At 38.1% G+C, this 68136-nt stretch overlaps 10 protein-coding genes and 1 long non-coding RNA gene across 20 annotated transcripts in view; 4 read left to right on the forward strand and 7 right to left on the reverse strand.

The window, feature by feature from the left end:
- Positions 1 to 1565: 1565 nt before the first annotated feature.
- LOC122092763 (two-pore potassium channel 1-like) lies at positions 1566 to 5178 on the reverse strand. 6 transcript variants are annotated; one of them, XM_042663045.1, is made up of 4 exons: positions 4956 to 5178; positions 3664 to 4768; positions 2105 to 2259; positions 1566 to 1913 (listed from the first exon to the last, which is right to left on the reverse strand). In XM_042663045.1, exons 2-4 carry the CDS (start codon positions 4569 to 4571, stop codon positions 1705 to 1707), a joined length of 1272 nt encoding a protein of 423 aa, XP_042518979.1. In that variant the 5' UTR covers positions 4572 to 4768; positions 4956 to 5178; the 3' UTR covers positions 1566 to 1704. The 6 variants fall into 6 exon arrangements, with proteins under 6 accessions (XP_042518979.1, XP_042518977.1, XP_042518976.1 ...); XM_042663043.1 differs by having other exon boundaries at positions 3664 to 4776; XM_042663042.1 differs by having other exon boundaries at positions 4916 to 5178.
- Positions 5179 to 9951: 4773 nt separating this feature from the next.
- Positions 9952 to 11043, reverse strand: LOC122094192. Its single transcript, XM_042664918.1, has one exon. It carries the CDS (start codon positions 10861 to 10863, stop codon positions 10192 to 10194), a length of 672 nt encoding a protein of 223 aa, XP_042520852.1. The 5' UTR covers positions 10864 to 11043; the 3' UTR covers positions 9952 to 10191.
- Positions 11044 to 13568: 2525 nt separating this feature from the next.
- Positions 13569 to 14015, reverse strand: LOC122093111. Its single transcript, XM_042663358.1, has one exon. The coding sequence runs from the start codon at positions 14013 to 14015 to the stop codon at positions 13569 to 13571; it is 447 nt and encodes a 148-aa protein (XP_042519292.1).
- A 5656-nt stretch (positions 14016 to 19671) lies between these two features.
- Positions 19672 to 20338, reverse strand: LOC122092653. Its single transcript, XM_042662880.1, has one exon. It carries the CDS (start codon positions 20262 to 20264, stop codon positions 19878 to 19880), a length of 387 nt encoding a protein of 128 aa, XP_042518814.1. The 5' UTR covers positions 20265 to 20338; the 3' UTR covers positions 19672 to 19877.
- Positions 20339 to 21795: 1457 nt separating this feature from the next.
- On the forward strand, positions 21796 to 27179 carry LOC122093627 (glucose-6-phosphate 1-dehydrogenase, chloroplastic). Its single transcript, XM_042663990.1, has 10 exons — positions 21796 to 22158; positions 22526 to 22716; positions 22851 to 22945; positions 23032 to 23146; positions 24902 to 25107; positions 25183 to 25332; positions 25406 to 25526; positions 25861 to 26090; positions 26183 to 26383; positions 26720 to 27179. The coding sequence occupies exons 1-10, from the start codon at positions 21945 to 21947 to the stop codon at positions 26970 to 26972; spliced, it is 1776 nt and encodes a 591-aa protein (XP_042519924.1). The 5' UTR covers positions 21796 to 21944; the 3' UTR covers positions 26973 to 27179.
- A 2871-nt stretch (positions 27180 to 30050) lies between these two features.
- Positions 30051 to 31809, forward strand: LOC122093631 (zinc transporter 11). The gene is made up of 3 exons (XM_042663992.1): positions 30051 to 30636; positions 30975 to 31027; positions 31132 to 31809. The coding sequence occupies exons 1-3, from the start codon at positions 30168 to 30170 to the stop codon at positions 31666 to 31668; spliced, it is 1059 nt and encodes a 352-aa protein (XP_042519926.1). The 5' UTR covers positions 30051 to 30167; the 3' UTR covers positions 31669 to 31809.
- LOC122093632 lies at positions 31600 to 35320 on the reverse strand. 2 transcript variants are annotated; one of them, XR_006144517.1, is made up of 5 exons: positions 34942 to 35320; positions 33703 to 33774; positions 32817 to 33607; positions 32350 to 32590; positions 31600 to 31721 (listed from the first exon to the last, which is right to left on the reverse strand). It is a non-coding gene; the product is annotated as an uncharacterized LOC122093632 (long non-coding RNA). The 2 variants fall into 2 exon arrangements; XR_006144516.1 differs by having other exon boundaries at positions 31630 to 31721; positions 32393 to 32590.
- Positions 35321 to 36966: 1646 nt separating this feature from the next.
- Positions 36967 to 42032, forward strand: LOC122093630 (transcriptional regulator STERILE APETALA). The gene is made up of 2 exons (XM_042663991.1): positions 36967 to 37412; positions 40316 to 42032. The coding sequence occupies exons 1-2, from the start codon at positions 37161 to 37163 to the stop codon at positions 41435 to 41437; spliced, it is 1374 nt and encodes a 457-aa protein (XP_042519925.1). The 5' UTR covers positions 36967 to 37160; the 3' UTR covers positions 41438 to 42032.
- Positions 42033 to 45790: 3758 nt separating this feature from the next.
- On the forward strand, positions 45791 to 51141 carry LOC122094068. Of its 2 annotated transcripts, XM_042664713.1 has the most exons (7): positions 45792 to 46054; positions 46646 to 46930; positions 47626 to 47720; positions 47805 to 47927; positions 48012 to 48833; positions 49485 to 49698; positions 50211 to 51141. In XM_042664713.1, exons 2-7 carry the CDS (start codon positions 46783 to 46785, stop codon positions 50702 to 50704), a joined length of 1896 nt encoding a protein of 631 aa, XP_042520647.1. In that variant the 5' UTR covers positions 45792 to 46054; positions 46646 to 46782; the 3' UTR covers positions 50705 to 51141. The 2 variants fall into 2 exon arrangements, with proteins under 2 accessions (XP_042520646.1, XP_042520647.1); XM_042664712.1 differs by having other exon boundaries at positions 45791 to 46930.
- Positions 51142 to 51711: 570 nt separating this feature from the next.
- LOC122092777 (pectinesterase QRT1) lies at positions 51712 to 53761 on the reverse strand. The gene is made up of 5 exons (XM_042663072.1): positions 53242 to 53761; positions 52857 to 53046; positions 52512 to 52715; positions 52121 to 52356; positions 51712 to 51962 (listed from the first exon to the last, which is right to left on the reverse strand). Exons 1-5 carry the CDS (start codon positions 53664 to 53666, stop codon positions 51815 to 51817), a joined length of 1203 nt encoding a protein of 400 aa, XP_042519006.1. The 5' UTR covers positions 53667 to 53761; the 3' UTR covers positions 51712 to 51814.
- A 4140-nt stretch (positions 53762 to 57901) lies between these two features.
- LOC122094049 (transcriptional adapter ADA2-like) overlaps positions 57902 to 68136 on the reverse strand; it is a 14606-nt gene continuing 4371 nt past the window's right edge. For all 3 annotated transcript variants that reach the window (XM_042664658.1, XM_042664657.1, XM_042664661.1), the window contains exons 4-12: positions 67355 to 67420; positions 67088 to 67213; positions 66920 to 66995; positions 65563 to 65626; positions 65443 to 65474; positions 61310 to 61532; positions 59903 to 60113; positions 58899 to 59216; positions 57902 to 58194 (exon numbers count right to left, since the gene is read on the reverse strand). In XM_042664658.1, coding sequence (XP_042520592.1) covers positions 58003 to 58194; positions 58899 to 59216; positions 59903 to 60113; positions 61310 to 61532; positions 65443 to 65474; positions 65563 to 65626; positions 66920 to 66995; positions 67088 to 67213; positions 67355 to 67420 — 1308 coding nt within the window. In that variant the 3' untranslated portion in view covers positions 57902 to 58002. The remainder of the gene's footprint in view (positions 58195 to 58898; positions 59217 to 59902; positions 60114 to 61309; positions 61533 to 65442; positions 65475 to 65562; positions 65627 to 66919; positions 66996 to 67087; positions 67214 to 67354; positions 67421 to 68136) is intronic.

Here is a 68136-nt window from a genome sequence, read left to right on the forward strand (position 1 = left end):
TTTAATTATTTTACCAAAAACAAATAGAATATATCCATACATAATAATCTCATACATATGACAAAAAAAAAAAAAAAAAAAAAAGAGTTGATGAGGTCAAGGTCAACAAGACGGACAGTGGGGGTCAGTATTACTATTATTATTTGGTAAATAAAGAATTTACCCCAATAAATATGTGTGCAGTCAATGGTTTTAGTCTAGCAAAGATCATAAAACCATGGGATGGTAAACCATCACATGATAGTTAAGAGTCTTCTTTGTAAGGACATCTGTAATACTATTCATAGCCGTTGAAATACATTGAGAGGAATATGTGACTAAAAAAATAGAAAATGGAAAAATTAGGAAGGAAGTCTTAAGATAGGACGTTACCTTGGTCCTTGTATGTCGTTTATGTGGAAAAAATCATTGAACTTTTGGCCTTTGGGTGGGGTGGGAGTTGGGAGGAAAGAGAGAGAGAGAGAGCGACATTTCAAATGTTCAATGATTTCTTCATTCATATAAAAGTTCCGTGGGACCATCACCGACATTAATCGATATTCAATACTCTATAATGATATTACTCAATGAATATGATTGTGATCATCATTTAATATATCATAAAGTTGAAGTTTGCTAGTGTAACCATGGTTTCAAATATTAGTATTGGAATCGTCATATCAGTCAATCTGTATTAATATTGGCTTAAGCCTCGATCGTTATTGATACTTAATTGATCTCATATCAATGAAAGGTTTTTAGTAAAGACAAATTAGTCTAAAAATAAATAAAAGTGAGGTAAAACCATCTAGTATGACCAACACATATCAATATTGATATTGATCGAGATTGATAGATATTGATACCAATTTAAAACTATAGGTGGCCATACAATAAAGATTGTGCTTAAATCTTACCCTTTTTTGGCAGAGTAAATGTATCAATATTGTGAGTGATATCTTGATCCCTAGCATGCTGGCCTTAGAAAAAGTCGACGAAGTGTTATGCAGAATATTAGCATAGGACTATTATTATAGAGGAAACCTTCTAATCCACAAGATTTGACCTTATTATTTGGTCTGAAAAACGAAATCAAATTTTTGACCTTCGTAGCTAAGGGAGCAAATTAATGATCACATTCACGATCCCACTATTTCAATTATGAACGATTCCTACATTAAAACACAAAGGTACATGCCACAAGAGAGGCATAGTGGTCATTGTGACCCCATGTGTCTATGGCACAGTGGCTGGTTGGCTCCTTTTTGACAAAAAACTTTGTACCTTCGATTATAATGGCAAATCATCTTGGATGAATTATTCAATCTCACTTTATGTCGCTGAAAACTTTCTTCTTGTACTGTATACTAATGAAAGCAGGTGTAGGAGGATTGAGAAGGCAGCAAATATCATTTTTCCCATAAGAAAAGTCTTTCTATTTTTCAAATCTGGTTTGATAATTATGGAGTGTGACGAAAAGAAAGAAAAAAAAGGATTAATAAGGTATATAGTATATATTGATATATATATATATATATATATTTCAATTATTGAATGTAATTAAATGCAAAGTCTTTTCTAAACTGTTGGATGATTTAATAAATATATTAGATTTTTTTCAATCTCAGACAATTAATGATGCATTAGTCTGGTTAAGACCCAACTAATCCGATTAGTTGAAACCCAAAACCTGACTAAGATTAACTCATTCCTTAAATAGATAGGTTATAATGCAAGGATACAGACCCGCCTGACAATGCCAGACCCAACTGAGACCAGCCTGGCCCAATCGAGTGACACCCTTAGCAGAAATAATGCATTGGAAGGCCTAGGTAAAGCAATCATTCTCTCTCCAAGTTTATTCTTTGTTTTTCCTCCCATGGAAACATTTTCTTCTGAAGGTTTTAAAGAGCGGAATTGAGGTCCAGATTCGGCTGATTCCAATTCAAATTGAACGGAATCGATCAGAAATCGCTAGCGGGCGATGTCAAAAAGAAAAAAGAAAAAAAGGTGAGGAAGAAAATGCCTATTTCTCAAATAAGCACATTTATACAGGTAGAAGAAACAGAGTTAATATTTACAGCAGTGGATCCTAAACCACTCCAAGAAAGTGCAAATCAACTACCTGTTTGAGATGATTGGGCAAGCATTAAATCCGATACAGACAATGTCCCAGACTGATCAACATCAAGATCCTCAAACTCCTCCATTACAAGAGCTATATCTTCTTCTTTGATCTTTCCCATCTCTTTGAGCTTATATATGACGAACTCAGCGGCTCTGTTAAGAGACAAACGAAGACATGAACAACAGAGAAACAACAAAGAATTCAGCCTTATGCAAACTAAATGGGGTAATTACATAGATCCGATCAAAGATAAAAAATAAAAAATAATAGTAAAAAGAAAAGAACACCCGCAACAACTCAATAATATCCCACCTAGTTCGGTCCGCTATTTGAGATTATACTTGAGTTAAGACCTAAACTATGCATGTCTTTCATCACTACTTTTTCTATATTATTTTAGACTTGTCCCGAGCTCTATTGGAAACCATTAATGAACTGAAATCATTAGGAAGCAGCCCTATGTAGCTCCTAGATTGATGATTTCAACATGCTTTTTTGTGTTCTAAACAATTTAAACCAAGGCTATAACAAGGCAACTAAACTTGGAATCGAGATCTAGATTGGTCTAGTCGATTCTGATTCAACATGAATCAACATCAGCCTGAACCATAGAAACCCAGCATGAAATGGCCAACTTAAAACTGCTGGAAAAATAGATCCGATCAAAGATAAAATATTAAAAATAATAGTAAAAAGAAAAGAACACCCGCAACAACTCAATAATATCCCACCTAGATCAGGTCCGCTATTTGAGATTATACTTGAGTTAAGACCTAAACTATGCATGTCTTTCATCACTACTTCTTCTAGGTTATTTTAGGCTTGTCCCGAGCTCTATAGGAAACCATCAATGAACTGAAATCATTAGGAAGCAGCACTATGTAGCTCCAAGATTGATGATTTCAACATGCTTTTTTGTGTTCTAAACAATTTAAACCATGGCTATAACAAGGCAACTAAACTTGGAATCAAGATCTAGATTGGTCTAGTCGATTCTGATTCAACATGAATCAACATCAGCCTGAGCCCTAGAAACCCAGCATGAAATGGCCAACTTACAACTTCTGGAAAAAATACAAGAAACAATCAAAAGAAAGTTACATATTTTAAATACGCCTATAGATGTAGAGTTTCAAGAATCAGAATATGATAGATTGGATCGGAGTCAGTGGATCAGCCAAGCGTAATATCCCAATTCCGGCCTATCCTTGCTGAGTTCCCAGGGTTCAGGCTGATTCTGAAAGCCAAATCCAAACTAATGCCAAAATTAGAATCAGCTGTACCTGCTCCAGATCCAGATCCCAATTCTGAGTTTAATAACCTTGATAGGGGCGCCTTTCAGAGTAAAAAGGGCATACCTAGCATGAGGCTCCTGCAACTGCAGGGTCTAGAGAGGTTCATAATGTATGCAGCCTTACACCCACTTTGTAGAGAGGTTGTTTCCTACCTTGAACCCACGGCTACCAAGTCACAATAGAGCAACCTTACCGTTGCACCATAACCCATCATTTAGAGTCTCTTATTTAATTCTTAAGATGCAAGCTCAACTTACTTACCTCACAACCCCATCATGGTCAAGATCAGCTGCCTCAAGATCTGTGGATGTCGTTCTCCGGTTAATAACCCAATCAACCAGAACATGTTGTCTTCTTTCAGTATTAAGCTCAGCTAAGCATAGGAAGAACTGAGCTAAGCAAATAGTACTTGTTAGTATCCAAAACACAGCAAAGACACGCCCTGTTTCAGTTGAGAAGCTCTTATCACCATATCCTAAAGTTGTGATAGTGGAACAAACACAGTAGAAGGCATCAACAAGATCCAATTTTTCAACTCTATATAAAAATATTGTCCCAACTAATATTAGCAGTAAAAGAACAATCAGAATCACAACAAACTTGTATTTCAGTTTGTTGGTTTGAAGCTCTTTGACAATCTCACTTGCTCCAACATTGTGATGCATATGTAAGGTCTTAACCAACAGTATTTCTTGTTTTTCTACAAGATAATCTGCTGCCTTACTGAGGATTAACCCAATAAGAGCCATGCCTGAAAAGACAAATGCACAGGCAAGTAATTTAGTGAGTTTGGTATTTGGGACAAGGTCTCCATATCCAACTGTGGTCATCGTTACAATACAGAAATACACAGCATCCAGAACCCCATTTGTTTTCTCTCCTCCAATCTGATTCCTGACGAGGAAGAAGCAGATGGCACCTACACCAAGGTAGATGGTCAATAACGAGGCTACCTGAACAAAACTAGGATGTAAATCCCCTAAGATGAATTGGGATCGTGGAAGAGAACCTCCTCCACCATTCTTCTCTGATTGAGGAAAGTCTAGTGGTGGAGCACTTGTACAGCGGCGAAATCTCCCTTTCTTTGTAGTTTGCTTTCGATTGGGTTCAGGGGAAGGATCTAATAAACCCACAAGCAAAGACTGTTTTTTCCCATCAGAATTGGCCATTTGAAGATTTACCAGAAATCAAATTTCTATCAGAATGCCTAGGTAATGTTCGTTGAAATTCCTTTCCAGATCAGGGCTGAGATAGAACAACTTATCTCTGAACTTAGGTAAGTGAAGGAACCCTTCATCAGAATTGATGAAGACTTGCAAATACGAAAGCTGGAATCAAAATTTTAAAAGGATAAAGGCTTCAGATCCTGCACATCTACAAAGAACATGAAATGAATATATTTATCAAAACTGATTTACTCAGAAAATAAAGGAAGAAACAAAATTAATAGGATGAAAGATGAATCAATATCAAAACAGAAACAGGAAATAAGTTGTAATTAGTAATTACTCACAGGAGGAGGAAAGAAGAAAAAGGAAGAATGGAAGTCATACAGGGGAGATTTTTGGGTTTGCCTTTAGTATGAATTCAATTCAACACCGCTTCTGAGTTCTAAGAGAAAAAAGGGAGCCCAAAAAACAAAAGGTGGATCGACCGGGGAATCGGGATGGTCGGTGGAGAATCCGAAATTAGAAAGAGTGAGTCACCTCCTCCGTAGTGCAGGGAATGGATCCGCTGTTTGTACGAATACTTGAGCGTATAAATGAGCATTTAATACCTGTCCCATTTTATGATCATATCGATTTTTCCTTTTATGGTGATGAAATCCATAATAAACAGTATCATCATTCGTTATCTATCATACCCAATTTCCTTCGAAAATCTGCAACTTCCTTCATTTGAGGCATTTGAAGTAAAATAAGGCAACCAGTAACATCCATGAAGATAATGAGCCACAATGTCGAAACATGATTGAGATGAATTCAGACTCACATGTGTGTTATCAAATTGGAATATGGATGATCAGATAATCGTATGAGCAGCGAATCCAATTTACCTTCCAATCTACCTTGAGTCCTGAATCCTGATCCTCTCTTGTATCCTGGAGAGTAATTATTCTCTTGCAACATTCGAAACATGACACGTATCAAAAGGTAAAACCGACAACCTTTTCGACCTTTTCATCTTCTTTTTTTTATTCCCTTAACCCACTTCATAGAACCCAACCCAAGAAACCCAAGTCCTAATCTGGCTTGGGTTGGGCTCCAACATATGCAATCTCAAACCCAAGGTTGGGTTGGGGAGTCCAGAAATGCAATCTCAACCCAAAGGGGTTGGGCTTATAACCTCATTGTTGCTGCTACCACTTGTCTAGCCTGCCCAGCCCAACTGAAGCCCATACATGTGACTATGTGATTTTTTTTATAAATGTTGCTCGTGTAGCAAACCCTCTTGATGTATCTTTCCCCACTGCCATACCTCTTAGGATACCGATACTCCTTCTCTAATTTTTTTTTTCACTCACTAATAGTTGTTTTCACATGCAGAGGACTGCAGAGAAAATCTTAGACTGTATTTGGTATGTATTTTTGGCATAGATTTTGAGTCTATAACGCATTCTATAGCGAGAAAATAAAGAAAACCCAGACTTCATAAAGCAATTTACACATAGAATCTATTCTAAGAATTCATGAGGAAAAAACCCTTAGGTTATTGGTGTGCATTCTTATAATAGATTCGGGTATTGAACATATCTTGAAATAAGGAAATGGAGAAAAATTGGGCTTCAGATTGTATTCTTGACCCAAAATCTATTCCAAAATACATATCAAACACAAGTTTTAGAACTTTTTTTGTGAGGAGGTTAGAAAACACAAGCTTAGAACTCACTACCTGGTTTTCACTTGCAGATGGAGTTGGTATTCTCAAGGAAGTCATGAGTCTCATGACCAGAGCTCCTCATCCATTTTGGCTCATTTTCCCGCACGGAAGGGGGGGGGGGGGGACCCCTGCACACATCATTGTCCATTGATGTGGAGTTGCAAAGTAGTGTTTTCTATGGAACATATTTTATTAGAGAAAGCTTTCCATGTGGTGAAGGAACTGTATAGCCATCAATCATTGTCTATCTTCCATTTACCAATGATCAATAATATATCATTCCCATTATTTCTCTATGTCCTATGGACACTATCCGAAGACCTTGGCCAAATGATTCACCATTCACCGTTTGTGAAGGAAAACTTGATCCTATTTTATTGAATTTGAAGCTGAAGAGCCTAGATCTAACCATGAACATTGGTCCCCTCCAAGGTATAGAGATAGAGAGCCAAAAAAGAAATTATGGAGTTATAACCACATAAGTGTAAGAGAAACCTTGTGGCTCAGTTCGATGTGTACTAGTCTATGCGTTTTTATTATATTGAGAAAATGAAGAACGAGAAGTTTGGGATATTTGCTTGTCTTGTGAAAATAAAAACAAAAAAAAAAGGGAGAATGTTTCCTGCCTCTCCCCCTAAAGTGATTTTTTTGGGATATTCCAAGAATGCATACTGAAAACAACCAACCTTAGGTTGTGTTTGGTATGCATTCTCATAATAGATTTGGGTGTGGAATATATTTTGAAATAAGGAAATAACGAAAAAATTGGGCTTCAGATTGCATTCTTGACTCGAATTCTATTCCAAAATACATATCAAACACAATTTTAGAACTTTTTTTGTGAGGGGGTTAGAAAACACAAGCATAGGATTCACTGCTTGGTTTTCACTTGCAGATGGAGTTGGTATTCTCAAGGAAGTCATGAGTCTCATGACCAGAGCTTCTCGTCCATTTTGGCTTATTTTCCTGCCTGCCGGGGGGGGGGCAGTCCATTGATGTGGAGTTGCAAAGTAGCAAAGTAGTGTTTTCTATGGAACATATTTTATCAGAGAAAGCTTTCCATGTGGTGAAGGAACTGTATAGACATCAATCGTTGTCTATCTATCTTCCATTTACCAATGATCAATAATATGTCATTCCCATTATTTCCCTATATCCTATGGATATTATCCGAAGGCCTCGGCCAAATGATTCACCGTTTATGAAGGAAAACTTGATCCTACTTTTTGAATTTGAAGCTGAAGAGCCTAACTCAAACCATGAAGATTGGTCTCCTCAAGGTATAAAGATAGAGAGGCCCAAAAAGAAATTATGGACTTAAAACCACATAAGTGTAAGAAAAACCTTGTGGCTCAATTCGATGTGTACTGTCTTTGCATTTTTGTTATATTGAGAAAATGAACAAGAATGAGAAGTTTGGGATTTTTTTTTTCCTGCCTCTCCCCCTCAAGTGACTTTTCTATCGTCCATCGATTGAACCAATAGGGGGTCTTCATTGGTTCTAGCTTGCCCATGTAGCTTTCAAGGGGAAAAAATATTCTAAACTTCCCCCTATCCGGAAAAAAAAAAAGCTTTATTTATTGATGTATATAGTTTTCCTTCACTCCTTCCCCAACTCATGATATGATCTTATAATTGGATTTTAGGTTCATCATTCATTGCCACATCGTCCTATTGTTTTTTTTTTTGGGTAAATAAGATGATGTGGAAATACCACATCATTGTTCAACATGATCACAAATATGGAAATACCCTTCCTGGGTTCAATCAATGTGTTTAAGTGCACATCGTGAGGTGATCTGTAAAAACATCCTCCGCAGTGAGTGTAGTGATGCAATGAGCGTCAGATGATCGAGATGACCTCGGTACATGTGTCTAGATGCACCCAGCCATCCGATGGTCACTGCATCACTGCACTCACTATAGAGAATAATAGCTCGGATGCTCGAGGTGATCCTGGTGAATAAAGACTCGATCCTTCATTGTTTTAGTAGTTGGAATTATTCGTATTCTCACTAGAAGAAAGTAGGGATTTATTTTGATTGTAAAGGAAAGGAAGTGAAATTTTCTAACCTTAAAAACAAATTTTTGTAATAATTATCCTACATTATTATATCACTAAAAATATAATTAACATATTATTATTAAATATAATTTACAATTTACACATTTTATTCATTTATGTTTGATAATTTTTATTTTATTTTTTATTTTTCTTCCAACCAAATAGAGCCTAAAAGACAAATGGAATTGGTAGCCTAGTGGTGAAAATGCCCTCAATCCATCACCGCTAGAGTCGATTGGTTGTAGATTCGAATCTTGACATGCTCCACTATCGCCCATTGATCTTGCAAAAGCCCCCCTTATCGTGGAGGGTTTGTCCTGTGGCTATGATCACTACTATGGAGCACTCTTTTTTCCTACAAAAAAAAAAAAAAAAAAAAAAATTAGAGCCTAAGGAATTCATGCAATGGAATTGATCAATTCCAAAACCATGGAAGAAATTCGAATGAAAATCAAAACCCATTTTCATCGCTCAATGAAATATCGATCCCATCTATCATACGGTTTCAATTTTGGTGGGATTCCCATGATTTCAATGGGAACGACAGACTTGTGAGGAAAACGAAGGTCGGACGCGGGAGTGGGGGACCAGACTCTTGACGTGTGGACTGGGACTGGGACTGGGACTGGGACTGGGACTGGAACAGGAACAGAAGAAGAATCTCTCAATCATTCTCAATCACAATCTCAAATTCTTAGTCAATGTTGAGGTATTTTGCTGGCGTCTGTGGACCTACAATGGAATTTGGCGGAAATTGCAAGGAAATTACAACGAATTTGTGGAGAGCTTATCGCGAAATTCTGCGAAGGAGATCATCGCTTATCGTTCATTGCCGACTGCAGTAGAGAAGGAATCGCTAAACGATGGGACAGGCCGACAGGTGAGCAATTGAAAGGCTAAAAGGTACCAAGTTTGATCTTTTTTATCGTTTAATTTTCTCATATTTCAATACTCTCTTTCGTCCTCTTCCGCAAGACCTAATATTGAAGAAGAACCAAGTCAAGCGAGTAATTAGAGAGAAGCTTCCAATAGATATGGTAATTGGCAAATCAAAGAAGAGAGAAAACTCACATATTTACTCAATTCAGAATCCAGTCGTAACCTTTTGTGAATGGTAAACAATCAATTTGAAGATTGGACTGGTTCTCCATCTCAATCAGTTCGGACTTGTCTTTGTCTAATTGAATTTGGCCCTTTCGATATCTTCTTACTCGTTATCTTCATGGAAATTGATTCACTATCACAAAAAATTGATCTAGAAGGGGAGGGGGAGGGGGGGATTTGTTAACCGTCTTAATCTCAGGATATATCTATTACGCTTCTTAATCTGTAATTCTAAAGATCTTACAATTCCCCAACCCACTAATCAACCAAGCTAGATCAGATTTGCTCCACAGCTGATGTAAGGTTACCCAGGAATTGGTACCAAAACAAAAGTAATCTTATTCACTAAATCAATGAACTCTAGTTTCTGCAACTCCATTTGGATTCCTTCTTGCTCATTTAATTTGGGAATTGATAATATAAAGCAAACGACCCTTGAACTGCAAAAGAGATTTTTTTTTAGTTTTTGGGAAGTAGAAAAAGAGAGTTCTTAATTGATATGAGCCTCAGAACAATCATTGATCTACAATTCTATGTAATTTTAATCATTTCATCACAACCACAAGAGAAAATACGAAAAAATCTCCCATAAAGCTAATCTAGGGAAGCTTAGTTGGGTTAAGAGAATTCAAGAAGAACAACAAAAAGAAAAACAGAGTGAGAAACAAAAAATGCTAAACATTTTCTGGGATCTGAAATATGATATTTTGGAGACTGGTTTGTTGTTGCAAGTAAGAGTTTTAAACCACAACCAGTTGCCGCTGAGCTTCGGTTTTGATTCTATGTTTAAAATTTCTTATAAAATCGTCACATTTTTTGTTCAATTCCTCTGTACTTCCTTCTTCTTCATCTTCATCTTCATCTTCAGCTGCTGCCACTGATGCGGGTACGGAACTGCTTTCTCTTCCCACTGCAATCAAATACCCATTTTGATCTTCCACTGTAATCAATCGCCCATTTCCTCCTCTTCCTCCTACTACTAGAGCACTCTCTGAATTCTTGGAACTCCCCAATACAACTTCCTCCTCTGTGACCGATGCCTTCTTGTCTGACAATTCAGATGCCCCCTGAAGATCATCTCTATTCCTCCTGTGTAATTCATCATGAATATGAATTCCAGCCGTCTCTAGTGGAGAAGAACTGATCAGACCAGAGTTCATGGCTAGGAAGACAAGGATTCCATTGCAGAGGAGAAACATGTATTTCCTTTCAATAGTATAGTCGAATAGTTGGGCAGAGAACGTAGAGAAGTACAAGTTGAATGAAAGGTCTAAGAAAGAGATCATAGAAGAGTGGGATAACAGGAAGCAAAAGACACAGAGAGAGATCAGGAACTGAAGGGCCTTCTTCAAAATCTGGGTTTTTTCTAATTTGATCCCAGTTTGTTGTTTCTGACCCTTGATACTGTCCATCTTCTCTTCTTGAGCTAGAAGAAAGAACTGGTTGTGTTTGAAGAGAAGAACACACGGTGAAGAAGTATATATATAACTATGAAGTGTGTGAGAAGTTGGTTTTTGTGGAGGACTCAAGTCATTGGTGGTGAGATAGGTGGGAATATCTTAAAGCTAAGAGATTGTGATGGAGACATGGACAGAGACTTAATAAATTAATAGGTAGACCTGCTAAATGACTACCCAAGAGACACGAGTCTCTAATTATCTCATGGAACTGAGATGAGACTGACTAATCATGGACATTTTTATATCGGAGATTGATCAGTTTCTTATTACAAAAAAAAGAAAAAACTTTTTTTAAATTTTCTTACAAGTCATGTTCGAATGGAAAGTCATTACCAAAGGCCTTGGTCAATCTTTCGGCAGCATTATTATTATTATTTTTTTTTTCACGAAGCAGACCGTGGCTGAGAGTCAAGTCTACTCACAGTACATTGTTTGAAAAAACAGAGATGGACCGAGTTTTGCTCCACCAAAGGATGGAGAGAGAATCTCTTCAGCAACACGGTGAGGCCACGGCTAGTCTTGATAAGACTGAGTCAAGTTCATAAAAATCTGTTCTACATAAATAAATCAATATAGCCTAATGGTGAAAATGCACTCAATCTATCATCATCCAAGTTGGCTGGTTGTGGGTTCAAGTTTGGGCATGCCCACTATCCCCCATTGGTCCTGTAGAAGCGATGTTTGTTGTATGGGGGCTTGTCCTAGGGGTTAGGGGTGTCAATCAGTCGGGTTTGGTCGGTCTCTATCGGGTCTAATTGGGCAGAAATCCTTGTACCGTGAACGCCCATTTACTTAAACGGGCCTAGGTTTGGGGGGCATTGTACGATTTGTAATCGGATCGATCAGTGTCGGGCTTTAATCGGGCTACCTTAAACTGGCTATGTGCCTATTTAATTCTAAACATGCCTACCCTAAAATCATTTTTTCAACAAAATAAACTAGTGGCTTTACAATTCAAGCATTTTTCTTTGACTTTTAAGAAGATAAGATTCTTAGAAAAGATATTTACATTTTAAGCATTACTCATATTTTGTAGTATCAGTGGTAGAATAGGTATTTACAATTTAAGCATTTTTCTAAAAGGGGTTGGGTTGGTCGGGCTAAGTGAGTCGGTTCTAACGGGTTACTTAAGTGAGTCAGGCCAGTCGGGCACCTGACGGGCTACTACTCTGCATCGTAAACGCCCGTTTAATAAATGGGCCGGGCTATTAAATGGGCCGATTTAGGTTGAGTCTTAAGCGAGTCAAACTAGGTCGGGCCTACCAGTGCAGACTCAGGATTGACACCAATACTGGGGGCTATGATCACCACCGTGGAGCACCATTTTTTTATTACCAAAAAAAAAAAAATCAATTTGGTAGAAGATACAATATTTATAAAATTAAAATCGAATAAAAACTAAATAACATTTTTTGGATAAAAAAAGTGAATAATCTTCATAACCTCATAATCATAAAGAAATCAGTATTCTAGTCCTTATTTTTTTTAGGGGGGGGAAGGGTGAATTATTCCATTCCTATTAGGTTTCCTTTGCACAGAATCTTAATAATTCTTTTTTTTTGTTGACGACCCCATCTAGCTGCACTTTTGCCTGGCTGCCCTCTTTCCGCTTACTTACATCTTGCATTCTTCATCTCTTATATCTTTTTCATTTTCATTTTCATTTCCATTTCTTATCCCTCTTTTTTAGCATCTCTTATACCCCTGTTCTGTTTCAAACCCATTAAGTTGGGATAAAGTGGAGTGAATTGTTTTTGTTCTACAGTCTAAATAATTTATTTTCAATTTAAGTGAAAACAAAATTATTGAAATACATAAAGCTGAAAAGGAAATTACTACCTCACGAAGATTCATTCTCACAATATCAAATCTAGTACCTTCCAAACCCTCCTGAGATTCATTCTCAGGATATCAAATTTAGTACCTTTCAACCCTTGGAAAGATACAAGTGCCCCTCCCAAACGCTACAGTATTGGGACCCTTGTGCACTAGGTTAAAAAAATAAAAAAACTCACTAGACACACGATTGCAGGATGTAATATGGTGTTGATTCAGATCAAATTCTGCAACTGCATTTGGCTCCCCTTCTTAATCTCAGGGTGTATCTATTAGGCTTCTTAATCTGTTATTCTAAGATCTTAGACAATTCTCCAACCCACTAATCAACCAAGCTATATCAGATTTTCTCCTGCCGATGTAAGGTAACCCAGAAATTGGTACCAAACCAGACCAAGTAGTCTTATTCAGCAAATCAATAAACTCTTTTTTCTGCAACTGCATTTGGATTGCTTGTTCATTTAATTTGAGAATAGATAAATAAAGGAGAAGACCCTTGAAAGGCAAGAGAGATCTTTTTTTTGGGGAAGTAGAAAAAGAGAGTTCCTAATTGATATGAGCCACAGAACGCTCATCTATCCACAATTCTATGTCATATATTAATTATTACATCACCACCACAAGAGAAAATACCAAAAATCTCTCCTGATTCCTGAAGCTAAACTAGGAAAGCTTATACAGTGTTGGGTTAGGAGAATTAAAGAAGAAGAAGAAGAAGAAGAAGAAGAAGAAGAAAGAGCAAAACAGAGAGAAACAAAAAAAAAATGCTAAACATTGCCTGGGATATGAAATTTGATATTTTGGAGTAACAATTAGAAGTTTCAAACCGTGATCAGTTGCCGCTGAGCTTCAGTTTTGATTCCATGTTTAAACCTTCTTATAAAATCCTCACATTTTTTGTTCAATTCCTCTGTACTTCCTTCTTCTTCATCTTCAGCTGCCGCCACTGATGCAGGTACGAAACTGCTTTCTCTTCCCACTGCAATCAAATACCCATTTTCATCTTCCATTGTAATCAATCGCCCATTTCCTCCTCTTCCTCCTACTACTAGAGCACTCTCTGAATTCTTGGAACTCCCCAATACAACTTCCTCTTCTGTGACCGATGCCTTCTTGTCTGACAATTCAGATGCCCCCTGAAGAACATCTCTATTCCTCCTGTGTAATTCATCATGAATATGAATTCCAGCCGTCTCTAGTGGAGAAGAACTGATCAGACCGGAGTTCATGGCTAGGAAGACAAGGATTCCATTGCAGAGGAGAAACATGTATTTCCTATCAATAGTATAGTCGAAGAGTTGGACAGAGATTGTAGAGAAGTACAAGTTGAATGAAAGGTCTAAGAAAGAGATCATGGAAGAGTAGGAAAAAAGGGAAAAAATGACACAGAGAGAGATCAGGAACTGAAGTGCCTTCTTCAAAATCTGGGTTTTTTCGAATTTGATCTTATCCATTGTCTCTTCTTGAGATAGAAGAAAGGACTGGTTGTGTTTGGAGAGAAGTGAAGAAGTATATCAATGGAGGAGTGAGAAGAAACTGGATAGGTATTGGTGGTGGGTTTATAACTTTAAATACAAGTTTATTTGTGGGGTCTTTAATTATTCTTCATCTTTAGCGGTTGAGCATTTCTTAAAGCTAAGAGATGGTAATGATGACATGGACAGACTTAACAACTTAATTAACTAATTACTAGATCTGGTAAATGACTACCCAAGAGATATTGTGATTAGTTACTTACTAATCAAGGATATTTTTAAATCGAAAAATATATATATATATATATATAAATGAAAGAAAGAGATAGACATAATGAATGTTAACATACTTGATATCGGCGGTATACCCAATCTTTTTCCATATATATATATATATAGAGGTAAATTAATTAGAGATTGATCAGTTTCAATTTGTTCATAAGTCATGTTCAGATGAAAAGTCATTCGCAAAGTCAGTCAATCTTTCAGCCGCGTTATCTTTTTTCCCATTTTTAAGTAGACCAGTAGATTGTCAAAGTCCATGCCACAGCACATTATTTAAAAAAAAAAAAAGAAGGGAAGGAATCTCTCTAGATAGTAAGGGGTATCAATTGGTTTGATTTAAGGGTGTTAATTGGTTCGGTTTCGATTTAAACAGTGAAGATCGATTCAGTTCACATTTATTTGACTAAAATCATAACCACATCATTTACTAAATAGTTTCACTTTCTAAAATCGTGACCGTTTAGTAAACGGTTTCGGTTTCCATAGTTTCTAAATGGTGTCGATTTCACGGTTTTAAACGGTTTCGATTTTGATTTATTCCATACGGTTTGTAAAACGGTTCACAATCGGTTTATTATAACTTGCAACCATCTCTAAACTGAAGATAATAAGCTTATCAAAAAATAATTGGTAACTACAAATAAGAGATTTTATATTAACGATGATATGTCTTAATTTGATAATCTAGTGATATTTCTTTGCATGGCCATTCTCAAACATTTAGAACTAATATCATACAACATCCAAATCTAGCCTTCTAGAGCATAAAATATTAAAATGATAGATGGTTCAACCAAAACACCCCATCTATAATAACATAATAACATAGTAATATATATGGATTACAAGTTTATGATCTAAAGCCTAAACTTGAACTGAATTGCAATAAATCATATCAAAGCAGGATGGACACTTAATTTAATTGTTAATTGTTATACGAATTATTGCTCCTTCTTTATTTAATTGTTATAAGGATTAATCGGATTGGTTTAAACGGTTTCAATTTGGTTTGAAACTAACGGGTTTCATGGTTAAAACCGACCCGACCCGTTTAGCTAATCGGCCTGAAACTTGAAACCATAACCGTACCATTTACTAAACGGTTTTGCGATTTCGGTGTAAACGGATTTGTTCGGTTTCGATTTTGATAAACGGTTTCGATTATAAATTCACATCCTTAGTTTGATTACCAATGTATTTGATAGCTTAGTAGTGAAAATGCCTTCAACTCATCACCCATCATCGCTTGTATGGGGGTTTGTCCAGGGGGTTATAATCACTAGAGCAACTTTTTTTTATTAAAAAAAAAAAAATCAATTGGTTTGATTTTGGGTTTTCGATTAGGTTCTATTATAACTCAGGATATAATATGAACAAACCAAAATTTGGCTCCCAATGTGAAATAGATTAAATTTGGAAGAAAATTACAATCTCGTAGTCTCTCAATGTGAATCGGGTTCACAAATAATATAATATCATCTAGTTGAGAGGATAGGATGTCAATGAATTGGGTCCACAGGCCACTAGTGGATGCATTGACATGATTGAATTAGATGAAAAGTGATTAAAAGAAAAACAAAAAAGATAATTGAAACTGAAATAAATAGAATAACATTTTTTTACCCCTAATGAGCATGTATGGAGTTTCTATCAGAAAAAATGAGAATGTATGGAGTCACTCTGCAAAACAAAAAGAGGCACAAACCATGGAAGGAAAGAGGAAGTTGCAGGTTGGAGGAGTGGGTTTGTTTATTCATTCATCTAAAATCTCAAATCTGATCAGGCCATAAGAAAGCCCCAATAGCAAATGCCCTTTTCTCCTTAAGGGTACCCTTGAAACTGATAAGCCCATATTCTGTAAGAAGCATATCAACCTTCCACTCCTCCATGTTTTCATAGTCAGGTTTCTTGTACCTAGGATACTGAAGGGGCATCTGGAACCCTGTGTGATATTTGCCATAATAACTCTCTTTCTGGGTCTTTGCATTGCCTTCATTTATATCCATCAAGCTATTGCCTTGGCCACACAGCTCTCTTTCTCTTAGTCTCCCTCTCAACTTAGATAGGTAGGATCTCTCTCTCTCTCTGAACCTAAACCAAAACTAAAAACCCAGAGCTGCGTCCATATGTATAGGATTGAGTTGTGTTAAATTTGGTTTCTCTTGCATTTGTTTTGGTTTAGGTCTCTCTTGCCAAAGCGGTTGTTTCTATATGGGACTCTTGGCTACCAAGCCTTAGTACAATACTCGATTCTGTTGGTTAGTAGGATCACAATAATAAAAATCATTAGGGCCCTAGATGATTACTTTGCCGATTAGGAAACCTTTAGCTCGGTAATTGAGTGGTTTAACCTGTTTAATTGGGGATAGATTCTTTATTATTTCTGGCTAATGGGACAGTCCCAAGAACCCTAAAATCGGCTATTTGATTTGAAAATCCACCAATTCAGGGGAATCTTGACCTGAATATGCTATTATGGGTGTCAGGATTCTAAGTATCGGTATTAGATCAGCTGTATCAACCGATATCAATACTTGATCCCCTCGTTAAAGGTATTATGAGTAAGCATGTAAATTTGAAATTGAAACTATGTACTAAAACCAAACCGAGCCATTTAAACCGAAATCGTGAAGCCATTTAATAAATGATTCGGTTTTGGTTTCAATTTTCAAACCAATTAATTAAATGGTTTAGTTTGATTTTAGTTTAACCCACAGTTTCGAATTAACACCGTCAAAATTGACCGGTTTAAATCGTATATGACTTACTAAAATAATGAATTCCATGTAAACAAAACAAGATAAGTTTAATTTAGGAAGAAGAAAGGACCATAGAGGCTGTCTATTCAATATTTTACTCCTATTATGTAGTTATGTAGTTAAAACCTCGTCCTTTCAATGCCTCATTGCTCATTGAATTTGATATAAAATTGAAGTTTTTATCAACAAAGGAAAATTTTAGTAGGCATGCGAATGAACCAACAAACTGGTTGCTAACCATTTCGAAACCGTATAGATTAAACTGCGATCAAATCTGTGTAAAATCGTGAAACCAACATCGTTTAAAAACCATGAAATCAGAACCGTTTATTAAACGATTCTAATTAAAAGTGTAATCATATAGTAAATAGTTCGATTTTGATTTCAACCAAATAAATGTGGCCGAATCAAACAATATCATATACATCAAAACCAAATCGATTAACACCCTTAATTGTGAATGAGTTACTTTTCAAAAAAGTATAATTTCTTTATAATTTTACCTCTGAAACGATACCGATAATCTTTAGCATGAGTGACTTAAGCTTTTTTTTGACACTTCATATGGTTGCAAGGGAAATAGAATGGAAGGCAGTTTAACTTTTTTGGGGTGATTTTAGAATGGAAGAGTGATAATGTTGTGCCAGTTTGGTAGTTATATTATGATTTTTGTTTTTCTTTAATAGGAAAACAATATGTCAAAAACTAAATTGAAATTTTATGGAATAATAGGCGATGACTTATTCAGTGGTATAGTCCATCCTCATTGTGCCGCCTGGAATATTAATCTAACAATTTTGACTAGTGGATAAATAATAAACGAAATAAATTAGTCATGTATCAATTTTATTACTTAATTCATTCAAATACCTCTCTCGTGTAGTGTAATGACATGTATCCCATTTATGCATACCTCTGACATTCCCCATCCACTATAATGCATCATCTCATGGTTTTAAATTTTCCAAATCTCTAGTTTGGCTCTTTGGAAAACTTTATTGGGCTTAGATTTTAAATGAGAGCATGGGATATGCTCAGGTCATTTCCCCATAAGATTTTTCATGCATCATGAGTGGATGCATTGACATACATAGGAGAATAAATGATTGAATTAGTCTTCGATTTTGATATTTTAGGTATCACATCCATTCATCTTATATTTTTAGGTGTTACATCCATGCATTTTTTTATAAAATAATATTAGGAGAAACGAATATTTATTGATCGGGTGACCTACGTTAGTATAAGATCAATGAGGGGGTGCATATGGGCATCAACAAGGAGTGGGTTCTCTAGGTTTCACATGGGTGTGGGTGTCATTTTGCCTCCCTCTGTGTTTCGACGTAGGATCTCGCAACCAATGAATAAAATAATATTAGGGGAAAAGAATGTTTCTTGATCGTGTGCCCGCTACACTAGTATGGGGCCAATGAGGGGGTGCTTATGGGCATCAACATGTAATGGGTTTTTTATGTTTCACATGGGTAAGGGCATCATTTTGTCTCCCTCTGTATTTCAATGTAAGGTCTCACAACCAAGGAATGTTCATTTCCCCATAATATTAACATTTTATTTCAATATAATTTTATTTTTCTTTTAATATAATTCATATGAAACAAACCCAACCCAATGATGAGAAGGGCCATTGGGTTTTGATGAATTGTTTGGGGAAAAGAATGTTGCTTGATCGTGCGTCCTGCGCTGGTACAAGATCAATGAGGGGGTGCATATGGACATCACCAAGGAGTGTGTTTTTTTATGTTTCACATGGGTGTGGGTATCATTTTGCGTCCCTTTATGTTTCGATGCAAGATCTGGCAACCAATGAATAAAATAATATTAGGGGAAAAGAATATTCTTTGATTGTGCGCTCTACAAGTATGGGGCCAATGAGGGGGTGTACATGGATATCAATAGGGAGTGGGTTTTTTATGTTTCACATAAGTAGGGGTGTCATTTTGTCTCCCTCTGTATTTCGACATAAGGTCTCGCAACCAAAGAGTGTTCATTTCCCCATAATATTAATATTTTATTTTAATATAATTTTATTTTGCTTTTAATATAATTCATATGAAACAAACCAAACCCAACCCAATGATAAAATGGGCCATTGGGTTTTGATGAATTGTTATATTGAGTGTTGAAAGTTGAAACAATTTACATGGTGGGTTTTTTGAGAGCCGTGAAGATCTTCACGTACGTGAACATTCTTGATTTGTGGATATGACATCTATTGGATGAGGAGAGAGAAAATAGATGCCATATCTATGGACTAGGGATATTTGTACATGAAGATTAATCCAACTCGGGTTTTTTCCACTAACCCACACCCCCACTCACACATCCCTCAGAAAAAAAAAAGCCTTAAATGGGTTTCATCTCATTAACAAATCTTAAATTAAATATTGAAATAGTAATAACTAGAAGAGTTTTTATTACTAGAGACTTTATACAATCAGTTTTTTTGGTAAAAGACTTTATACAATCATGAGTTTGAGTGCCTAATAAGCATGCATAGAGTCACTCCTCATAACAAATTGCGAGACACAAACCTTGGAAAGAAGAAAGAAGTTGCAGGTTGGAGGGGTAGGTTTTTATTAAATCTAAATTCTCAGAGCTGATCAGGCCATAAGAAGGCCCCAGTAGCAAATGCCCTTTTCTCCTCAAGGGTACCTTTGAAACTGATGAGCCCATATTCTGTAAGAACCTGATCAACCTTCCACTCCTCCATGTTTTCATAGTCAGCTTTCTTGTACCTAGGATAATGAAGGGGCATCTGGAACCCTGTGTGAGATTTGCCATAATAACTCTCTTTCAGGATCTTTGCATTGCCTTCATTTAGATCAATCAACCTATTGCCTTTGCTGCTACTTCCATGGCTATATCCTTCATCTGGGTACCTTACAGTTTCACCAGACAGTACTGCATTAGTATTACCATCCATGGAGAACCCAATTGCATAGGCACTCACAGAATGAAGTAGCCATCTCAAAGCCATCTCTATCTCCCTCAAGCTTCCCCCAACCTTAATAGAGAAGGATCAACTAAACCCAGACGAAGAAGAGCTTAAACCAAAACTAAAAACATGAACAAGCTATGTCCATATTTATACTTACAGGTATGCGTAGGGGACGAGTAAAAAAGAAAGGTAAGTCTTAGAGGTATCAAGCAAATTTAGGGCCCCAGCAGGATTACTTTGTTGATTATAAGAAACCTTATGCTGGGTTGGTGGTTTAAGCAGTTTGATTGATGTGAAATTATTTATGGCTAATTGGACAAATGCCCAGATGAGCTATTCTCCGTTTTAAGTGGTTAGATGTTGCTTAATTTTGGGGTTTCGATTTAAATTGTGTATGAGACACTTTAACACTTGGCTTTCTATGTCCTTACATAATGTGCATGAGTGAGCATTAAATCAATTATTTCAACTTTGCAAGTTGCTTCTAATTTAGGTTTGCGTCCATGGCTTGTATTGTAAGTTAAATATAGTTGCTTGCAGATATTGGCATTCTTAGGGCAAGGTTGCGTAGTTCTCAGTCCCTAAATCTCATACATGCAAGAAACTCATGTCCATGCCCCCCCACCCCATCCTTCTTTTTTTTTTTTTTCTTCTAATGAGTAAGAAAATTTAATTTAAAAAATTGCACTTACAAGTTTCTAATTATGTGAGAGGGCATACTAAACCCCAACAGCTCAGAGACACTTTTCTCAATCACTTGGGCTGTAATATGGCAGACCAGTCGATGAGTTTTTAGGGTTTAGCTTCATCCAAAGAGAAGAGAGTAAGGAGGGAGAAGAAGATGTGAAACAGGGATAGGGTTCGAAAACCTCTACGTTTTGGGGGTTTTGGTCGACCCAGTCCATTTCCAAAATCAAGATTTCAGACCAACGATCCACTATGCACGTGGCATCGACCACGTGTCGCCATTGCAGGTATCCTTCGCCAGCCTTTGCCAACAATGGACTCTATAGAAGATTTCGATCCCTTTTCCCATAGGAATAATATAAAAAGGCTGACTAGGACTTGCTGTTGACACCATTTTAAGAGTTCATTCAACTATCATGGATTAAGAGATTCTCTCTTCACCATGGGTTTGCCAAAGCTGATCCTTATTTAAAGGCACTGTTAGTAGAATCTCTCAATTATAAAGACTATATACAAGTTTGAATAAAACTGATTGAAAGGCAAAGATCTATGTAGCTGCCATATTTAGTTGGGATAAGAATGAATAGTAGTTTTTGTTGTTAATAGTTGAATCTCTCAATTAAGTTATTCGTTGGTAACTATGTATGCCACGTTGCATATGGTGATTAGGCTGAGACAAGTGGCAAGAAAAGTGGTTGACTAGATAAAAGGGTGGGCCCTCGGTCAGGCAACTCAGCTGCCATTTCTAAGCTTCTGAGTCAGCAATCACGTTTCCATTTCGTCTGGTGTGCCAGAAAGAAAAACCAGTTTTGAGCTGCAATTACCAATTTAGCATTTCAAACACTGTTATAGCTCATAGGCTACTGGTCTCTTGAACACTTAAAAGGGTCATTTTGGCTGTATATTTATTGGGCAAATATCTTCCTAATCTGATCTTTGAGCGTTCAAAGTTTTCAGATTTCCGAGTTCTAAGCTGCTTTCGACAACGTTCAAGGCAACTCCTGAAGCATCTCTGCCTTGAAATCCAATTGCATGGCTAGATGTTACAGTCCTTGTTCTTCCCCCACTACTCTCTTATCACCCTCCTCGTTCAAGCAGGAGAGACTTATTTCCGGAAGGTTGATGGTACCAGGAAGGAGGAAAACCACTCTTATTTCTCGTGGCTATCGCAGTTTCCATTTGAGAAAGCAATTTGAACTGAAATCCTCTAATGGGCACCCTTTAAACGCGATCTCTTCCCCAGATGGTGAGTTCTTGAATCCTTAACTGTAGCTTTTGATTTTCTTCATATGGGTTCTTCTCTTCTATGCTTGGTGTTTTCCCCAATTGACTTATCCATTTCCTTTTATTTTTTCTTGCTTTGTATCAGTTCACACAGTGTATATTTTCTAATCAATTGGCTTTCTCTTGCCTGATTACTATCCAACTTTACTTGGAGATGATCTTATATTTTATTTATTCCTTGCAGTTAGTCTTAATCTCTGATGTGCTGCATACCCATTTCCCTCAGATTGATTTTCTTTTTTCCCTCTATTTTGAATTGGTATTCCCCCACTTTTTCTTTTTCGCTCTTAATTGATTTTCTAGGGTGACATGGATTTTTTGGAAACTAGGTTTTGGTGGGAAGTCATCAACGGAAGAACCCGTTGAGAATCGAGTAAATTATGGTTCAGTTCTCTTTTCGGAGCCAGGAAAGACCAAATCTACTTTCAGCATTACTGTTGTCGGAGCTTCAGGGGACCTTGCTAGGAAGAAGATCTTTCCTGCGCTTTTTGCATTATTTTATGAAGATTGTCTACCTGAGGTTTAATTTTACTGCTTCATCAATTCCAATTTTCTTAGCATTACAGTTCTTGAGTAATAGAACCAACATGGGCTTTTTCAGTTAGATTTGTGGTGATTCTGATTCTTAAATTTCACCCCCTAATTCTGTCGCAGCATTTTACTATTTTTGGTTATGCTCGGCGTAAGATGAGTGATGAGGAGCTGAGGAACATGATCAGTGAAACTTTGACTTGCAGAATTGACAAGAGGTACTTACCATCAGCTTAAACATTTAGCAACATTCCCATCCTTTAGCTTATATTTAACCTTTATTTATTTCTGCTGGTGTTTTCAGGGAAAATTGCGGTGACAAGATGGATCAATTCTTGCAGAGGTGCTTCTACCATTCTGGCCTGTATAACTCTGAGCAGAATTTTTCAGAATTAGACAAGAAACTGAAAGATAAAGAGGTAATGCAATTAATTTCTATAGTTTTTGGACATTTTGATCATTGTTTCATAATTATTCGTATTCCCCCTATTTATGTAGGCTGTCATGGCTATCGCTTCATTCCACTGTTTTTAATAGTTGTATTTTCTCTTTGTACTATAAATACGAGTAGAATATCCTTACTGTTTTTCTATCCTATATGCCTTCCTAGTCTCATATCCTATTGAAAATCAGTTGAGTGGAAATGGAGTGTTCTAAACTGGTAGTTGCACATATATATGAATGTTTTTCTGTATACTCCCTTCGGCACCCTTAAATATGGTTTCTCCTCAAATGAGGATTTGAAAGCTCTATTCAAAGTTTTTTCTTTAGTTTATGCATGCCACCCTAGTGAAATTCTGCTATATCTAAGCATTGTGTTGCAGAACTTTAGTCTACTCCAATGCAATTATACCCTATTTGCTTAGAGCAATGGTATAAGGTTCGAGCTGCCAGGGAAAATGCCTCGGTTCAAGTCTTGTGGATGGTCACTTTGATCAAAAGATGCCACAGGTTGTCCAATCTCACCCTCATAGGACTCCACATAGGCGGGACCAGCATTGAGTAATGGTCCTTTCAATTCATAATACCCTACAAAATGTTTTTTAGAATCAAAGTGGTACTTTACCTTACAAAAGGTTCAATGGTGATAATATGGGGGAGGGTGATGCTACGCGCTGGGGGTTCTTATTTGTGTTTCCCTGTTTTCCTCTTCAGAAAATCTTCACTCTTCCCATATCTTGATTTATAATTTGATCCATATCATTTCATGGACATGGCCACTTTCCCCCTCTCTGATCCTGCTTGATAGAATTGGGGTACATGATAAGTGCGTTGAGTTGCCATGCAAAGGTTGTAAGGTTTCTCTTTAAAAGAAGAGTCACATTTCGGTGTTGGTTCAGGTGCCTGTATCCTTGTTAGTAGCTCAAATAACCCAGGGTATGCTGGGTAGGGGATATAATCCTTTCCCAGAAAAAAAAAAATGTTTTTTCTAAAGCCTTCCAACACCAACTCTGTCAAGCAAGATTACTGTGTTAATTTCCCAAAATAAGTCGTAAGAGATTTTTATAACCTGATTGCTATTTAAATTGGTCCTCCCTTTGCATGACCATCTATTATGATGTTCCCTTATTGAAATCTATACTTTGTGTTGCCAAGGTTTTAGATTTAAAAACCTCCCCAAGCAATAGTGAATCGCTTTCCGCATCAATTCTGCTAAGCTGAGCTATTATGATAGAATAAGCACTCAGCACCAGCCTGGGTTTTGTTACTGAATAAGATGCATTCACATGGGTTATCTTTTATTTTTTCTGGGGTGGGTGGGTGGGTGGGTGGGTGCGTGGGGTGTTAAAACTGCCACATGGATAACTAAAAATGAAAATAGTGTAGATAATGTATGTTATCATTAGTGATATCTATGCTGCTAATTTTTTACTGGTAGTATGAGTCATAAAACTATGAAAATGTTATCCTTATAATGCATGTTCGGTGTTTATCATCCAAAATATGTTCGAAAACCTAATTTCTGTCTCACATTTGTTAGTAGTAATTTTGGTGAAACATATGTCAGAGTATTTGGATGACGCAAACATTTGGAATATTTGTGCTAATTTGTCACCCTTCATCTCTTATCGACATATTAGAGATTTGGAAGCAATTGATGGAAAACATTGATACCTACCTGGTGAGCCTGAAACCTGCATCTATCTTCTGATAATATCAAGTAACTATCATAGGTTGGAAGACACCCCAATAGGTTATTTTACTTGTCAATACCTCCCAACATATTTGTGGATGTGGTACGATGTGCTAGTCGTCGTGCTTCTTCTGCAAATGGGTGGACTAGAGTCATTGTTGAAAAGCCATTTGGTCGTGACTTGGCATCATCTGGAGAGCTGACCAGATGTTTGAAGCAATACCTCTCTGAGGATCAGATTTTCAGGTACATTTTTGAATTTGATACAGTGCTTTCTCAAATGAAACCAAAGTAAAATTTCCTTGATTGGTTCTTGTATAGGATTGACCATTACTTGGGTAAGGAGCTTGTTGAGAACCTATCAGTGCTCCGATTCTCCAATCTTGTTTTTGAGCCTTTGTGGTCAAGGAACTACATCAGAAATGTGCAACTAATATTTTCTGAAGATTTTGGAACTGAGGGTCGAGGCGGGTTAGTTCTGAATGTCCCCTGCTTGATGTTCTTTTAAGGCGAGTAGTACCTTATTGTGTCTTATTTTTTACAGATACTTTGATAACTATGGGATAATACGGGATATAATGCAGAATCACCTCCTTCAAATATTGGCACTTTTTGCAATGGAGACACCTGTCAGCTTGGATGCGGAGGACATTAGGAATGAAAAGGTCCTACAATCATAAACCTTCTATATTTTTTAATGTCACATTTTTTTTCTTCTCATTCTGCATCATTTCTCGTTGCTCTTCTGCATTGTGTTCTTTAAGAGAACCGATCATATTGAATTGTGTGATAATATGTTTCTGTGAATTTTTGCTGGATATCACCTTTCTGGTGCTTCATTTAACTGGAGGATCGAACTTTCTTTTTGTCCTTTGTTCTGATTTAACTTTTTTAACTGTCCCTCTGATCAACATAAAGGGAACCTTGTGTTTCCACCGCACAAATATCCACCTTACATAAATGTAGTTTTTTCTTATTTCGGACTTTTTCTTGGTACAGGTTAAGGTTTTACGGTCAATGAGGCCACTGCAGATTGATGGTCTAATTGTAGGTCAATATAAGGGGCACTCAGCTGGTGGAAAGTCTTATCCTGGTTACACAGATGATCCAACCGTGCCAAATGACAGCCTCACTCCCACCTTTGCAGCAGCTGCTTTATTCATTGATAATGCACGATGGGACGGGGTGCCTTTCTTGATGAAAGCAGGCAAGGCTCTTCATACTAAGGGGTGAGCGGATTTTGTTTTCCTTTCACTTGCTTGCTAACATGCTTTTAAAGACTGCCCTCATATTCTTGGGATCTGTATGATTGAATATGCAGAGCAGAGATTAGAGTGCAGTTTAGACATGTCCCAGGCAACTTGTATAAGCGGAACTTTGGGACTGATTTAGATAAAGCTACGAACGAGCTTGTTCTTCGTGTGCAACCTGATGAAGCTATATATCTGAGGATCAATAACAAGGTCCCAGGGCTTGGCATGAGATTGGACCGCAGTGACCTTAATCTGCTTTACAAAACGAGGTAGGAATTGATCCAAATACTTTTAACCATCCTTCTTGAAAGTTGAGTGATACAGTTGGTGGGGATATAGATCCAAATAATGCCCTCTGTTGCTCGAATCAATACTGGGGCCATTTATTCAATCTTAGTGAGCCTGTCAGTAGGAAAGAGTGCTAATATGCTAATTGGTCAGAGTAAGCATCTAAAAAATTTGAGGGTACCTCAACAATTGTGTAAACTGAGTGGCAAAGTAGAGATTAGATACCTTTTGGCAAACTCTATGGTGTTCATTGTCTATAACCTTGTGAAGTTCAGTATTAATCTGACTTTGGTTTTCTTTTGGGTTCTCTTGGGAAGGTATCCAAAAGAAATTCCGGATGCATATGAGAGGCTGCTTTTAGATGCCATAGAAGGAGAACGTCGGCTGTTCATTAGAAGTGATGAGCTTGATGCCGCTTGGGCACTTTTCACACCTTTGCTGAAGGAACTGGAGGAGAGGAAGATTGCACCAGAGCTCTACCCATATGGTAGTAGAGGTCCAGTTGGAGCGCATTATCTTGCTGCAAAGTATAATGTTCGATGGGGGGATCTTAGTGGTGAAGACTTATGATTGGGAGTTCTGCTATCAAACATTGCATGTTGTGGGATGGCCTCCTCTTTGAAAAAACTCGGCGTTGTTATGCCCGTGGATATGTTGATTGTGGAAGTTCATACTTCCCTGTATTTGTCTAGTTTTGATTCTCTCCCTTGTATGATGCGTTAACTAGTATTTTCTGTTGACTGGTAGGTACTTTAATGGAGAGCACTTTGAAGGTGATAGGGTTTCGCAGTTTTGTTTACAAGTTTGTGCTCAATATTTATCTGTTTAGGAACATGGGTACTTAATAGTTTTCATGTTTATGCATTGTAGTCATCATTTTCCTGATCTATGAACCAGTTCTGTAGTTGCATTGGTTCAGGCGCCCCAGTGGTGCAATTGGAAAAAGCATGAATCGACCTTTAAGATAAAACAACCATATGGTACCCACAAGCAGTTATGTATTCTGCTTCTGTGCCCCTTCGAGTACTATAGAGTTTGTTCAAACAGAAAATGCTTTCAAAGGGTCTATGGTAAAGCAAGGACCTTAAGAGAGGAAGAACACTAGTGTGTAAATATTTTGAAGAGAGAAGATGCAGAAAAATATTTTTTGTTGCTGATATCCAATGCAATTTGGCCGATGTTCAATGCAAGACCGTTCATGTCGGTCTGATGATGATGATGATGATGATTCTATATCAGTCGAAGAAGAACACTCCATGCCCAAAAAATAAAACACAACAGTGCCTCACCTAGCCTTGCCATGCCATATCACCTAGTTCAGCTCGACTCGACATGTACATGTGTGTAAAAATGAACCCCGAACCAACCTTCGAAAATTCAGGTTACAAGAAAATTGTATATCAAATCTTTTGGGAAGGTTTTGTTTGCCCCTTGTAAGCGAACAAATTTTGACTAGAACTCTTTAGTCTTTACACATTGCCTTCCAGAAAAAGAATTCCAAGAGTTCCAAGTGATAAGTGTTGACATTGTTGAGTGAACTCTTAGGAGGGGCATGGGACTGATTAGGAGGGTATTGGTGCTTGCTTTCCCAGTGGCCTGAATTGATCTCCCACAGGTCCCTCGATTAGCTGTCGGATACAGTGCGTGTATTGTGTGTATAGGTGATTCTTTATATTCATCGCCTGGGAACCTAAACTTTGGAGATTACAGAATTGGAGAAGAGATGCTTATCGGACATTTGCTTGTTTTAGCACATTGGTGATTACACTGGTTTCTCCGTGTTCCTTTAGAAACTCTTTTGAGTTTAGGTTTCCCTTAGGCTTCACTAAGCAAATTGAAGTATAACACTTCACTATTTGCCACTCTCTTGACTTCGACTTCACTATCTAGCTTGTGACTCTACTCTACCTATGCACTTTCGAGAGTTTAGGTGTTGATAACCGAAAAGAGGGGGGGGGGTGCACAATTGCACATGGGCATCAACAATGGGTGGATTTTTTGGATTTCACGAGGTACAGCTGTTATGTTGGCACCATTTGTGTTAAGGTGTAGGGTCTCATGACTAGGGAGCATTATGCTCTCTCTCTCTCTCTCTCCTGTTTTGGTTTGTATGGGTCTTATGTAAATGAAATCATTCTCTAATTGGTGTGACGTGCTAATATCTCGCCACGCAAGGGTTACGGGGAATCCTTTTTTCCTTTCCAAGTATACTTGGGTGAAAAAAAGAACTTAAAGCTTAAGGGATGAACTGTTACAGAAGTCGCAATTGGAGAGGAGAGGCAATGGGTTTGGGTCCTCATCACTGATGAATGGATAAAAAATTTAGTAGTTTTGAAATGGATGGCTGATGGCTGTGGTCACCACAACTCCCACAACCTCATAAAGGTATCAAAATAAATATTGAAGGCATTTCTAATAAGATGCAGAATGGATGGTTATCAGAAGCTTTCTCGTTTGAGGCAGACAAGTAAGTCCTCATGGAATCAGAGAGAGTCTCTGGTTAAGACATTCTCTTTTTTTAATGTCTCTGGTTCGTTCCCAAAAGTGACTTTCAAATTATATTCTTCCCTTCCCTTTCCTTTATGTTCAATTCTTGTGGTTTAGGTGAGCCATGGAAAGTGAGGTTTGGGTGTATCCAGGGGACCAGGGGTGCCAAAGCCCAATCTGAACCGGTTGGACTGATCGGGAAAAGCTGAGTGCTTTTGGGTTTTTGAAAACCGGTCCAGACTTGAAATGATTGAACTGACCCGAATTGGTTAAAAGAAAGCAGATAATCAACCGAATGCCATTTAACCAGTTTTGTTTCAATTTGGTCCAATGCATGTCAAAATTTGATTTGGACCCAGGGAAACAAACCGAACCGATTGTTTGACAACCCTAACTACAACCCTAACTGTATCTTTGGTTCACCCAACCCAAGAATCAGGATTGAATTCGACTTGAGGTTATTAAAAAATAAAATCAAATGGAGATGGATGGGCATGGGCATGGGCATGGGCATGGGCATGGTCCAATTTGGTTGACTGTTCTTAAACTTTATCCTTCAATCAGTCAATCAATCAAAAGGCAGAGAGGTACATATCAGGCCAACAGCAGAAGAGACCCACACCCTCCTTATGCTAACCTTTTTTTTTCCTTTTTTTGGGGTTCTTAAAAACCAAGAAATATGTGTTGTAGCTTGTGAGATAAGGAAAATGACATTCTAGCAACTCTACCTTTGCTCCCCAAGGCATACGAAGATGGGAGAAAGAAGCCGAAATAGGGTCAGATAGAGGGTGTCCAACGGTTGGTTTTAGTTTTGGGTTTTTTTTTTTTTTTTTTTTTTTTTTATTTGATTCAATTTAAGGTATAACATGATATGTGTAAAGCAAAATTGAACCAAAATCAATTGACTTTCACAATAATTATTTTCACCTTATAATAATAGATAATAGTGGACATACCAAGATTGAAACAACCAATCAACTCGAACAACAATGGATTGAAGGACATTTTCACCACTAGATTATAACCCATTGGTGTATTGACACCGTTAGGTACATTGAGGTTGGTTGGCTTGCGCTTACATTCCATTTCTGGCTTTGGTCGTACTCGTACATTTGTACAATGTACACTCTCTCTCTCTCTCTCTCTCTCTCTCTCTCTCTCTCTCTCTCTCTCTAAAAGGCTGTGCAGTACACAACCAGAATTTTACAAGAATGTGAAACCTCTCTCTCTCGTCTCCATTGTTACTACTCTCTGTGCAAGTCTTGTGCGGCTCCTTTAATGACACGACAACTTCTCTCCGCCTTAGTCCTTCTCCTCCTTGTCCTCTCCGCCTATGCCCACGGTGGTCACCACCACGATGACGACGACTCCGGCGTTTCAACCGACGAGTCCCCATCGAAACCAGACCTGAGATCGAAATCCCTTATTCTCGTGAAGATAAGGTGTTTGATTCTAGTGTTCTTCGCCACTTTCGTGGGTGGTATTTCCCCTTATTTCATGAAGTGGAACCAAGGGTTCCTCGTGGTAGGTACGCAGTTTGCTGGTGGCGTGTTCTTAGGGACGGCTTTGATGCATTTCCTCAGTGACTCCGATGCAACTTTTATGGATCTAGCTCCTACTAAGGATTACCCCTTCGCTTACATGTTGTCCTGCGTCGGCTATTTGCTTACCATGCTCGCCGATTGCGTCATTTGTCATGCTTATAGCAAACAGGGGAGCCCCGGTCGTGGTGATGTTGAGCTCCAAGGTGATATTATTATTATTTTTAATAAAACATTGGTAATTATTATTTATTAGATTAATAATCTCAAAAATAAATTGTGTGCAAACAGTGTTCTTCATTCAGTTTTGTTCAAATCATAATTATTATCACTTGAATTTTGTCGAAAAAGCAGTCTCTGTTTTTGTTAAAAACAAAAGAAACTATTTGCAGAGTCCTCCAAATGAAACTACCGAGGAGGAATTAGAAATCCAAAAAATATTGATTATAATTGCTCCAGGAAATTGAAATTTTACAAACAGTTGGATAGAAGGAAATCGTCGACAGAATCTTAACGATGACTTCTTTTGGATTGATCTTTGCAGGGGTTGTTCAGTCCCGAAAAAATAGCTTTAATGGCGGGGCCTCACGGATTCAGGTGAGACATCGTAAACGGAGGAAGAAGATGGATGGGAATTCTTACTGTTCCATTCTTTTTCTTTCAATATTTCTCTGTTATTCTTATTGAGTATGAATTAACAGGCCCAAGTAAATGAGGCCCCCGATGCCCAATCGATGAAAGCACCAGGGATTTCCACGGCCAGCTCGGTAGGGGACAGCATATTATTGATAGTGGCATTGTGCTTCCATTCGGTGTTCGAAGGTATAGCCATCGGAGTTGCAGAGACCACCGGAGATGCCTGGAGAGCACTCTGGACTGTTTCCCTTCACAAGGTGTTCGCAGCTATTGCCATGGGAATAGCTCTGCTCCGGATGATCCCTGATCGCCCTCTCCTTTCCTGTGCGACATACGCCTTCGCATTCGCCATATCCAGCCCAGTCGGTGTAGCCATTGGTATCGTCATTGATGCCACCACTCAGGGCGTGGTGGCTGATTGGATCTATGCCATCTCCATGGGATTCGCCTGCGGTGTCTTCATCTACGTTTCAGTTAACCATCTTCTCTCCAAGGGTTACTCCCCTCCGACTCCGGTTCCAATGGACACCCCTCATGCGAGGTTCCTCGCCGTGCTATTTGGTGTCGGGGTGATTGCTGTTGTCATGATCTGGGACTCATGAAGACCCAAAATCCCTTGAAATCAAGGGCCCGTTTGATAATGTTTTTGTCGTTTCTGTTTCAAGAAATGACAGAAACATAAATTTTCGTTTCTAGAAATAAAAACGAAATTGAAAGTGTTTGATAAGTCATGTTTTTAAAAATCGATGGTAACCAGTGAAAGAATTGCCACAAGTCGTTTCCAGAAACGGCGAAACAAGTTGACTAGATCATTTCTTGAATCATAAATAAGTAAAAATTTCTATTTCTATTTCTAAAAATAAGTGAAACAAAACAGTTTTATCAAACGCTTTTTGTTCCGTTTCTACTGTTTTTGAAAACAAAAACAACAGAAACGCATTTCTTGAAACGTTATCAAACGGGCCCCAAATGTTTGAAACACATCTGTAAACTTGGGAAATCAAAATAGTTTGAAAGTTTTGTTGGGTTGAGACTCAGATTCTGAATGGTAAAGGTGCTCTGATCCTAATTTCAAGCCTGATCAAGATTGGGTTCGATTCGGTTCCTGTAGATTTTGATCTGGGTTGGATTGAAATCTATCGGAATTGACCGGGGTTATAAACCCTATATAGAGGTTGAGCTGACCATATGATATTTTGCTTTAGCAAGGGGTTGTAAGTTCCTTCCTAGGTTATAATAATTGTTTAACTGGATAACATCAAAACATGATGTGCTCTGCTTACCAATCTATTGCCATGATGAAGATTGGAAAAGGGTGGCACCAACCTCACTTTAAGTGGAAGCAAAGACCATGGATGCCCCACATCTAATAGTCGCTTCAGAAAGCTTCTTTCCAAGAACCCATTTTTTCAGCTTTAGCAACCTTATCATCCTCCTCTTCATCATTGGAAATATGAGAGAGGCATCAGTATATCTAAATTCTTACTTGGGTATGCCACGATGGTTAGACTCCAAGCAAGTAACCTGATAACAAGAAGGGGGAGAGGAAGGGGTAGTGTCAGGGAAATCAAGCAATCCAGGACAGGAATTAGAGTTAACATCACTGGGTATCTGAGGTTTAAATCTTGAAGTAGTTCTACTAATGCTGTAGAAGTAAACAACAATGGTCTATACCATAGTAACATCAATTGCTATAATTTCATTTACCCTATTTCGCCCCTCTTAAATCTCACAGTTGCAGGGAGAATACCTTTCAGTAGTTTCCATGCCATATGCTGGGGCACATAATAGACAGTCTTTCCAGCAGCTTTAGTCTGTATTCAGATTCCCTTCAAGACTTACCATACATACTTTAAGAATCTCTTATTTTTCCAAGGAGAAGGAACAAAGGCTGGTGGACAGATCTTACAAAATCCTAAATAGAATAAACAAAAAACACATCAAAATCCTCTTAAATTACAGTAAGAACTATGGTAAGGAAAAACCAATATGTTGTAGCTGATCAGTGAACACCTAAATTCCTACTCCATTTTGAAAAAAAGAAATGTTATAAATGCCCCCAGTAGGTAAAGAACTAAAGAGTGTAGATCCTTACTAAAAGACATATGTGGCTGAACCAGTTAGGCCATGATAGGCAAACAAATTATACCCCAACCTTTTAAGATTTCAGCAGAGATATTAGAATATCACTCTTTCCTTTGAGATTAGATTTATTGATCTACTTAGCCGGCGCCAGGGGAGGAGGTTGTGAGATCGAACCATGTCATATGCAATTGTGTGTTGGTGAGTGTGTGTAGGAGTAAGTGGCTCTTAGCCCTACTAGCACCCAGTAGGCTGGCCCTTGGCCAGCAGTGTTCAGCAGGATAGTGTAGTTAAAAAAATATATATACATCTATATATCTATATATCTAATCTACTTAACTTTATCAAATTCTACATCATCTCTGGTTGAACCAGTTCTATCTTTCAATGTTTCTCTGGTTGCTGGATCCAACCACTGATTTCAACTCCAATTTGATAATTGTAAGGAATGAGAACGCCCTGAAACAGGATGATTTAGCTAAGTGGGAAAATTGCAATTAATTCAGCAAGATAAATCTTCAATATAGAAATGGAAGAAACTGTAAGATACTTACCTTAAAAATGATTTAATTGATGAATTCTTTGAAGGGGACAACCAAATTAACGGGCTGCTCTTCTGCGAAGTCCTGTAAGAAATCATCATCATCCTCATTTATGTTTGAACGAGGCTCCAAAAGAGGAAAATAAAACATTAGCAAGGACCTCAAGGAAGTCATTGCAATAGACCTCAGTCCAAAAGCTGAGAACAGAGGTTTTAATTGTATTGGGTATTCCTTGGTACTGAATTAGATAGAATCAAGCTGAAAGATATTTCCAGATTCAGTTTTTAAATTAGAGTTGTAATTGTGAGCCATTCTACACCAGCATCAGAAAAAAAGGCAAGTGACATCCCTCCATCACTGAAACATAAAAGGACAATAAACAATAAGGTCTTCACAAAGGGAATGGCTAACATCAAGATAGTAAATAAAAAAAATTGGTTAAATAGCAGACCTGTTGTCACAGAGAAATGTTGAACAATAATACAAATCCCCTCAAAAACATTACATTACCCCAGGATAAATCTATCAGCATTAAGTTTTTAACATGAATCAATTGAGACAGCAAGCAATAGAAAAAAACTAAAAAGTGCAAGCTGTTTTTGTTTGGGGGTGTTAAGAATGCTAAATCTGTACAATCTTCACCATCAATATTCCTCATTGTCAAAGAGTCATGATCACAATGGATTCTGCCAGGCCATCAACAAAAATTTACCAATAACTCAAGGAGTAAATGATACAGATGAGATTTAATAAGAATGGTACAACACCCTCAAATACAATATCAGCATAGACTCTTTCAATGAGTTAATTGAAGCAGTAAGCATAAGAAAGAGAAAAGAGGGTATCTGATTACAAGGCAAATTTTGAATACTCAATGACAAGACTAGTATTTTTGGTCAATCCAAATTAGAGCTCAACACCAAAGTCAAGCCATCAAATTTTCCCCTATTTTTGCCAACCCTTCATCCAAGAAATGTGAAACAATAGCCCCAGCCAATTAAAATTCCAAATCTGAAAGTGCTTGCTTGGGTTACAAGGAAGCAGAGAATATCTGTTCCATTGCCCCAGCACCATTCTCTGAGATTGTGTTTATATGGAAAAGAGAATTAGAACTTTGAAAAAAAAAATGAAGTTTCTCTGTTGCTTATATAATTGATAATGAATAAGGGGGCATAAGAAAAAATGAAATTGTTAAATAACCTTTTCACTGAACCAACTTCAAACAAATGGAAGAGATTAAAGTCAACATACCCAATGAAAACCTAGAAGCAAAAGAGCTTCCAGCTGCAACAGAAGCAGTGGCATCAGAAGCATCAACAGAAGCGTAGAATAACCCATAAGAATGCAGGGTTTAGGTCGAAACAAGACGGATTTTTGCTCAGAAGATCCAAAAACAGAGCTATCCCTGCCATTCAAAGGCTATTTGATCATTAATACCACATAGTGACTGCCTTTCTCAGATCGTTTTCATGACCACATGAGTCCATGACCGAAGCAGTAAAAGGAAATGGTTCACTGATGAATCAAAAATTAATATGTCAGATGAGATTAGAGGAAGGGGAAAACCCTTTACTTTGGATTTTACTTCTTTGGACTCTATCTGGAAGAGCTGAACCCGTGAGAGAGACAGAATCGCAGTTAATTTTTACGGGCAGAGAGAGAGAGAAAGAACCTGAGGGTACACAGTACAGAGTTTAGAGTACAGACTACTCCTGAAGTCTATAGCATAGACAGGGCATGGGGTAAATCCCCATGAGAGCCTGTAAAGAGAGAGAGTTGCAGAGTGGAGACTATAGAGACTAGAGGCTACGACTATGACTACGCAGACTAGTGAGGCGTGGATCATGAACCAAGTCTGACCCATAGGCCGTAATTGTGAACCCGGTTCATCTCTCTAACCCACATTAGAAACCTATGCTTGTTTGGTTGAACATACTCTTAATGCCACATTTCTAATTAAGGATTCAAAATTCAGAATCGGGACGGAATCAGCCAAGCTGATAACAATCCTGCCTATGTATCTCATTTATCTGGTTGCTTTTGTAATCTCATGCATTGTTAGAAAATCAGGTTTTGTGACTCAACTCATCTTCTTTACATCCTAGTGAGTTGGAGTGAGTCATAGAAAGTCATGTGAGTCATTACATTTGTATTACTATTTTTTTTTTTTTGCATTTCTTATTAGAGAGTTTATAATAGGGATTAATTAATTTATGTCTCCCCTTGGCAACAAAATTTTTCTTCAACTCCCCAACACGTAATGAACGATCGGACGAGCAAGTTCAATGCACGTCAGAGAAGATCCAAATTCCTTTGTTGTGCCTCTCATAAGCAAGGGATATATATGTCATTTCATGATAAGAAGGAAAGTGATAAATACATGAGGCCGCTACACATAAGAAGCAATGTGGCCTTGCAATCTGGCATCATTCTTTCATAAAGGACCAATATCCTGATAATGTACCAATAAAATTAAGTTTACTCAATAAAAGTCTCGTCTTAAAAGATTAAATGGAACCAGACCAAAACCAAATTTATCTTAATGTTTTGGGTTCCAATTTAACCTAATACTAAATAGAAACCGGCCAAACGGACCAATTGACTCAATGACTGGACCACCTCGTTGAGGAAGTCCAGTGACATAGCTCCATGACGGGTTGAAATTGTCTACAATTTCGATCTCGTACAATTCCGTGAAATACCACCTTCAGAAGGTGACACGTGTATTGATACCAATGCAATGGTCCAGATCTGGTACAACTAATAATACCTTAAATCAGTGAAGAGTCATTTAAATCAGATTTTAATCATTACATTGATTGATACACGTGTTACTCTCTGAAGATGGTATTTCACAAAATTGTACGAGATCAGAATTGTAAACGATTTTTTTTCCCTCCATGACAGTAAAAATTTGAGTTCAATGGTCAATGAGCCTCTCAGCATTCATTCAACACTTGAAAAGGTGACGCAAGTGGTGAAGGATACCCCAGGTCCAGCCCCAGCCCAGGCCCAGGCATGAGGATTAATGAAGCTAAGTCAAGTCAAGTCCTCAGATTTTGGTAAATATAAAAATAGAAATAGACTCTTTATCCGACTTTCGGTTTGACGCCTTTTTGGATACAGTGCTAGAGAGAAACAAAACACATTTAAAGTAGAGAGAGAAAGAAGATTCACAAAAGTACATGATGGAAAGTAACCCCGAAAAGACCGCTTTAAATTGATAAAACCGGCGGTTTTTCGGACCCACCTCCTTCTTCGCCTCTTCCCTTCCCCCCATCCATTAACGTGCTCCGCCGTCGTTGCAGGGCGGGAAATACCCAAAAAATATATATATTTTTATTTTTTGGGAAATTATATATATATATAGTTGATAGTTGATATCATTGTCTATCTATCTCTGTTGAGCTGCTTTCATTTTCATTATTATAGTTTTCTCGTCGTTCACTTTATTTTTTTTTCACTTTTGAATGTCGTCTTCAGCATCTTCTTCTTCCTCACAAGTAGGAAGAGGAAGAGGAAGAAGAAGAATGGTTAGAAGAGATAGAGATGGTGGACGACGAGGAGGAAGACCTTCTTCTTCTTCCTCATCTCCTCCACTACCTCGTAATGGTGTTTGGCCGGAACCTTTCGTTGAAGCCCTAGCTTTACAGGTCGCTATCGATGCTGTTCGTACCTCAGGTCGACTTGCTGCTGCTCCCGCCATCGCCAATGTCTTTCAGGTCTGCTCCTTCTTAATTTTCCTTCGATTCTTCTTTTGTTTTTGCGAACATTTTCTTTAGTTGATCTGGTGATCTTTGTGCGGGATCTTAACACTTCTTCATCTTTTGACCTCTTTTGACATCTTTTTGGATTCTGAATCCTGCAAAATCTTTTCTGTGAATGATTATTATGTTGAGCTTGCGATAGGTAATGATTTTCAAATTCAAGTTGTAAATTCAATCATGTTCTTATAACTTGAATTAAAAAAAAGGATTTTCAACAATATGAGAGTGATGATGATGTGTAAGAAATGGTGTTTCACCGAATTCATCCCAGATTCATCGGAGATTCCAACTTTGATCGATGATTACGGAAATTCTAGGTTTTTTTTTTTTTTTTTTTTTTGTTCAAATCTGAAAATGAGTATATCAGGGAATGAAGGGGAATTCTGAGTAGTACATTAGCCCATCAACTGTTCATGACGATGATGATCATGATCATGATGTGGTCTTTTTTCATCCAAAAATAGCAAAATAACAAAAAGAGGGTTCTCACTTCTCATAATGGTCAAAGGTCAGACCGGAGTCCCGACCCCTTGGAAAGAGTTGGGGAAAGGGATAAGTACGTGCCACATGATTAGGAAAGAGATCTGTTTGTAAGTAGAGGGTTCTACTCAAAATTAGTACAGTTTGGACTTTGGTGAGTACACAGTTTCAAGTGTTTGAAGCAAAGCCCCCACAGAAACCAGGCTCTTCCGGGTTGGGACCTCAGGGCTGAGGGTAGGGCCTCTCTGCTTCCATTTTTCCCTCAGGGCTCAGGGTACGACCTCTCTTTTCCATTTTTCTTTCTTTTCCCACTCTTTACGAATCACTCTTTACGAATTGAACCTGAGACCGTATGTCTAATTCAAACAATTTTCACATAATTTTCAATTCGTCCTTTCCATCTGGGCAACCTAGGGTTTATGCAGAATAAATAAAAAAAATACACATTCACACATTGCGTCGTACGATAAGGTTGATACCACGAAGACCTCTTCCCCTGCCTGTCCGGCTCCACTCGGCTATCTATTGTTCGTAAATAAAAAGTACCCAGATTCGGAAGGTCGTTTTCAAGTGGTGGAAAGCCTCATTCAGAATCCGATCAGAAATTCTCTTTTTCCTGTTTTTCTTTTCTTTGAAATTTGTTTCCTTTTGTTCTCTCTGATATGGTCTCTAATGAAGCTTGTGGTGGGGAAGGAAGAGCAGATGCCTAGGTAGCTGTGCCTGTGATGGAAATATCTCCTGTCTCATGTCTAGAGGGGTTTCGTATCTGAGTCTTCATCTTAAGAGTTAAAGACTTCAACTTGGAAAGTGTTGAAAGGGTTTTTAACTTGTTACCCAGAAAAAGGGTGATTTTGAACTTTGGAAGTGTTGCAACTTGCAAGGAAACTGAAACCCAACTATAAGAGAGTGCCATTAGAGTGGGGAGGGGGTTCGTAGCTTTCAGGCCTATTCTGCAGAGAGATAAGATAGATGATAGCTTTCTTGTCCATCACTATCATCGACACGATCCACGATAGTAAAAGTTCACTGCTCCATGTCTGCTGCATGATGATGGAAACACGGTCTTTCAAAGACCAAAGAAGAGAGATGATGCCACACAAAGCCAAAGGATTCCCTTCCTTTCTTCTCCTCCTGAAGACTCTTTAACTCCTCTCTCTGTGTTTTTTGTCTTTTTCTGATTTTCCATAGATATTAATGAATATAAAATTAAATTTCTGTTTCACAGTTGAGAGACGGTTTTGCTTGGTTCATTTGGCATTAGGTAGTGTGTGAGAGACCTCATGCGTGAACCGTCTTGGCTGGTGAGCACTGTTGGTACTCGAGAAAACAATTTCCAATTTTGGTTCTTCTTGTCCTGTTTGTGGGAGTATTTGGCCTAAATCCAAACAATGTTCTAACGTTGCCGACAACTTTACAATGAATCAACCTACCCTCAGACACCTCCCACTCCATAAATAAATAAAATAGCAGTTAATACATCCAATTGGGTTAGTAATATATACTCCCAATTTCATATTTCTTTTTTTTTTTTCCTTTTCTTTTCTTTTTGTTGGTGTTTGAGTAAGAATCATCCCTTAACCCAACTTTCTGATCCTAGTTTTGAAGCCCTGGTGGGAATGCAAGTGATAATACAAGGTGGACGTGAGCTTTGTTTGGTTTCAACATGTGATAACAATATAGGAAGTGCAAGTGATGACAGATGTGCCAACTGGCCCTAATCTATGTTTGTTTATTTATTTATTTTTATTGAACATGGCACTTTGGCAGAACGATTGAAACTTGCACCAACTTTGCATTTTTAATTAAATTCTACGTCAGAGTAGTCAGTCTCTTTGGCCAGTCTTCACACTTCTCCTTTTGTACTACAAGACAAACCACCTTCACGTACCGTCATATTCATCTTATTCTTTTATAGCCTTTAATCCCACTTGTTTTCTCAATTCCAAGTCTTAAGTCCAACTTATCTTTTTGTTGATCGGTGGGAGGTGATGACATAAGAAAATGGACGGTTGTGATTACGAGATGCTTAATTTGTCTTTATTTATGATCTGATGGGCTCCACAATATATATATGTTCGAGAATCCACTCTAATTGGATTATGTCGGAATGTGTTTGACAATCTTTGCTTCCTGCAACCTTGCTCCCCGCCCATCTGTCTATATCTTCCTCTTGTGTGGGACACTTTTAAAAAAAATTTAATAAAAAATTCTTTGTTTAGTTTAGAGGGAAACATTGAAAATTATTAGAAAACAAAGGAAGACCCCCAAAGGTTGCACACTTTATAAGAAGAGTCAACGAACACAGGGGACACTGGACAGAGATTTGATAAAAAAATTAAAAAGCTTTATCTGACGTGGATATATTGGTTCCCATGCAGGTGTGTTCCACGTGGCGTGCCGTATCACGCTCCAATCATCTGTGGCAGGATCTCACTCGTCGAATCTGGAGACGTCAGCGTCTGCTACTTGACACGTGGCGTGAAGAGTTTATTTTCTGGCATCGTACGACTCACAATTTCCGAATACGAAGGGCCGTTTATACCCGACTGGAGATCATGGACGGTGACGGCAACGGCAACGGCAACGAATTGATTTGCCGGCGACTTGCTCTCTCAAGTATGTACCTCGCATGTGGTTTCGTCGACGGTTCTGTCCGTCTGTTCGATCTGTCGTCTGGGATCCACGTCAACACCTACCGGCCTCACCACGACGATCGACTTGGGCCTTTCTCACGTGCGGTATCTGGGATCGTCATCAACGATGAGCCGAGGCTAGTGTTCGCCACCATGGATGGGGATATCCACGTGGCTATAATTGGAGGCCCAGTAACACGTTGTGCGCAAGTGGGGAACATGGTGAACGATGGGGCGTTGGTGGATTTCGCCGGTTGTAGGAGGTGGTGGGTGGGACTCTACGCAGGAGTTCCGGGACGGGCGTTCCATGTATGGGATGGGGTGACGGAGGAGCTACTCTATGTGGGGGAATCGTTGACTGACCCGGAAGCGGTCATGGGATGGCGTATGCTTGCCGAATGGAGCGAGTCATTGGGACGAGTTAGGGTGTCTAGCCTGGAATGTGCCGTTGCATGCACCAGCGTTGGGATACTGGTGTTGGGGCTACGTGACCCACTAGTGTTGGGTAGTGAGGATTTTGAAGAAGGGCTTGTTGTAGACGCGTTTGACGTCAGCGGTGAATTGTGTCTGGTGGTGGACAGTCGGGGCACGGCGAGTGTACGGCGAATAGGTACCATGGAGGAGGTTTATGGGTTTAGATTTAGGGGTGGTGGCGGTAGGATTTTAGGGTGCATCAATGGTGGGTTCGTGTTCTTGTGCATTGGAGGTAATGTAAGGGTATGGGACGTGGAGGATGGCCGGCAACCTTACTACTTGACAGAGAGGAGGATACGTGAAGAAACAAGAGCCTTGATTGCTGATGAGAGATATGTCGCTGCTTGCTCTGGCAACACGCAGATCCATCTCTGGGATTTCGGGGCTCTCTAGACAATAATCCCGTCGGCCCAAAAAAAAAAAAGTTGTGAATTGTTTTTTTTCACGAGTAACAATGCATTGTGTCGAGTGGGAGAGAGAAGGTGGGTTAAGTAAAAAGTAGAGAAGGAAATGAATGGAATATTGGGATCCGATCCAGCTTTGGAAGAAGGTGAGGAGGAGGTATGGCTAACCTTAACTGTAACCAGGTCTTTGCAGTCTAAATTGTTTTTTTTATGATCTTCTGACGAGGGGAAGCTAGTGGGGGAGATGGGCTTTCTCAGGATTTATTAATTAATGGAAATTGTTATTCAATTTTAGCTGATTTTGGACCAAGGTTTGCATTCCTGTTTGGCGTTTGCAGAGAGTTGCATTGGTAGGTTCCTTTGTACTTTGCAGAAAGAGGAGGAGAAAGAAGTAATGGCGTTTTCTGCACCGTAGTGATCAGTAGGCCTTGGCTTTCCGATAGAGACTTAAGAGAAGAAGAGGATGAAGTCAGCAGAGCTGCAGGTGGGGGGAGTTTTCAGCTTTAATTTGTTATTTTGTGCAGCTAAACTCTTAGAAATTCTAAAAATCTAAGTATTAAATCTGATATTGCTTTGTTTATGAAGATTGATTCGAGTCATTTCACATGTGCCTCATGGGTCATGGCCAAAATATCGAATTAATTATAGAGTAGCTTTGTTTCGTCACATTTGAAGTTGAAAGGTATCTAACATGGATCATGTGCATGCGGCAAAGGCTTGTGCAACCCGGTCGTATTGCGCATCGGATCGGATATGAGGCGGTATCAGTCAGTTTTGCCCTTAGGTATCGATACCATAGGGCATTTTGACAATTATAATCATTTGTCCGTACAATGCATCGATTTTTTTTGGTAGAAGTACAATGCATCGATTTAGAATGGCTGGTATCGGTATCGGTATCGGTATCGGTATCAGTGTGAGCCAATATTATTAATACATACTGACCATACTAGACATACCTAAAATCCCTTGTCAATTTCATGTTGTATTATCTAATTGACCTAGGTTTGGTTTTAAAAGTATGATTAAATAATAGTATTATAAATGATATTTTATAATATAAATACCCTTATCAATTTCATGGTATATTATAAGTACTTGAACATTAAAATAGTGAGGATATCTATGTAATGTAATATTTGACACTTCAATATCAACCCAGTGGGGGTTAATGAATTCAACCATTGGCCTTCTCGTATTCTATAAATTTTCTTCTTTAATTCTCCACCACTCAATGGAGACAGGGGGACCACATTGATATTGCAGTGCCGCTCTATCCAAACTCAACAGTCTACTCTTCAAGCTCTATATCTATATTTTTTTTGTTTCCGCACTTATTTAGATGAATTCATATTCTAAAATTATCCATGGTCAGAAGCTATTCAGATGCAGTTATGGATAGTATAATATTCTATTTGAATTTGATCCATTTAGATCTCTAATAATATCCGCTTTGGTCCAAGGCCCACACCTTAGTGTCACTCGTTTTCAAGATGGGTTTGTGCGTCAAATATTAGAATTGATGGATTTTAGCGGGTTTGGTACCCATGGGTTCTGTACATTAAATTTTTTTTTGTTTTTTACTCGAAAAAAAAAATGTTTTACTAGGTTGACGGTTTTTTTTTTTTTTGGGTTGAGTCCAACCTCTATCTTTAGTCAGGCCTTGTTAGCTAATTGTACTATAGAAAGCCCATAAAGGAGTCCAAAACAAAGCGTAACCCACAAAACCCTTCGAATTGGGCCTAAATTCAAGTCCAAAATCCTAACTATGATCTGTGAAATATTTGTATACCATGAAGTAGATGGGTTTCAGGGGTTCGATTTAGGGTTCTGGGATCGATGTCAATCGTATCAGAGACTGCGTGGACCGATTCAACCCCCACATTTCCCAGTTTAAAATTAGGTTAGCAACCGGTTAAACGTCCTTGGTTTGATATGTTGTTGAGGTTTCAGGTCCAGGGAAGAGAAAAAAACAGTAGCTCTAGATTCAGCAAACTCGGTTCTAAATCGATCATTACCAAGGTACAAATAAGTCGCAAAAGGATTAGTCTCAGCCGATTATGTTGGTGGAAACTCAATCGCACAGTAAAAGGGATTGAATTGGGATATCTTGCATTCCAATTCACTGTACAACAAATAAGATTATATATTCAGAATCACCCTAAGCCTCAAAAACGGTTCTTAGATAGGCCGATTCATATCATTAGAATTGGGATCAGGCAAGGTCAGATCAATTTCCAAAGGGAAATGTCTTCTATGGATATTTTCTCATGCACTCCTATGAGGTACGCATAAAAATCGTAGGGAAAATTACATGATTACCCACTTCTGGGTTTCTCTTAACAAAATTACTAATCAAAAGTTTCAGTTAACAAAAAGGACGAGTGGTAGCAGGACGTACGTATTGCAATCTTATTTTCACTTTCTTTTAATATTAGCCATCCATTTAAGTTTAGATTAATCTAAACCATCTATTAGTTTTTTATATTGTAACTGATTCCTAGTTTTTAGGGTGGAGAGATGAGGGATGTGGTTACTTAACTTGTCTAATATTTTTTTATATAAATAAATAAATAAACAATAAAAATCCAATATAAGCGGACTCCTCCTTAGATTTTGTTAGGAAATCTCAATTCTCTCTCTCTCTCTCTCTTCTTGCTTTTTCTTCAACGTTGTTCCTTATTTCTACAGCCGCCATCATCATCATCTCTCTCTCTCTCTTTCTCTCAAAATAGGATGAGATAAGAAAAAAATCAACATAATTATTTTCAGGCACTGAACATATGAGAGACTTGGCCACACATATCCAAAAACCATGTTTACATATTAATCATCAGGGAAGGGATTTGGATAGTAAAGCTTGCAGATATGGCAAAAGACAAATTTGAATTTATAAAATAAACAAAGCTATTGAATATCTAGGATTTTATTATTACTTATTGGGTAGATATTATTAACCTATGAGAATTTACCATGGATGCAAATCTTCACTGAAATTGGTAAACAAAACTTCAACTAGACTGGAGAGCGGTGAAAAATGAAGAAGAAAGAAGGAACAACCTTGAAGAAGAAGCAAGGAGAGAGAGAAAGAGAGGATCGAGATTTCTAAGCGGAATGAAAGGAGGAGTCCACTTATATTAGGATTTTTATTATTTATTTATTTAAATATTAATAATATTAAACAGAGTTGTAACCGTTTACAACTCTGTTAGCAGGATTAACATATTTAACATGTGTCAATCATATCACTTACGTGAACATTCACCGAGCATCGAACGTTCTGCATTCCTATTTTTCTGCACGTACCGCGACCATTTTGCCTAACAAAAATACTCAAAATTAGGTTTCGCTTTACAAAATTACCCACTTAAAGTTTAAGTTAACAAAAATACCTAAAATTGAATTTAGGTTTACAAAACTACTCACTCAAAGTTTTAGTCATAAAAAATACATGATTATATGTGGAAGATAAAGAATCACTATTTTTGGTAGTTTTAGAAACTCATACTTGATTTTGGATATTTTTGTTAACTAAATCTTTGAGTGAGTAGTTTTGCAAACTCAAACCTAATTTTGGGTATTTTTGTTCACCAAAACTTTTTGTGGGTAAGTTTTGATAAAACGCGGTAGACCGGACCGTTTATTAAACGTGTCGGGCTTGAGCCCGGCCCGTTTATAAATGGTCGGTCTCGGTTTTGCTACTTGGACCGTCGGGCGCCCGACCGAGACCGACCGAATAACGCCCGACCGAGACCGGCCTATTGTGCACCGACTTGGCCCAACCCTTTAATGATTGTAAAATACCTATTTTACCCCCCAAATTAAAGAATAAAAACTAAAAAGTAAAGACATGTTCACATTTTAAATAATGGTTATATTTGGTATCATTTATTGATTTATTGTCATTTTTTTGGGCTTGCATGAGTGGGCCGGAATATAATAATACATTTCAAAGAGGGCCCGTTTAAAAACCGGTTAAAGCCCGTTTAACATTAAACATGTCCGTAGCCCGGTTAAGGCCCGATTAAAGCCCGATTAAGGTAGCCCGATTATAGACCGAGACCGACCGACTGAATATAAAGTGTACCATGCCCTCAATAACTAAGCCCGATTAGTTAAATGGGCGGACACGGTGTAGCCTTTGAAGGTCTTCAAGCCCGATTAAGTCCGATCGAAATCGAACCGGCCCGACCGGTTGACACCCCTAGTAAGGGCATAAGTAGTTTTTGTTAAGTGAGTGACGTGAGTTAGGTCACGACAAAATGTGATATTAACTTTAGCCCAAAAAAAGATCTCAGATGCCTAAAAAATGTGTAAAGGAGAATCGATTTTGTAGATTTCTTTGGACTATTTTTCTCTTCTTAATCTATTCCCTTTGGACTATTTTTCTCTTCTTTCTCTCTCTTTCATATCGGTTTTCATGGGATGTGAAGTTCCAGAGCTCTGCGGCACCTCGGACTCGATTAATGGCTTCTCAATCTTCTCCTTTTCTCTCTACTTCTTCTCCTCTGCCATTCATCTTCGTCCTTTAGCTTCCCGTGCGAAGAAGAAAAGGAAGCCTTTTCCTTAGCTCTTGAAGCTCTCAACACAACTCCACTGTTGCCAGGTCTGTCTAACCACTGATACCTCTTTTGATTCGAATTTTCTCTACCTTGAGTTCTCTATGTGTTCTTGAACTCTGGTACCCATTTTGTTTCCTCGATCGGTACTGCAAACAAACGCCGCAAAGTTATTTTCTTTATGCCGGTAGAGCTTGCTCTCTTTCTGGTTGGGGCTCTTGATTTTATAACCCTAATAGTCTGTTTCTAACTTTGTAGAGCTTTGTACTGATCTTAATTGGAAGTTTTGTGTGATTAGTTCTTTACTACTATGTATTCTTCTAGTTTAATCCGGTAGTCATGGAAAACCAGTTCTATTTCTTAGGTTTTTCCGGACTAGGACCAATTTTTATTTAACCTTCCTCCTCTGATCCGGTGGCCTCCCAAAAAGTCTCACTCTTTCTGCTAATTTCTTCCCTCTATCAGTTTCCTGGAAAAAAGGGGATCCTAATTCTATTCCCTTTGCGCCAGATTCCAGCTTTTAAGGCTGGATTTTAACATCTAATCGCTTTTTGCTGGTATATGAGGTCCGGCTTTCTGTGGGATTTGCATTCTAGTGATTGTCGCTCTTTTGGTGCTCTCCGTCAAGATGTCTACAGATGGCCATAGCTTTGTAGAATGGAAAGAAGAGTTTGTTTCCCAGGAGCGTGGCAATCGTATAGTTCACTATTTCTTGAGGGATGCTGGCGGGGATTCCGTCCTTGCTGTTGTAGGTACGGAGAGGAGCCTTAGGCACATGGTTTATGTAGTTGCAGAAGACTTCTTACTCGCATATGGGTCCGAGAAATCGATCAATGCAGGCTTCAAGTGGAGATCAAGGAGAGAGGTTGTCGACTGGCTCACGTCTATGCTTATGAAGCATCAAACTCCGCATGATTATTCAAGTATGTACAGCGTAACCCAGTTAGATTGGAACTTCTAACAACTTTCAGTTTTTTGGTGTTGAGTTCCATGGGTTCTAGCATTTCGCGATTTGTCCTTCACTTGAGCCATTGCTTATTTGTGAATTACGTTTTCTTTTTCCCCTACGTAAGTTTTATTTTGTGAATTTTACCTGGAAGGCTTGTATATGAACACCGAAACCGAGAGAACAGAGAGCTAAAAAACAAGAAAAAAAATCCTGTCTAAATAGAAAGTGTAACAGTTAAACCATGTTATGAGGCTCTGAGCTTAAAACTCCATTATTGAAATCAACAGACGACTTCCAAAGTAGTGGAAGTATTCCTAGGTAGTTGTTCTAAATCCCTAAACTGCACACAGCTTTCGCTCTACCAAACCCCTCCATTATTGAAATCAATAGATGACTTGCAAAGAAGTGGAAGTTTCCCTAGGTAGTTGTTATAAATCCCTAAACTGCACACAGCTTTCCCTCCACAGTGTATCCTTTTGATCAAATAACAATTCACTCATTCTGATGACATGGAATTTAGAGGTGGCTGACTACGTTTACCTGACAATGTCATGTTGTGCATTTTACTGCATATATGTTATGCCATGAGTTTAATATTTGATAACCCTTGCACTTTGGTTATGAAGTGAAGGATTGCTCAGGAACCTTTCCTTTGTTTTTGAATGACAGAATCACCAACATTTGACTCATCACAAGCTATTGGATCTTCTGAATTCCTTAAAAGGGGACTTGATGCCCCAAGAATCCATCTTCCAGATCGCACGGTATGTGACTCTGTTTAATTTCCTGATTCCCCTTTACATTTTCTTGTATCATGCTCTTATGATTATGTCACCCTTCCATTTCAGAGCCGAATTGCAAGGAAGTTAAAGGGGCTCAACACCGATATTGTGTGGTCAGGTGCTGCCTGGACATGTGGTAAACAGCTCAAGCACTATCCAGCGTTTTGCAGGAATGGAACCACCATAGCTGTAAGCATTGTTAAAATTACTGCATTCTTTTCAGATTTCAATTGCACATTAATCCTCAAATTCCTATTCTTCTCTGTTATCCAGATTCATTCTTTTGTTCTTGTCATGGCTGAAGAAGAAAATCACTATCTCGCATACTTAGAAGATATGTATGAAAACAAGAAGGGACAGAAGAAGGTGAAAGTACGATGGTTTCACCATAATCAGGAGGTCAAAGGTGCGGTTCCTCCGCCAAATCCACATCCTAGAGAGGTTTTCTTCACAGCTTATTCCCAGGTCCTCAGTGTAGAGTGTGTTGATGGTCCTACAACAGTTCTTACACCTGAGCACTATGAAAAATGCTTAGCTGCTCTTCCAGAAACTTCCTCACCTAGAATCCATCTTTGCTTTAGGCAGTTTAGAAGCAACAGAATTAAGCCCTTTGATCTAAGTAAATTGCGAGGCTATTTTCATCAAGTTATCCTCTCATGTTTAGATCCCAATCCCCTTGCCAAGCATAACCTTACATGCAGGGGCTTGATTGGAGAAGAGGAGGAAGAGTTTGGCCAAGGAGGCACCGTGAGGCAGGGAGCTAAGAGAACTCGGAGTTGCAGGGGGCGTCAGAAGATTGTGTCAAATTATTCTGTTGCCAGAATTTCAGGTCCAGGGAAGCAGGTAGCACTGTGCCAACCAGCACATCGGAACTTGAAATTTAGATTGTCAGGTAGGATGACACCGGCTGTTGACTCTGGTCCGCAAGCCTGGCTTACCACACCTTTTAAGGTCCATGAAAAGATAGAGTTGCTCTGCCAAGATAGTGGAATTCGAGGCTGCTGGTTTAGGTGTACTGTCTTGCGGGCATCTCAGAAGCAGCTGAAGGTCCAATATGATGATTTGCAGAATGACGATGGATGTGGAAATCTTGAGGTATGTTTTGGAACCTCAGTCCTTAAATGTTAGTTTCTTTGTGGGTTGTTTAGAAGAGTAGTAGGGCAAAAGAGTTTTCTGACCATCTGCTGTTCCTTTATCCTACACAATTCTTGGCCGACCCAATCAGGAATCTGTTTGCTGTTCAGTCTGGGGTTGCCTCTAGTTGACCACCAGCATGAAAATTGTATTAATGAGAGCAGTCTGCATTTGACATTTGTTGTTTCAGCTGCTTATCAGCTTATAGCCTGAAATGAAATGAGCCAGCTTATCCTTTTTTATTGGCTTGTAGTCAAATAATCTTTAACAAAATTTCCAGATGTTGAGGCTGTCCTATATCAAATGCTTATTACCATCCTTTGCTTACCCAAAAGTAACACTTACACATTTAGAAGCTCTAAACTGTTGGGTAAGCAATGTATAAGAACTGCATTGACCTTCCTTTCAAGAGTGAAAGGCCATGACTTAGTAGGCCATAAAACACATTGTTGATGTGATTTTGGGTGACAATGGTTGGAGAGAGGTCATTGAATAGTCAGTGCATTGGTTGACACTACCAATGGCTTTGTTTGAGAACATAAACTTGTGCTCTCATGATTTCCTCACACTTCCTGCAGAAAAGTTTGATGATGTGGTTTCTTCAATGTGCAGGAATGGGTCGCTGCTTTCAGACCTGCAATGTCTGATAAACTGGGCATGCGATGCTCTGGTCGCCTCACAATTCGACCATGTGCACCTGAATATCCAGTGGACATTCCATTTGATATTGGAGCTCCAGTGGATGCATGGTGGAGTGATGGCTGGTGGGAAGGGGTGGTTACTGGAATTAACAACACTGATGGTAGCCTTCAGGTTTACTTCCCTGGTATGCTTCTTATTCATCAAAATTTTTTTGGATAGGTCCTCATTCGTCAATTTTGTATTATGTTTTATGATTTTTTTTTTTCACTTGTCTCCTGCTTATGTTATTGATGTTTCTCCTCGTCTCTTGATTTCCATACCAAAGGCCATAAGCCTCATGACCGTATGTGTGTGTGTGTTTTTACTTGCTTGCTTTAACCAGAGGTGGGTGTTGTGGATAGTGGATGAAACAAACAGATTACAATGGGATACTTCTGCATGATTCATTAAATTGCAGAAAAAGCGCCACTTTTCTTATTAATAATTTGGACATTCAACCTTCTGTTTCACCGATACACCTCAGCGCTTTATTCTGTCTATGCAACACGCAGGGGTTATCCCTGTGTGATCCCCAACTCATTGTGTTCCTGACCGTCTTGGTGGCCACTTTCTTGAACAGGGTGTAAACATGTAATGTCTTAATTTGCATGTTGCTTGTTAACATTAAGACTAAGCTTTACTTTCCTCTTATCTCAGGTGAAGATATTTTCTCAACTTTCCAGAGAAGGAATCTAAGGCGTTCTAAGGATTGGGTGGGGAATCGATGGGTTAATATTGAGGCGAAGCCAGATATACTGTCTATCATATCTGCAGCAGTCAGCCCTGGCACAAAGCTCTCGTGCTCCACTATGGCAAAGGGGACTGAGTCTGGTGGTTCCGCAATGTCGGATCGTGAATGCCCGTCTGCTTCTAGACTTGAGACAGTTGAAGAGGACAATCAAGAAGTAGCTTTTTCAGCTGGATTCGATCGAATGGTGGAGAATGTTGAGTGGGTGAACTCAAGGAAACGGTCATGGGTTGAAGATGAGGCCAAGAGAGGTGATGATGATGATGCTTTTGATGATGATGATGATGATGATGATAATGGCAATGAAGATGATGATAATGTCAGTGAGGACAGGGTGATCGAAGAATTTGACTGTGCTAGCCAGAAATGTGAAGCAATAGGACTCATGGTTGTTGCTGCCTAAGATAGAGAATGAGGCTTTGTTCCACAATGATAGTCATGATTGCAGGTGAGGCAAGACACTGGACTTTCAGGCCTACTTGAGTATTAGGATTTCTGTATATAAGCTAAGAGAGGTGTCGTGCAGTATTTATAAGGTCATTCATTTCCATTTCAGCTTTGGAAGTTGGATCTGAGCCAGTGTACCACAAGGAAGTATTAAGGAGTTCGGTAGATTTCTGTCATAGTAAGGCAGATTAGAAGTATTATTAGGATTAAGGACCAATGAGGGAGAAGCCCCGTCTTTCTTAGGATTTAAACCGCTTGCTTAGGAGCTAGCAGCAAGGCCATCGGGAACCTAAACTGTTAATTTTCCTTTACTATTAATGGTAATATAATGTATAGGAAATAGTTGAATATTATGTTCGGAAATGAAACTTATGTGCTTTAGTAGTTCCACAATTAATGGCATCTTTTGTAGGAGATTGGTTTTGCAGGTTCCTGCAAATTGCTTTGCTGAATTATATTCAGAGACGAAAAATGTGGTGAATTCAGTGAATTCTGCAACTTTTGTGAGGACCCATTGTACCTAGTTCTTTGTTCTACAGCCTATTTCACTGGTTCTTCAGTTTGCAGAAAGTGGGCATGATTCATGAAGGCTCCATTTGGTTGAAGGGAAATCAAATCATCCACAAAATGAAAATTTGTGTGATTGATAATTAGTATGATGGTGTAACCAACTCCAAAACACATCCAATTTGATTATTAAATTTTACTCGCAACCAAACGGAGCTGAAATGTAAATTCCAACCCATCGAAACCCTCATAATCATCTTAAATTCTTCCATTCTGTTGCATCAAAGAATCTGAAGTCTATGAAATTCATTTACTCTGAGATGTAAACTGCCTTTACAACTGCCTAAATCATCAAATCCTATTTTACACCGATTGTTACAGCTAACAAACTATCACAACCATTTGACGATCACTCGTTCAGGTTCATAAGCAACAGAGACAAATGCTCAAGGAAGAAAAGAAATAATTCATTTTTTCCCATTAGAGCTTGTTTTAGCCAGTTTTGAACAAAAGAATCATGAGAAGATAACTCAGTCAGTGATAATAATAGATGAATACACTATAGTTTCAGCCATTTATCTCCATCTAGGTAAGTCCTATTGAGAAAAGGTCTTGCTTGCTCATAACTGTATGTCTTAAACCACGGCACACGTCCGCTTGGATTGGCTCCTTTACCCCTACATTTGTATTCACCGAATTGCACAGTCCTGCAAATTTATAGTTAAATACCATTTAGTAACCTACAGTCTCCCTATAGTGTTCTGAAGGTTGTACAAGGAAGCTGAAAGCATCTTAAAAATCAGATCATGAGTTTGTTTCAGGGAAAAATATTCTGTTCTGGGTGATTTTGTACACAGGTTCTTACCTTCTCCTTGATGGATCTCCCCAGTCACTCCATCCCATAGGATTTATAATGCCATCCAAATCACAGTAGGAATAGATAGCTCTTGAATATCTACCCCAAGCTCTTCCCAAGTAGATACTCCCAGTCCCCTTGACTCTACAATTTACGAAAGAGAATCCGGCTTGCTCATTCTCAAAATTTCTATGAGAAGCTGCAATTGCTCCGAATTGTTCTGCTGTTGAATGTATAGTACAATCCTGCTTCAAGAAACACACTATTCTAGTATCAGAATCACAAATGCCTTGATAAGATAACCAAACTGAACGTTTCCATTAATCTTGAAATGGTAGATATTTGAATTTTAGAAGTCCCAAAGGATATAACTAGGAAATCCTGATATGAATCTTTTAACCTGATAGAGTGATCTTGCTTCACCAAATATGAAGTCAACTGCTCCTTGAATGTAACATTGGTAATAATAGTGGGTTCCTCGATCATCCAAGAGAGTGTCCTGTGATCCCAAAACCCTGATCCTAAAGAACATCGATTTATCTCCCGAGACTCTCAGTGCAACTGCTTGATTCCCTTCCTTTCCAGGCGCAGCAACCACAGTATTCTGCAACAAACCCAATAAATTATATATCAATCTTTAAAGAAACTACACAGGAAAAATAGATTCTGTTTTTGGGTTTTCTTGTCACTGTTGAATTGTAGGTCCAAGAAAGCATTCATAAGTTTTGGAGCCTTTCTTAGTTACCTCAAAAGTGATTTCTGTTGCACAGAAGTAATCGGATTCTACAGCAACCGTAGCGGTATCATAGGTCCCAATGTCTTGCCCGTTTGGATTTTTATCAGAAGCTTTAGCATGCCAAGAGATCACAGTTCGAGACCTCTGTTTCCCAATTAATGAAATGTAAGGCTTGGTTCTTGGAACAAACACTCTTTCTCTGCAACAACATATAAATCATTATGAATGGAAGTAAGTGACGACTACTACCTATGAATCAAAAAAGCAAACTTGTCAAAATGTTCTAGCAGAAGTAACCAAGTAATGGACATAGAGTTTCCATTCAGAAGAATAGGACTGAAGTTACAAGTGTAAGCAAAGCAATAACCCGTCCAAAATAATATCCAAAACTGACCTGTAAACACCTGAAAGTATCAAAATTTTAACCCTCTTTGTATTATAATCATTAACCATATCAATGGCACCCTGAACTGTAACAGAATCGCCTGTCCCATCTTTGGATACCACAATCACTCGACTACTGTTATAATCATTGTTCAAATTCAGCCTTCCTTGGTGTTGTTCCACCTTTAAATCCTCCCAAGTAATGAAGTTACTGTGGTAAGGTCCATGAGATGAGCAGAAACCCAACTGGGTACCAAAGAAAACCAGAAAAATCACAAGTGCAAGACTGAAAACTGAAGAAGTAGTCATGGAGTTGTTCTTGATGATTTCCCAAATTTTCCTTGTGGGTTGTCTCTGTTTTCTTTGGCGTTTAAGATGAAAGTTGAAGAGGTGTGGAAATGATGAAGGTAATAAATGGAGGAGCGTGGTATTCATCTAGAGGCTCAACGGTTGTGAGAAGGAAGTGAAGCATTATAAGGAGGGAGATAAAACAATCAGGAAATGTGAATTAGACAAGACTTTTTATGTGCTGTGGAGAGTTAAAGGTCAGTCATGACATGTGTACCAATTGCAAATAATAGTTAAGGTAAGGTAGTCTTTGAACTGATGGAGAGTTTTTTTTCTCATTTTTTGAATTTTGATTTAAATCAGGGATTGAAGTAGTAGCAGAGAAAGAAGATGAAAAGAGAGGGAAAGAGAAGAGGTGGTGGTGGTGGTGGTGGAGGTGGTTGATGAGTAGTTAAACTTGAAAACTCAAACAACGGTTATGCATGCTTCAGCTGAAACTGAAAAGAATTAACTTCCTATTTCATCTAATGAAGACTTTGGTGTGTGAAAGTACAAACTAATCCCCATACTTTGCCACAGTTTTTTTCTTTCCCTCATTTAAAATAGTGGTACAATTCTTGTGCTGTGGACTGTGACTGTGACTCTTGATTGATTGTAGAAGAGAAGGGCCAATGGTATAGACTCTATAGACGTATAGTGTAGGAACCTTTCACCGAAACGGACCATCAAAGTGGCCCACATAAGTAGAGCCCTATAAAGCGTCCATAATGATCAGCGAGCAAACCTAATTCCGTTTCCATAAATTTAGAGGAAATATGAAGGAAATTTTCCTTTTTGGTAAGAATATGAAGGAAACGAAAGGGGGAAAAGAAAAGTGTGTGCGTGTGTGCACGCATCAGAATGCTACATTATTGGTTTAATTGAAGGGAACATCATTTTATGGGGAAGTGTGGATCCTACTCATATGCGATGGCCAGTGAGAGTGCACAAGAAAGCATTCACAAAAAAGAGCCATTAACCATTTACCCTTTCATGTGGGGCATGTTGTTCATTCGCCTACATGGCCATGTGTCTTGGTGTAGGGTCATACTTCTCCCCCCCCCCCCAAACATTTTCCTTCATTTTATTTATTAAAAGGGAAAAACAAACTTGATAGGCGGCGTAGCCTACACTCATACAAAGAGGGAGGCAAAATGATGTCACTAGCTCTCATGAAAGGGGAAATCATACCTTTGTTGATGCTATTGTGCGCACTTCCATTTGCCCCCATACTTGCTTGGGGGCCATGTTACCTTCAAGGAACCCTCTCCCTTGTTAAAAAAAAAAAAGGGAAAAAAACGCTCCTTGCTAGTGGTTGCATGGCCCTTGCGCAAATACGAGGGCCAATGAAGAGGTGTACATGGGCATAATGCATAAAGGGGGTGGGTTTTTTTTTGTTTTTGGGGGGGAGGGGTTTCAAAGGGTTGGGGGCGCCATTTCACCACACTACGTCTAGGTGTAAAGACCACACGACCACGGAGCATTCAATTTCCCTTGATAAAAAAATTTAGAATGAGAGAGAGAGATCGACACTCCTCTCTTATCCTACTTCAACCTGAGAGGCTACATTTAATTGCAAAAATAATAAAGAGAAAAGAAGGGAAATCAAATTGAGAAAAGATTTTACGATCATTTTATTTTCCCAATGATTCTAAGAATAGGAACCTATGGTTGGTGGTGGAATGGATCCCGTTCTAGATTCTTGCTTCAAAAAATTGGGTTTTCTAGGTTTAGGATGAGTCGGCCGATTCCGATTGATTTTGTGAAAATCAGAATCAAAATTGATAGAGGCCATTTCAATTGCTGATTCCCTGTCCTCGAACAATGATTATGTCACATAGATGGTGCAACTAATTCTAAAACATATCAAATTTGAATGTTAAATTTCAATTTACTTTGTTATCAAACTCTTTGACGTGAAAAATAAGTAAATTTTATATTGAAAAAATATATCTACGAAATGTGATAAGAGTTCTAGATAGATTATATAATCATGATTTTATAAAACTTGTCTTTTCTATCCAAAACTAATTTCGCTTTCTTTCACTTTATTTTACTTTGTTTCACTTTCCTTCACTACGCTTTATTTACAACAATTTTGCACTGTTCAAATATGTAGCCTAGATTCGATTCTTCATCTGTGCATCTTCGATTTAAGTGAAATCCAATGAATAATTCTAATTATTTTATTTTAGGTTGACCACTTGTTGGTTGTTAATCAAGACAAATCTTGCTGCCATATAAAGACGATCTGTACCTCAACTGGCTACATCAAATCCTATAAAGGAATGAGACAGGGTTGCTGCTTCAGTCCCTCTCGCTTAAGGGTGTTAATCGGTTCAATTTCGGTTTAAATGGTGCGGATCGGTTCTGTTTATATTTATTTGAATAAAACCATAACCGCACCATTTACTAAACGGTTCCACTTTCTAAAACCGTGACCGTTTAATAAATGGTTTCGATTTCCACGGTTTCTAAACAGTGTCGGTTTCACGGTTTTAAACGGTTTCAATTTCGATTTATTCCATGTAGTTTGTAAAACGGTTCATAATCGGTTTGTTATAACTTGCAACCATCTCTAAATTGAAGATCATAAGCTTATTAAAAAATAATTGGCAACCACAAATAAGAGATTCTATATTAACGATGGTATGTCTTAATTTGATAATCTAATGTTATTTCTTTGCATGGTCATTCTCAAACATTTAGAATTATTATCATACAACATCCAAATCTAGCCTTCTACAGCATAAAATATTAAAATGACAGGTGGTCCAGCCAAAACACCCCATCTATGATAACATAATAATATAGTAACATATATGAATTACAAGTTCATGATCTAAAACCTAAACTTGAACTAAATTGAAATAAATCATATAAAAGCAAGATGAACACTTAATTTAATTGTTAATTGTTATACGGATTACTGCCCATTCTTTATTTAATTGTTATACGAATTAATCGGATCAGTTTAAAGGATTTAAACGGTTTCAATTCGGCTTGAAACCAACGGGTTCCGTGGTTAAAATCGACCCGACCCATTTAACAAATCGGCCTGAAACTTGAAACCATAACCGCACCATTTACTAAATGGTTTTGCGATTTCGATGTAAACGAATCAATTTGGTTTCAATAAACGGTTTCAGTTACAAATTCACATCCTTACTCTCACTATTTATTCTTGCTGAAGAGGCTTTTATCAGAAACTTTAATCTGCTTACAGAGCTTCTCATTTCTCCATGTTTCCCAATATCTGAGTCAGTTACAAAATGGAAACCCACTACTTGTTATTCGGGACCAGTGTGGATATAAATGCCAGAATCAATGTTTCAGTTAAAACTGAAGGGAAGAGAGAGAAGCGAAGAACAGCAAGAGAGAAGGAATGACCAATGAGAAAGCCAAAAAATAAAAGAAAAGACCAGCATGAATCTGAGCCACTGCCTCTATTGTGCAGGAACCGAATGATAACTCCAATGAGAGTAGAGGAGATACGAAAAATAAATGGTGAAGAAATGTGGAGAAGAAAGACGGAATTGGCGAGGCGTTGTTATAAAATGTAGGGGCAAGCCCATGTTTCAAACACCCTCCCTCCCTCCCTCTTAGTTAGTTAGGAGTGGATGTGGCGTGTCGAAGCAAAGCTCATAAAGTAATTGCCCTGTACCTGTAGCATCATTGTAGCACGGTTAGGAGCTTTTAGGGCAGCAGTGTATGGCTAAGGCCCTTAGTGTCTCAAAAGTACAAAAGCTTTTAAGAGTAGACATACCTGTACCTGACCCTACTCTGGAGGAGAACGTGTATGCGTTGCCTCCATCCCCATTTCCATAGTTAGCCCCATGCGGATCCATGTGAAAACAACTGAACTGAAAAAAAAAAATTTTAAATAATATAAATTATAGTTCATAGGATCAAGCCTTTTCAAGAGGATGACGTTATATAACTGCACTCTTTATTCATCAATATGATCAGAATTAAGAACTACCGTTCTTTAGTCCAATCAGAGAGTCAGATGAATAATTTATAGCAGTCCAGCGGCAACTCTTCAAATGCGATCAATGAAAATCAAATAGGAATGGTTTCCAGGTGACTTCAAGAAGAAACCCGCAAACGAAGACTAGCTTAGCTAGTGGTGGCAGTTTTGGCTTGAAGAGCCTGATCAAGAAAGGAAATTGTGAGATCAAACCTTGTCGTATGCATGTATGAATGAGTGGGTGGGTGGGTGTAGGAATAGGGGGTCGTTGGCCTTACTAGGAGCCAGTAGGCTGGCCATTGGCCCGCGATGCTCAGTAGAATAGTATATAAAAAAAAAAAAAAAAAAAAAAAGGAAGAAGCCGAAATAAAGATTGTGTTTAACTAGCAGAAGCCAAAATAAGATTAAAAATTAACTTAACCAATATACAAACTTTACATCCAAAGAAATTAATGAGTTTGGCTTAGTTTAGCCTCACGGTTGAGCAATGCCCTTTTTAACAAGCATATCGTACACTCTATCCACTTTGCTTGGTTCGGTCTTGAAGAAACGATGTGCTTCAGATTTCCCGGTGATATTTCCAGTTAAAATCCCTACTGACATTATGTGCTGCATATTAAGGTAATGAGGAGGGAGTAACTTCATCTCTCGGCAAAGCCATTTTTCCTGCAAATGCCATAATCAACCAAGTCAAAATCTCACATTGTACTAGTATTCCCTCCTACCCCAACCCCAAAAGAAAAGAAAAGCGAAAAAGCTCACATCATGCAGTAATTTAGTACATGCACCAAACTAGAGACTATTAAAATGTGTACAAACCCCCTGATGATTCCACAACTTAAAAAGCCGAGGTTTTGCATTGAACAATGAAAACTTGAGAAAGCACATCCCACACTTCATTAGCAATAAATGAAACAGTAGAGCAGAATGGATGAACACTTCAAATTAGTAGCAAAACCCCTAAAAAAAAATTACCCAGATCTGAAGGCTTTAATAATCCAGTAAAGAACTGATACCAATCCAACATTAATTCAAATAATCTGGCTTCGAAAATATAGGTGGCGCACAATTGAGGTCCCGGCTAACTATTATGTACAAACAACACAAAGACTGCCAGCTAACTGAGCAATTTAGTCTCAGTGATGATATATTTCCACCAGCAAGCAGCCTTCACTGATCATTGAAGGAAAATATCCACCCACGAAATATTTCATTCTCTAGTAAAGAAAAACCTTATTCAAAACACATCATCTATTGCAATGCATGATATCCACCCACGAAATATGCCATTCTTCCCTAGTAAAAAAGACCAAAGTCAAAACACGCCATCTATTCCAAAACATAAGAGAAACTAGCAGGTGCACACTTACAGTTTCAGATAATAGATCGGTCCCAGGATACCCCGTAATATCCCAATCATCCAGAGAGGATGAGATAGCTTGTTTGAAAGTTGTTGAAGATGAATCTTTGCCACCGGAATCCAAACCCATGGAGCCATTTACACCACCCTGAGGGCTGCCATCAGCTTCTCCTTTGGGGCGACTTATCCTTTGAAGTACTTTACCATCTGGACCAACCTGACTGCTTTCCTTCACCCTACGGTTATTTTCTTCAGCTTCCTTCTTCCTTTTCTGTTCAATAAATCTATCAGCCTCAGATGGTGTTTGGCAGCCTGCAGCACGGGCTTCCTGCATGATAATTCGAAAATAAGCAGGAAAGAAGAAACTTACAAAAGAACCCTGAAGGAGGGGCAAGTGAGAGTCATGATGTTAATTAGGAAAAGAGGACCATTATGCCGCTTTACCACAACACTCCACCGTAAACAAACTTGAGAAATGTTTCCTCTGCCTCATGCCCCCATGTTGACAAGCTACGAGTAATCTTTATATTATAAAGATCCCATTTACATTATCAAAAAAAAAAAAAAAGATTTCATAAATGGCATCAATATCATATGCACCCCAGAGAGTGTCCTGTGTATGTCCAAGTTAACATACATGCGCATTGGCATTATAGTTTGGATGCAGTCAATGAAGAGGGGTCTACATATCACATGGTTGCTTCCAAGTGGAGTGACCATATGATGGACCAGACCCCATAGATGACTAATAAATGTCATTGGTAGGACAATATATCTCCTAATATACATGGCCTTGGATTGCATTGACAGTTACAAGTAATTGACTTCTGATCTCAAAGAAATGTTAAAACAACAGAAGTGATTGAGCATTGATTTAAAAAAAAATGTTTAAACAAACAGTCTGCACATGAAGAGCATGGTTCAGTCCTAAGCAGGAACTAGTTAGGAACATAGTTACGGTTATCAAGGAGGATATGGAAAGAGAGCCCGAAAGGAAGTAAGGAACCATAATACCTGGAGATCTTGAATTCGTTTCTGAGTTCGATGTTCTTCAATAATAGTCCTAATCAACTCTTCATGTTTTTCCTTGGAATGAAAACGCATGAAGACCTTGTAACGCTCATACATCTCCCTTTCCTCAAGTGAAAGTTCCTTCTCCAGAGGATTAGGATAAAGTAGATTTCTTTCCAATATGAAATCTTTCCTACGTTTCCTCTCATCAAGCCTGTAAATACACTTAACATATGTCTGAACCATGGATAAAATAAGGACAAAGATATACCATATTTCTACCACATCACTTCCTGCAACTCATAATTGTAATGCTGAAATATTGATATATATATACTATTAGGAAAAAAAATCCTTTTTCTATAATCAAGTGCACATTATATTTTTTTTTTAAATGAATAGGTAGAGACAATAAAGTTATCAAAAAATGAAGTCTGTCATAGTGTGGTCACGGAACTACACATCGCAACCTGTTGGCAGGTAAATCATGTTTGCACTAACATATGTTGCATTCTTAGAATCAAAAGATAAAGCATAAGAATCAGCACAGAGTAACTACTGGCACATTACTGGGCATTATAATGGAATAGACAATATATATTGCAATATGTAGGATACAAGTGTAACCAGGGGCATGCAGACAGAAAATTTTCTTCTTTGCTGCCTAAAACCTTTTCTTCAGGAAAACTGAAAAGATAAAACTCATAATGATGACAATGATGATGATTATAAGGATATTTAATATATGTCAAGAAGCAAGGAGTGAAAAATGTAGAAATACTGCACCAAAACCCTTGGAACATTGAAACCTGTCAGAACTGTGTACTTCATCCATTACATGGCTCCACAAAATATATGTATGATGTACTGATAAAAGAAAAAAAAAAAATGTCCTCCACTTGTTATTCATGCCTTATGTTGTCTGGCTACTTTTCCATGTGTATTAGTACCAGTATTATGCGGTGAATTTCATAATTTCCTATCTATTGAACATGAATCCTTATATTTTGTCCAGATGGCAACATCGGATGAGATGATACACTAAACAAATATGACCAGGACTTAATACCATTATGAATTATTATTGCTGCAGTACTACCCTGGTCAGGTCATTTTTGTATTTAATCAATCTCATGTAATGTAATATATAGAAATAGAAATCTCCACAGTGAGCACTTCCATTTGGATTCAAGTAATAGATTAATTAATTATTCACTCAAATTAAATAATATGATCTACTGCTCCTACTTTACCTTCAATATGTTGCATCTCTTTTCCTAAATTTCTGCAGGTTGTCATGCATAAGAAATTGTATCAAAGCATACACAGCACTGTTTTCCATATGCACAGATCACAATTCATAAGTTGGACTGTGTTAACTTGTTACAAACAAAGGAAAGTGATTCAAACCTTTTTGAATAAATATGCAACACTCTCAGCTTCAATTGACGGTCAGCTTCAGTGTCAGTATCTTTGAATTCCATCTCTGCCAATGATTGTTCAGCATCATTATCATATTCAGGATCAAACTCATGTCTCTTTGGGTTATATCCACTCAACTCAGTCATAGTAGGCCCTTCATCACTCAAAAATTTAGGCTTCTTTCCTCCAACACTCCTATCTACTTGAGAACCTGCAACAACACATATCAAAGATGTATAAATAGCATAACATCGTTGCTCTAATTATGAAAATATTGCGAAACTTTAATAATTAAAGAAGCATGAACAACACTCACCCAGTCTTCACCAATAATATATACATATAATACTTTCATCAATTGAAAACCAAACTCATATGGCTTCTTAAAACTTTGTTAAGAAAACCATTTTACCCCTGGATGATTGCATGTTCAAGAGGACTAAGGCGAGGTTATAAAACTTAGAAATTTTGGTTAATAAACCGATCAATGAAGGGGATAATTAATACTCCCTATAAATAAATTGTGAAGTCATAATTTTATCTTTCCTTTAAAAGAAGGTAAAAGTTGCTTTACACAGGCCGACCTGACAAGCGTATCAAGACAGCTCCCCATCTTTAGCCACGTGGGGGAGATTATGAGGCAATTCTGACCATTGAATAAATAGGTCTAGAATTGGATTAGCCATATGTCAAATTTCAGGACCTAATTCAATCAAATACCCTCCATGTATCAGCATGCATCCTTGTATTTTTCAGCCATCCGCGTATGCCCATGCATCCTTGTATTTTTCCACTCGGCACACTCTGTGCAGGTTAAACTGTTGGAATAGGCTGGGGACCTTGAGATCTATCTGTCCACAAAATTTGGACCTCAACCAATCTGTGCTATGTGACAAAAACCTAGGCCATCCTGACAAGCTTATCAGACGGCCCATCCTGGGCAACATAGCCCTTGCAACAAAATTCAAAGTAATAATATAAGTAATAAGAAGCACCAACCTAGGCCAAACAGTTCAACTATACAGGTCAGGAAGTTTGGATAACAATGACTTATTTTTCATGTTTTAATGAGTAAGCTTGGGTTAGGGATGTGCCCTTTCTTTTTTAGTTTGGAGCTAGGCAATCTCTATGTAAAATCTCAAAATGTTATGCTGATAGATCTCAAGTACTGGTGTATTACTATAAGAGAATTGAACGGCATATCTTCTGACAGATCTCAAACCAGTAAGCACAATCCGACTACTTAGGGTTGGCTACACAAATCCTGTTTCTCCTTTAAAATCTTTAAGGTCATATCTGCTGATAGATCTCAAGTACTGTTGTATTACTATAAGAGAATTCAATGACATATCTTTTGACAGATATGAAGTACAATTATTTTACTTTAATGTTGTTGCTAAGGACAAGGACCCATGTAGCCGACCCCTTGTAGGGCAGGTTCTTGTGATGCCACTTTGACTACTGCTGTGACTTCTTCTTTTACCTCATTTTAGCACCTTTTTTTTCCTTTTGGAACTTCTTTTATTCGTATATCTACTACCATTCTAGACCATATCAGATCCATGTAGCCGACCCCATTTATTTGGGATAAGGTTATGGTGGTGGTGGTTGTTGTTGCTAATATATCCTTTTAATGACTACATACTTTGTTTGCTTCATGGTTTAAGATCTCGGCAAGATCTTGCCGAGATCTCGCTAATATCTCTCTTTTTCAAAAAGGCAAGACGAGATGTATAGTGAGTAATAATTATATAATAACTCAACCGAGGTCTCGAGATCTTGCCTATATCTCGTCTCTCTCTCTTTACTTTTTTGAACAAACAAGCGCAAAGGAGTAAGGATTTTGGTGCTTTTGCTTGAGAATCTCCATTCCTACACTAATTGAAGCTTAAAAAGTAAAGAATATTACCTCCTTATTCACATTTGGAGTTACTTTATTTTTCAAAGTATGTGAATGTGACTCATCAGTCATCAATGTTAATTCTTAAACAATTAAGTAATTATCTATGATGTCTTTTATATTCTTATGATTATATTGTGTCATGTGTTGATTGTGGATTGTGGAATAGAGCATACTGACCTAGGGTCCGAAGAGTCGGGACTACTTACGTAGGGTAAGAAGTCAAAGTACCATTTTAGGTTTGATTTTAAAAAAAAACTGATGTTTCCATTGTGTTTAGAAGACCTAAAATAGGGTAAATACCAAGTTTCAGAGGCTACACAGACCATATGGCCACCGAGAACAACCACCGAGTCGACCGGGAAAAAATACATGATCTCGGTGAAATCTCGCAAAGATCTCGGCAGGGCTCTCTTTTTTGGATCAGCAAGATCTTAAACCTTGATTTGCTTATTGCATCATAGTCTGAAGCGCTCCAACCAGTCAGACTGCCAATACCAAACCAAGGAAGCAAGCAATGCAGTTAAAACACTAGTGAGTTGTTTTATTATGAACATCATAAACCAAGATTAATGTGATATTTACAATGCCTATTATGTATCGTCCTTTATTTTTCAGTCCAACTGTCAAACAAACAACCTTTACGCCGTGAAAATCCAGCCTTCAGTCATTTTTGAGAACAATGGCACAAAAAATGGAGTACAAAGCCAAAAAAATCATCTGTAAAGGGACGACCTTATCAAAAGTTAATGCAAAACCTTGTTCCAAACCCTAATTTTGGGGTTGCTATGGACCCACACAATCAATAGAAATCCAACTATTAAGAAGAAATGACAATTTTATAATTTTGGGAACAGTTCAGAGGTTTTCTGGAAATTTGAATAAGAAAGAGGAAAAATTTTAAAGAGCTTTAAGTATCATTTATAAGAGATGTCCTTAATTGCAACTAATAAAATTTATCATCCCCTACATCTCGACAGCGGTAGCCTATATGAACTCTGACTAGGATAGCTCAATTGATTCAGACCTCTGGATTCGAAACTTCAGGATAAGGTTTCTAACACACAGCCATATGAATTCCAACAACCATTCATTGTATTCAGCAACCGGAAGAATTATGGGAAGTTGATGACATAGGACCTGGCGGTAAGTCTGGAGCCAGGTTTGAAACTGAGGATGTGGAACATAGCAGACTTGTGGCAACAAATTGCACGGGATAAATCACACATGGGTTTGTGACTAATCTACCAATTATCAGAACAAAAGGGACAGAATTGAAGGAGTTTGATTCAAATCATATGGGCTGCAAGTACTGCCCCAAACAAAGAATGGTTGATATAACTTTAGGAACCCAAATGGGAGGAAGAAAATAGAAGAAAGAAGAAAAGAAACAGGTAGGAACATAAAAGGAGAATGAAGGAAAGTATATTTGAGAAGAACACAACTGATTCAAGAATAAACCAGAAGAAGAAAATCCAACATGGGAGGAAGTAACGAAATACCAGTCAAACCTGGTCTCATGTTCTCACACCAACCAACTTACTTAGAATAAATTCAGTTTCATTCCATCTTCAATTCTGATTATCCTATAAATAAATTGCATAAATATAGACTCTCCTAAAACTGGGATTAACTCCAATAAGGAAACTAGAAAACAACAAAAACAAGAATACAAATCTCCTCGCATCTAACCTCCCCAATCTAACTAAAATAAAAAATACAGGATCAAGTCGAAATTAATGCCTAAATATCCTACTGTACTAAAACCAAATTTGGACCCACTTCATCTCAATCTAGGCTTCCAAACGGGTTCTTGGTGGTTCACAAAAGCCCCACTTCATCTCGATCTAGGCTTCCAAACGGGTTCTTGGTGGTCCACAGAAGCACTACTGCATCCAATGTCCCATGCAATGTACATCTATCCAAAATAAAGAACCATGCAATACACGGACCGTCTTCAAATCATAACTTCCACTATAAATGAATCAAGAGAATCTTTAACCTGGGCCAAGTTTGATGCCTTCTTAACTGAACTTACTGCCATCGGATTTGTGTTCCCAGAACCAATTCCAGAATCCACATCTGATGCAGAGAGAGTGGTATTTCAAGCACGATGACTACCATAACCTCTAATAATTTGAAGAGACATACAAGCATATAACAGAAACACTTAGTAAGGAATATTCCTCAAAATACAAAGTTAAGCTAAATGGGAATCGACCTGTTGGAGCTTCTTTACTCATATCTTCAATCCTGAGCAAGCACAGCCAAGTGAGTTAGCATGTGAGGAATTAATGACCAATTTGAAGAACTGAAATACCAACAAAAATCGAAATCATACTTGACTCTTGAAGGGGAGAAGGTAGAGTCTTCCTTCAGTGTAATTTCCCCAAAGACAGGAAAACCTGAGGCACTCAGAAGAATGTAAGAATTCGCAACACATTTCAGGAAAAAAAAAAAAGAAGGAATTTTAATATAAGCATTTAAGAAATCGGAGAAGCTATCAGAGACAACTAAACCTATGGATAAATACAAGTGTAAAAATATCCATTCAGAAAGACAAGTCATTGAAATTTTATTTCAAAGGCAGGCAAACTATCAATAAATCTTATTATTAAATATCAATAAAAAATAAAGCTACAAGTCCACCAAATGTGTGCAGTATGTACTTAAGGACACCAACTACTGATATATTTATTCACACCTACGAGGTTCAGTCAATTGCATCATGAAGGTTTTGGGTCTTGTGGACTTTTCCACTAACTATGAATTTTTCTTAGATTGTGCATACTCACGCACTCAGCCATCAGGCTAGACAAGATGGCAGATTATGCTAGCTGCAGTATGCTAGTCCACGTAGAAGGAAAGAAACAGCTCAGTAGTTGATAATCAATTGGAACCAGCATGAAGGATGGCTGTAAAAGTTAAGATGTCTTAGTCTTGGGGGTCTTAAAACCCACTGGAGCATCTTCAACAATCTATAGCTCTTATATGCTGCCATACGAAGTATGTGAAATTTTTGTTAATCAATCAATTTTACAGTCTAAATTATTAGTGATCATTTATCAGATACCAAGATTAGTTATAAAATGGATCAAACATCCAGTATCAATAGCTTATATTTGTAGGCATCCATTATAAATTGTTACCAGTAAGAGAGAGATTCTTTGTCTTGTACCCCCCTTTATTTTTTTAATTGATCAACAAGGAAAAGAAAATAGAGGTAGTTCGTACAGCAGTTAATTGTTCCCTCTTTATCCCTTTTTCCTTTTTTACTTCAATTGATTTACTTGAAAAAAGAAATAGAAAATCAGAATTGTACTTTATTAAGTGACAAACTTCATTTAAACATGAGTGCCTCCTAACAAAATCTAGTGAAATGGGAAAGAAAGTCAAACTGAAGTCTGAGATTTTACAGGTTTCTATACTATAGTGTAACAGCTTTGGGGCTCTCCTCTGTTTGTGTGATTTAGACTTGTCCAAAGAAGAAATTTCAAACTCCCTTTACTTCATCTATTTTTCTTAAAAATTGGAAGGCAAGTGTGGGGAAATATGGATTCAATAAGAAAAACATATAATATCAACAAAGCTGTTCTTTCATCAATGTGACAGTTAAAATTACAAAGGGCAAAAAGAAATTGCCACATTAAGAGTGTCAAGCTAATGGAAGAAAAGGGATCCCTGTCAAAGTTGCTAACCTTTCCTTCCCTCAGCATGCCCTTTAGCCATAGCAAGAAGTTCCTTTCTGTTCTTCCCAACAACATGAGACATATCCTACCAAAAAAAGAGCATAAAAAACATATGTTACCCTGACAGATGCTGATCTAAAAGAAAAAAAACAATAAGGATTTAGATAAACGTAATACCGGTAGAGGAAAGCACGGAGAATTTACGTATACTGTTGTATAGTGATCAATACACTGTGCCTTGGTCTTTGTACCAACATGTTCCGCAACTTCTGCCCAGTTACCCATTCCATACATCTCAATCCCCTAGAAAAAGAACATCAAAAAATTTATGGCACAAACACCCTGACATCCATAATCCTTCAAAAACCAAAAGCAAATGTGCAAATTGACAGGGACCTGATCATCAGCAGTCAATAAGGCAGTTGGACAAGGACGCAAACATACCTCTAGCAGCAGTATCTCCTCGTCTGCATTCCAATCTGGACAAATAAGGGGGAAAGACAAATTGTCCTGTTGAACAAATCAAGTGAATAAAATTATTAAAAAAAAAGGTTAGGACTTGTGATGGGGACATCAAGACGTACAGCCGAAGGAAGAAGAAGACCCAACCTTCTTTGTGGTTGGAGGATTAGAAGGAGGAAGGAAAAAAAGAAAGAAAAGGAAGGCTCGGTCCAGCCTTCCCAGCGCTGGATCGAGTCCTCTCCTTCCTTTCTTTGCCAAGATTGTGTGGCCCCCACCAAATCTGATATGTAATTTCAATTCCTAGGATTTTTTCAAGATTGTGTGGCCCCCACCAAATTTGATATGTAATTTTAATTCCTAAGATTTTGCCAAGATTGTGTGGCCCCCACCAAATCTGATATGTTAGTAGTTTTATTTCCTAGGATTTTGTTTATTTAGGTCATTGAGTTAAGTAGGAAACTAAATAACATTCCTATTTGTTTTTTTTAGGAAGCTTCTTTATTTCTGAGATTATGTTCCTAGATTAGCCTTTTTCCTTTTAGTAATTATTCTATTATTTATGTAAGGCCATTGACCACAATGAGAATGAATGAATGAAGAATATTGAAGGCAAAACAGCCCCCAAACCCCCCCCCACGATTTCTCTTTCTCTCCCCTCTCCCTCTTCTCATCTCTCACTCTCGGTCTCCCTTTGTTTCACGCCTCCTCTCTCTCTCACGGCTCTCTCTCTCTCATCCTCTGTCTCTTGGTTACTGCTCCTGCTG

This window comes from Macadamia integrifolia, chromosome 11 (genome assembly GCF_013358625.1).
Source record: "Macadamia integrifolia cultivar HAES 741 chromosome 11, SCU_Mint_v3, whole genome shotgun sequence".
In the NCBI taxonomy this organism is placed as follows: Eukaryota; Viridiplantae; Streptophyta; class Magnoliopsida; order Proteales; family Proteaceae; genus Macadamia; species Macadamia integrifolia.

What these genes read in the sequence shown, in the direction of transcription:
- LOC122093630 (XM_042663991.1), top strand. Translation starts at nt 37,161, where the DNA reads ATGTCGTCTTCAGCATCTTCTTCTTCCTCACAAGTAGGAAGAGGAAGA. An exon ending in CCATCGCCAATGTCTTTCAG is followed by an intron (nt 37,413 to 40,315) that starts GTCTGCTCCTTC and finishes GTTCCCATGCAG; the next exon opens with GTGTGTTCCACGTGGCGTGC.
- LOC122093631 (XM_042663992.1), top strand. Translation starts at nt 30,168, where the DNA reads ATGACACGACAACTTCTCTCCGCCTTAGTCCTTCTCCTCCTTGTCCTC. An exon ending in TGGTGATGTTGAGCTCCAAG is followed by an intron (nt 30,637 to 30,974) that starts GTGATATTATTA and finishes TGATCTTTGCAG; the next exon opens with GGGTTGTTCAGTCCCGAAAA. An exon ending in GCGGGGCCTCACGGATTCAG is followed by an intron (nt 31,028 to 31,131) that starts GTGAGACATCGT and finishes ATGAATTAACAG; the next exon opens with GCCCAAGTAAATGAGGCCCC.
- LOC122093111 (XM_042663358.1), bottom strand. Translation starts at nt 14,015, where the DNA reads ATGTTTCTCCTCTGCAATGGAATCCTTGTCTTCCTAGCCATGAACTCC.
- LOC122092777 (XM_042663072.1), bottom strand. Translation starts at nt 53,666, where the DNA reads ATGAATACCACGCTCCTCCATTTATTACCTTCATCATTTCCACACCTC. An exon ending in ATACTTTCAGGTGTTTACAG is followed by an intron (nt 53,047 to 53,241) that starts GTCAGTTTTGGA and finishes ATGTTGTTGCAG; the next exon opens with AGAAAGAGTGTTTGTTCCAA. An exon ending in GGAGATCCATCAAGGAGAAG is followed by an intron (nt 51,963 to 52,120) that starts GTAAGAACCTGT and finishes ATAAATTTGCAG; the next exon opens with GACTGTGCAATTCGGTGAAT.
- LOC122092653 (XM_042662880.1), bottom strand. Translation starts at nt 20,264, where the DNA reads ATGGCTTTGAGATGGCTACTTCATTCTGTGAGTGCCTATGCAATTGGG.
- LOC122094192 (XM_042664918.1), bottom strand. Translation starts at nt 10,863, where the DNA reads ATGGACAGTATCAAGGGTCAGAAACAACAAACTGGGATCAAATTAGAA.
- LOC122092763 (XM_042663045.1), bottom strand. Translation starts at nt 4,571, where the DNA reads ATGGCCAATTCTGATGGGAAAAAACAGTCTTTGCTTGTGGGTTTATTA. An exon ending in GACCATGATGGGGTTGTGAG is followed by an intron (nt 2,260 to 3,663) that starts GTAAGTAAGTTG and finishes GTCTCTTAACAG; the next exon opens with AGCCGCTGAGTTCGTCATAT. An exon ending in TGCCCAATCATCTCAAACAG is followed by an intron (nt 1,914 to 2,104) that starts GTAGTTGATTTG and finishes AATTGGAATCAG; the next exon opens with CCGAATCTGGACCTCAATTC.
- LOC122093627 (XM_042663990.1), top strand. Translation starts at nt 21,945, where the DNA reads ATGGCTAGATGTTACAGTCCTTGTTCTTCCCCCACTACTCTCTTATCA. An exon ending in GGAACTGAGGGTCGAGGCGG is followed by an intron (nt 25,333 to 25,405) that starts GTTAGTTCTGAA and finishes TATTTTTTACAG; the next exon opens with ATACTTTGATAACTATGGGA. An exon ending in AGGACATTAGGAATGAAAAG is followed by an intron (nt 25,527 to 25,860) that starts GTCCTACAATCA and finishes TTCTTGGTACAG; the next exon opens with GTTAAGGTTTTACGGTCAAT.
- LOC122094068 (XM_042664712.1), top strand. Translation starts at nt 46,636, where the DNA reads ATGTCTACAGATGGCCATAGCTTTGTAGAATGGAAAGAAGAGTTTGTT. An exon ending in GGAATGGAACCACCATAGCT is followed by an intron (nt 47,928 to 48,011) that starts GTAAGCATTGTT and finishes TCTGTTATCCAG; the next exon opens with ATTCATTCTTTTGTTCTTGT. An exon ending in CCTTCAGGTTTACTTCCCTG is followed by an intron (nt 49,699 to 50,210) that starts GTATGCTTCTTA and finishes CTCTTATCTCAG; the next exon opens with GTGAAGATATTTTCTCAACT.